This window comes from Capricornis sumatraensis, chromosome 3 (assembly GCF_032405125.1).
Source record: "Capricornis sumatraensis isolate serow.1 chromosome 3, serow.2, whole genome shotgun sequence".
Lineage (NCBI taxonomy): Eukaryota > Metazoa > Chordata > Mammalia > Artiodactyla > Bovidae > Capricornis > Capricornis sumatraensis.
Genome location: NC_091071.1, coordinates 134058732 through 134130820, shown reverse-complemented (window position 1 = coordinate 134130820; position 72089 = coordinate 134058732). Strand labels below are relative to the sequence as shown.

The window sequence follows — 72089 nt, the reverse complement described above, 5'->3', positions numbered from 1 at the left end:
CACTTTTATTCAATATTATATTAGCAATGTTAGACAGTGAAATAACTCAAGAAAAAAAATTGAAAGAAAAGTGTGGTCTTTGTAGATGAAATCATTTTCTATGAAGTAAATTCTAAGAAATCTCTCAGAAACATCTGCTAGAACTAAAAATTCAATTTAGCAAGGTAACAAGATAAAGTCAATATATAAAAAGCAATTATATTTTTATATACCAGCAATGAACACTTGGAAACAGAAGTTTAAAAATACTATTTATAATAGCATAAAAATATGGAATAATTCAGGATAAACTTAACAAAATATGTACAAGAATGTATAAAAACTGCTAAGAAAATTAAAGGGGATCTAATTGTCCATGGACTAGACGATTCAATATTAAGACATAAATTATCCTCAATCGAGCTGAAAGATGCAAGTTGATCCCAATTCAATATTAAGACATAAATTATCCTCAATCGAGCTGAAAGATGCAAGTCAATCCCAATTAAAATCCAAGCAGGCTTTTTGCAGAAACTGAAAAGCTCATTCTAAAATGTAAATATAAATACAATGAACCTAGAATAGCTAACATAACCTTTTTTTAAAAAATCAGACATCTCATTTTATACTATCTGATCTGAAGATAGTGTCGTATTGACGAAAGTTAGACATATTGATCAAGGTAACAAAAAGAATCCAGAAATAGTCCACACAGATATTGTCAAGAGATTTTTGACAATGGTGTCAAGGTCAACTAATGGGGAAAGACAGTCTTTTAATATACAGAGCTAGAACTGGATGTTTATGTGCAAAAACTTTAACCTCCACCCTTACCTCATATGACATTAAAAATTAACTCAAAATGGATCATAAACCTAAATGGAAGAAAGAACACTATAAAAGCTCCCAGAATAAAGATTAGGAAAATCTTAAAAAGCATAAACCATAAAAGAAAAAAATGCTAAATTGGGACTTCATCAATATTTAAAACTGTCTTAAAGACATTATTAAGAAAATAAAAAGTTAAGTCACATTCTGGGAAAAAATCCACAAAACTTTTATCTGATAAAGGACTTGGGGACTTCCCTGGTGGCCCAGTGGTTAAGGCTCTGTGCTTCAACACAGAAGGCCTGGGTTTGATCCCTGGTTGGGGAACTAAGATTCGCACATTCTTCAGTGGGACCAAAAATAAATAAATAAATAAATAAATAAATAAAATCATTTAAAACAACATACATATACTCTTATAATTCAATAAAAGATAAACATTCTGATATATAAAATGGGCAAAAGATCTGAATAGACATTGCACCAAAGAAAATACACAAATGGAAAATAAGCATATGAAGATTCTCATGATCTTCATTCTTCATGGAAATGCAAATTAAAACCAAAGAGATGTTACTATCACATTCACTAGAATGGTTAAAATTAAAAGGCTGATAATACCAAGTATTTTTCTTGGCCACACCACAGGGCATGCTGGATCTTAGTTCCCCAGCCAGGGATTGAACCCACACCCCCTACAATGGAAGCACAGAAGCAGAAGCATGGAGTCTTACCCACTGGACGGCCAGGAAAGACTCAATACCAAGTATTAATGAGGACACTGAACAAGTAAAATTCTCATACATTGCTGGTTGAGAATGCAAAACGGTATAACCATTTTGTAAAACAGTTTGGCAGTTTTTCATTTAAAAAACAAAACCAAAAAATACTTTTCAAATGATTCAGAAATCCCAGTTAGGTATTTATCCAAGAGAAATAAAAGCTTATGCTCACACAGATTTGTACTTGAATGTTTAAAGCAACTTGACTCATAATAGCCCAAAACTGATAACCCAGACGGAACTGGTGAACAGTAAACAAAATGACGTATATGCATACAGTGGAGTAGTACTCAGTGATAAAAAAGGAAGAAACTATGCTATAAGTTAACAATGTACCTAAGTCTCAAAAGCATTATGCTAAGTAAAAGTGGCCAGAACAAAAGGTTATAGATTGTATAATTCCAATTGCATGAAATTCTGGAAAAAGCAGATCAAGGGCTGCCAGGATCCAGGGGTAGGATCGCACTGAGTACAAAGGATCATGAGGGAGCTTTTTGGTATGCTAGAAGTATTCTGTATCGTGACTGTGGTTGTGGTCACATAACTGTACCTATCTGTCAAAACTCATGGAATGATACATTTAAAATAGGGTCAATTTTACTGTGATATTTTAATAAAGCTGATCTTAAAACTTAAATGTAAAAAGACATTTTCACTGATTGTTTTTTTAAAGAATATATTGAAAAGGAACATAGATATTCTTTCTCTAGGATAAATTCTATCTGAATTATTTGATTGTTCTTACCGGCCCCATGGATCCCTTAGTCCTCGTGCAGCCAGTTTCTCTTGGACAGTTTCTAATGGTGTCCCTTCTATCTTCCATTGTTTATAATCTGGAAGTTCCATTTTACTAGGACCATGTTCATGTCCATGTCCATGTCCATGGGCCATGTCTATAGAAAAAATTTAGGGAGAAATACATACATTACAGGTATCAAGTACCCAAGTTTACTATTTTTTTAAAGGCAAAACATTTAAAGTGACCTTTAAAAAGAGAGCCAATATTTGAAAACTTGAAGTTAAGAAATTTTATTAAAGTATCTTATTACATAACTAGTAAATGTTCACTGTTTGGAAATATACATACACAAGATATAAAAAGAGCCCATCACTAAAAGAAAACATTTACTATTTGGTTTCTTTCTTAATTATAATAGCAAACATTTACCATGCCCTATGTGCCAGGTGCACTATGTTAAAGCGATCTAAGTGTCGACTCTCTTACAGTCTTCCTAAAACAACTCTTTGAACTTAGATTATTATTATTATCTTCATTTTATAGATGAAGCCAAAGAGGTTCCAAGAAGCTAAGTACCTTTCTGAAGGTAACAAAAACAGTCAATAGTATGGCTGGGTTTTGAACCTTAAAGCTTCATCTCAGAACCCTCGCTCCTAACTTTTAAGCAATACTGTCTACTGCATGAGTATGTATAAAATATTGTACATACTCTTTCGTTACTTGCTTTCTTCAGACAATTTTTTAAAACTGCAGTATTACTGTGGTTAATATATACAGATCACATGAACTTTTTCTGTGAAGAGCCACACAGTAAATATTTTAGGCTTTGTTGGTCACAAGGTAAAATCAAGGATATTATGTAGATACTTACATAACAGGAGAGAAAACAAATTTCCGTAAATATCTTACTAATTCAAAATATAACAGTTGAGTATAATTTTTGTAATACAAGTCTTCTGATGAAAAAAACCCCGCAATTCCCTTTCAGTGGGTAACATTTTGCTTAACTGAGGCTCAAAGTTTAGTGTTCCTTAGTATCAAATTGATTGAAAATCTTTATCTGTAAAAATTCTTCTTAGCTCACTGGTCACATAAAAACAGGCAATGGGCTGAGTTTGGCCAGCAGGCTGTAGTTTGCTGACTCCTGCAGATCAACAAAGACTTTTAAAAACAATTTTTATTCAAATATAGTTGACCTACATATGTTGGGTTTCCCCAGTGGCTCAGTGGTAAAGAATCCACTGCAATGCAGGAGATGCAGGTTCAGTCCCTGGGTTGGGCAGATCCCCTGGAGAAGGAAATGGCAACCCACTCCAGTCTTTTTGTCTGGGAAATCCCAAGGACAGAGGAGTCTGGCAGGCTATAGTCCATGGGGTCGCAAAGAGTCAGACATGACTTAGCGACTAAACACACACACATACACACACTATGTTGTGTTAGTTTCATGTGTGCAGCAAAGTGATTCAGATATATACATACATAAATATAAGTATTCTCTTTTTAATATTTTCTTCCATTAACAGAGTCCTTAGGACCCCCTTTTAATTGATGAGAGTGAAGTCACTCAGTCATGTCCGACTCTTCGCGACCCCATGGACTGTAGCCTAACCAGGTTCCTCTGTCCATGGGATTTTCCAGGCAAGAATACTGGAGTGGGTTATTGCCCCCAGTGGATATACAAAGATCTCAGTTTTCTAGTGTTATTTTTAAAAATAATACAGAAATAAACTTGAGCTCAACCCCCAGCTATACTGTTATGAATTTCAAATTATGAAGGTATAAATTAATAATGCTCTCCTGTAATTTGTGTAAGATTAGCAGTAGCAATTCTATAATCACTGCTTTCCAGAAATAAAACCAAACCAAATAATTATTACTGTTTTGTCTGCATTTATAACTATAAACAAATCCAATAATAAGGCAGGATTCCTACACTGCATTTTAGAAGACAGAGGTAATTATTAGATAGTGTATACTAAAGACATATTATGTAAAGCACTCATTTTATTAAACAGTAGTTCCCAGAATATGGTGGACAAAATTGTACAAAGTAATTTTGACAAATCAGCCAACACTTAATTTTTTTTATTTATAGACATTAAATTGGTTTAAAACATTATTTAAATTAAATTTATTTAAAACATTATGTTGATGATTTCACATTTAAAGGAGAATAAAAACCAATACCCAACAAACACAAGTTAAAATTACAACATTCACAGCCCTGAATAAAACATTTAATCCGTTATTTCATTACTGTTTGGTGGATTCAATAATATAAAGGAAACAAATTATGGTTTCAGATTTCAGTCTGACTTTTGAGATTCAATACATTATCAGAAAAGAAATACTTTTAGAAGCATTTAATTATAATGACAAAATGTTGGCTTCTTCAGATTATGTTTTCAAAAAAGTTTTTAAATTTATTTTTAATTGAAGGATAGGATAATTACAATATTGTGTTGGTTTCTGCCATATATCAACATGAATCAGCCATAAGGATACATATGTCCCCTCCCTTTTACATATACATATGAGCCTCCCTCCCACCTCCCACCCCATCCCACCACTCTAGGTTGTGAAAGAGCCCTGGTTTGAGTTCCCTGAGTGAAAGAACAAAAATTTAATAATGTTTCATACCAAATATCTTTGGATTACAAGGTAAACGCTTTTTTTGGAAATATCAATTCTAGAACATTAAACCTACTAAAGTATCAAGGTACTTTAGAAAAAATACAAAACCAAAGGTCAATTTTTTATTAAAAAACTTGATTTTTAAAACGAAAATTGAAATATTACTATGGTATGAAGGTTATCTCAAAGTTATAATACTACTATGCTCAAAATATTAATTTGGAAAATAAATCTTTGAAAAAAAGTAAGTATACATGAACACTCATTTCTCCCAATTTCCTCTAATAAATTCAATGTATTTTCTCTTCTATCTAATTAAAATACTTCAGAAAGAGTCCCTTCATAGGGATTTACTAAATATTTCAACAAATTTTCAAAAAGAACAAAAAGTTGAACAATATTTTTAGGGAAGCTTCATTTACTCTTAAAAATAATTTCTACTTCACAATAGCCATAAATCAAACAATGATATCCTGATCTTGGAATTCTACTGAAATGCAGACTTTGGTGCTATACAGATCTGGTATTAAACCCTGAGTGCACCATTAACAGCTATAAAATCCTGATCAAATCATTTTAATCTTGCTGAACTTCAGTTTCTTCATATAACATGAAGTTAGAACCAACCTTGCAAGATTGTAAAAACACACTGTGATGATGTGACTTCCACTTTCACACTCAGGTGGTGAGAATGCAATTTACCACAACCACTGTAAAGAACTTTGGTATGACCCAGAAAAGTTAAATATTTGAATATCTTGCGTGTGCATGCTCAGTTGTGTCGACTCTGTGCAACCCCATGGACTGTAGCCTGCCAGGCTCCTCTGTCCATGGAACTCTCCAGGCAAGAATACTGTGGCTTGCCATTTCCTCCTCCCCCAGGGGATCTTCCTGACCTAGAGATAGAATCTGCATGTCCTGCATCGGAAGGTAGATTTTTGTTTTGTTTTGTTTTTTTTAACAACTGAGCCCCGTGGGAAGTCCCTTGAATATCTTATGGCCTAACAATTCCAGTCATAGGCACTGTGTTGTTATAGATATAAAGAGCATATCTGTAAGGGTAAAATAAAATACATCAATTTTGAAGACAGCATGAAGAAAATGCATTTCATTAGTAGCTTTTAATACTGAGTACATCTTAAAATGATAATATTTTCAATATATATACTGGGCTACATAAAATATACTATTAAAAATAATTTTATGTTTCTTAACCGACACAACATTGTAAAGCAATTACCCTCCAATTAAAAGCAAATAAATTTTAAAAATTAATTTTGTTTCTTTATACTTTTTTAATATGGCTATTAGAAAATTTTAAGTACATGGTTTGTAATTATATCTGCATTAGATAGCACTGCTCTAGAGAAACTCTTGCATCTGTATAACAGTTTTATAAGAATCTTTCTAGTTATATTATTTATGTTTGCCCCAAACTGTAAACAACTCAAATTTACAACCATGGAAGAGTATGAATGAATTTCACAAACAATGAGCAAGGGGTGAGTCAGAAAAAATATATATAACTTTTAATTTCATTTATATAAATGAAAAAAAAACTAACAATTCATTTTTTAGGAATGCATTGTGGAAAAAAATTAAGTGAAACAAGTACATGATTATTACAAGTTAGGACAGTGGTTACCTCCTGGTGGAGATGGAATCACAGAAACTCATTCACAGAACTTCTAAGGCAGTGTTTTTCAAAGTATTGTAATTACTGTACCCCAAAAGAGCTTTTTTAGACCTTTTTGTCCCTGTTAATCACGTTCTCACCTTACCCCTCCACATGAAATTTTAATACCCCAGTTTATGTACTATGGCTTTTTGGAGGGCCACAAACCATTGTATTGTTAATACCTAACGGTTTTTGTGGGGGTTTTTTTGCCCTCTCACGCCCACCCAACAAGAACCAATTTTTACTGACTTAAAGACAATCATCTCTGTTGAGAATGCATATTCTAAACTTTTGGCAATGCTTTATTTCCTAACCTGAAGGTTGGCGAATAGCTGGGGAAACAATGGAAACAGTGAGACTTTATTTTCTTGGGCTCCAAAATCACTGCAGATGGTGATTGCAGCCATGAAATTAAAAGATGCTTGCTCCCTGGAAGAAAAGCTATGACAAATGTAGACAGCATATTAAAAAGCTGAGACATTACTTTGCCAGCAAACGTCCGTCTAGTCAAAGCTGTGGTTTTTCCCGTAGTCATGTATGGATATGAGAGTTGGACCATAAAGAAAGCTCAGCGCCAAAGAACTGATGCTTTTGAACTGTGGTGTTGGAGAAGACTCTTGAGAGTCCCTTGGACTGCAAGGAATCCAACCAGTCCATCCTAAAGGAAATCAGTCCTGAACATTCACTGGAAGGACTGATGCTGAAGCTCAAACTCCAATACTTTGGCCACCTGATGCAAAGAACTGACTCCTTGGAAAAGACCCTGATGATAGGAAAGATTGAAGGCAGGAGGAAAAGGGAACAACAGAGGATGAGATGGTTGGATGGCATCACCGACTCGATGGACATGAATCTGAGCAAGCTCCGGGAGTTGGTGATGGACAGGGAAGCCTGGTGTGCTGCAGTCCATGGGGTCGCAAAGAGTCGAACACGACTGAGCGATTGAAATGAATGGGATCAATTGTTTGCTTGATTATAATTTGTTTATATGTACTTATGTTTTATATAGCCTTTTTATATGTATTAGGCTCCTCTGTCCATGGGATTTTTCAGGCAAGAACACGGGAGTGGGCTGCCATTTCCTTCTCCATCTGCTATGTATATGTCACAATAAAAATTAAAATTAGATAAAGTGACTTAAACTGTGTCAAGGAGTCAGTAAGAGGTGATTAATTTCCATTTCAGAGCTGCTCAAATAAGAACAGCAAGGAAATTAGTTCAACAAGGAAAGAACATGTAATCACTAATATTTTTCCCCACCTCATTCTATCTATGTCTGAAGTGAACCTATAACTTTGGTGAAGATCAATCTCCACTCAAGGGAGCTGGCTCTAGTACAGGGAGGGTGCAGGCGTACCTTCCCTAAGAAGGAAATAAATGGGTAATGCCACTTACAATATACATAATTTCACAGTTTACCAAAGACTTTGAATTATATGTTTCAATTTCTCCTCTAAAAAATTATTACCATCGGAAAATTAGAAAATTAAAGACAAATGAACTGGTTTCACCTTTAGTGTCGCTTCCAGTCCGTGCATCTGTGTATAGGCAATTTTATTTTTTTTTTTTTTTGGCAATTTTAAAAGAGTAATCACACTAAACATTAATGTGATGACTTTGTATCTCCTTTTCACTTTAACTCTGTGTCATAAACATTCATGCCAGAAAAATCTAATTTAAAAGTTACTACAAGGACTTCCCTGGTGGTCCAGTGGTTTAGAATCTGCCATGCAATGCAGAGCAACTAAGCCTGGTGTGCCACAACTGCTGACTGCCACAACACTGACCCCAAACACTGCAAAGAAAGGTCACGCATGACAAAACAAAGATCCCATGTGCTGCAACTAAGGCCGGACTGCAACCAGATAAATAAATACTAAATCTTCAAAAAAACAAATAAAATTATACTATACATCCCAGGTGGCTCAGCTGTAAAGACTCCGCCTGCAATGCAGGAGATGTTGGAGCCCTGGGTCAGGAAGACCCCTTGGAGGAGGAAATGGCAATCCAGTCCAGTAATCTTGCCAGGAAAAATCCCACGGATAGAGGAACCTGGTGGGCTACAATTCATGGGGTCGCAAAGAGCCAGGGACAACTGAGCAACTCCCATGTGGCTCAGCGGTAAAGAATCCGCCTGCAATGCAGGAGATGCGGGTCCTGGGTCGGGAAGATCACCTGGAGAAGGAAGTGGCTACTCACTCCAGTATTCTTGTCTGGGAAATTCCATGGACAGAGGAGCCTGGTGGGCAACTGTCCATAGAGTCGCAAAAGAGCCAGACACGAGTTAGCGACTAAAGAACAACAACAAACACAGGTTCGTGAGGCAGGCATTGTAAATTTACAAACTTTCAATTCGAGGATGGTTGTGCCATCATTCGATTCAAAGGTAAACCAAAAAAACACGGGGTGGCCGAGGAGGAAAAAAAGGGTTTGGACTTAACTATAGTGATTCTCACTGCATCCTACAGCCACCCCTCACTACTCCAGGACTTCATTGTTCTCTCCTGATAGTTCTTCGATTCTTTCCCTCTTGAGCACTCTCATCATCCTCCATTTAGTCTCTCCCTTTTGACAATCCTCAGAATAGAGTCTCATTCTTATTCCCGAGCGAGAGATCTCCCAACAGCTCCCAAATTTACCTGACAGCAATCTGACCTCTCAGGACACTCAAGATTCACCCCTCCAGCCAGCGGCAACCGGAAACGGAAGTTGTCACCTCGAGTTACTTACGGCAGGAAACCAGAGGAGAAATTAAACATTTTTGTGCTGGGTCACAGATTCCTGGACCAGTGGAGGTGACATGAAGCCTGCCTGAAGTGGACATTTCCCCCGCATATCTGTGCATCTGCAGTTTGGCCGAGGTAAGGGAAACTGTGGAGGACAGAGGGTGAGGAAGACGCGACTTCGTCTTGCTAGGAGGCCGGAACCTTTGGACGCTGCACAGAAGGAGGGCCGCGGGCATTCTGCTACCAATCAGCGGCACCGTCGTTGGAGCGTGGAATCACCCAATGAGAGGGCGGGTTGTTGCGCTGCAGTTGGCAGCCTGCTGTGGGAGGCGGTGGCGGTAAGAAGCCGGAGGCAGCGGGGTGACAGGTAGGCGGCGGCGCTGTCTTTGAGGGACGCGGAGTGCCAGATAGGAAGGATTTTCTTCTTCTCGGCCACAGGAACTATAGACGGGATCTGCCGAGGGTGGTCTGGGAAGGCGTTAGCCCTAGTTTTGGTGGTTCCGGAACCACTAGGAAATAGGTAGCCGCTTGGAAGGGTCGAGAGGAGGAGAAGCAGTCGAGGCGGGTGGAGGCTGAGCCCTGCGGGGCGACGTGGGAGCCTCGGGCGTGGGGGGCTGCGGTGGCGCTGGCGGAGACCGGAGAGAGGCGGGAGCAAGACGGTGTTGTGAAGGCTGGAGGAATTCCTTGTATGGAGCTCAGAGAGAGAAGAGGACGCGGCATTGCAAACACCTGAGAGAAATCCTAGGGTTTGCTTCTTCCTAGGGCCATTTCCCAGAGTGGGAACGGGGGTAGCGATGAAGAAAAATATATATTGGCAGTGAGATAGTTGAGACTTCATAGCTGTACATTATGTAACCCTTGGCTGTTATTTACGCAAACAACTAGGTTGTCCCTCCTGGAAAGAGGAGGTCTTGCAACCTATTAATGTGTCTGAGTAGTTTTTTTTGTTTTTTTCCCCCTGTTGGTTTGACTGTTTTCTATCCCGGCAGGCTCTGTGGGCGAAGAACCATGAAGGATAGAGTAGTCACGAAGAGCTTATCCCAAATATGGACTTGGGTTGAGACATGTGTTAGTTTGAGATGAGCGTGGCCAGGTTCACGTTTTGTAGTTCGTGAATTTATTTGTTTTAAGGGTCATGACTGACTACAAATTTTTTTTTTTCCCCCAAATCTTAAGGGAAGTGGAGACGCTCGAAAATCTATAGCAGAAGGTAAGTACAACTTGGAAAATGACTAGAAAATTAGTTGGTAATTTTTTCTTTTTTTACTCCCTAAATATTGTGGACGTTAGAGACTGAAAATGAGATGGTGGTCTGATTTTTTTTTGGGGGGGTGGGGAGGGAGGGGAAGTTATCTTTTAAGTAATTTGCTCCCTAAGTCTGGGAAACTAGTTATGAATTATTTATTTCTTAGGTTTAAAAAGTATGTCCTTTGACCCTCTCCGATAGAGGTAAACTGTGTTTACAGATATAATTCTAAGTTTCTGTCACTCATTTGCACTTTGAAATGTAAAATTAAAATGGAATTCCATTCACTGTGTATTATGGAATGACACATTACATTAAAAAGCTTGATTTTTTATAGCGCATTGGAAAGCAGTTTTAAAAGAGGCATTGTGCATTTCTAAAATGTAAGCTGATTGAAATGTTGCCTTTAGCTTAGACTATAAAGACTAATGTAGTATTTATTAGCAAGTATATAATTTTTCTGAGCTTATTTTAATACTGCATCTCAGAAGAACTTTCCAAAATTCTTTTTTTTCCTATTATTGATGATTTATATTAGTATATCCCAGAAACTAAATTAGGAACTTTTTTTCATCTAAATGTCATTTGGTAAAGAGTGTTGGATCATTAAGAGTTTGTTCTGAAATGTTTAGAGTACTGGGATATTTTATCTGTTTCAGATAAAAATTTGATACTTGGTATTTCATTCTTCCTTATCTTTTGGCAAGAATAATAGTCAAAAGAACAGTTCTGCTTCTATTTTGGGTGCAGTTCTGTAGTGTAAGTACCTATGAACAAATCTCTGTTTTCATGCAGGTTATGTGTATCTTGTGTGTATATGTATGTGTTTCTTCTTATATAACCAGCCTACTAGAGATGTCTTAGAGAATGGCTGATTCTAAATGGCCAGTAGGTGTCATTGTTGAATGCAATGAAGTTGAACATTGAATAGGAAATAAGCAAGTGATTTAAGGAACACTAATCCAAATCAGAATATAATAATAATTGGCTGATTATTTATATGTTATTAGAAATTATCTTTTCTAGTACATTTCAATATTGAAGCTGTTTATAAGGGATTTGGAACAAAGGCTGTGAAGTATTGTTTGCTCAAAAATGGACCTTGAAAGCCTGTTTTTCTAATCCAGCTCTTAAACTGTCTTGACAAGCAATATGGATTAGGATTGTTTGTTTTTTTTTTTCATACATTTTTGGCATTCTGTAGTAATTTATTAGGTTTTAGAACGATTAAGGTTTTTAGCTTGACTGGGTTTTATAATAGAAAAATAATGCTACATACTGAAAAACTAAAATAATAAAATATGAGCAGAAAGTCTTCAAACAAGTTATCAGCTGCACAAAATAATACTTTGTTATTGTTCTTTTAATGCAGGAACAGAGGAATTTTTGTCTTTCTTTTTCTATGGCTTAGTTTTTTGATGTCCAAAATAGCTTCTTTTTACATTTTTATCTGACTAGTAGACTATGTGTTTTTTTCAGGATGATGAGCTGAACATTCATCTAAAATGTAATATAATGGGTTCTGGAGGGAGCTGGCACAGAAAACTCTAGGTTGCTTAGGGCTGCTGTTAGTACAGCCCCTTACCTGCTTATGCTTTCTGCTGTGCTCTTGCCCCTTTGTAGCTCTGCTTCTTTTGTTTGCTATTGATACAATGTTTAAAAATACGATTGGAAAATATTTTTAAAATTTAAAAAAGCAGAGTTGGACCTAATTCAGGAATTCTCCATGAAAGTTAGGAGTTACATATATATCAGAATAATCTTAAGAGTTAAAAGAAAAAAAAGGTACACATGCATCTCCATTATATCATCTCCACTTTGCTGAAGAATCTTAGTGGTAGGGAGAATATGAGGAAGGTAGATACATTTTGAAGGAAAAATAAATCCCCTAGATGATACGGTTTACCACAGGCTTCCACTTGAGAATCATTGATCTCATTTAAGGCTCTCCCAATGTGGTGTGAACCAGAACAGTAGTTTTAGCTTGAGACAAAGGGCTTCTAAATCTATCAATATATTATAGCTCAATAAATTTTTACCATTTATTGTCATAACTGGGATGGACTTTCTAGCCAGGAGCTAAAATTGCCAGAAATAAAAATTGTGCTGAATATTTTGGTTGGAATTAGTTTTTACTTGGCACTTAGCTCCTTTACATAAACCAAGCTAATTTCTTTCATTATTCAAACCTGTTCTCTTAATGTCTCTGAAAGCTATCTAGTTCTAACACTAGAATTGGGAAATAAGAATTTGAAGTTTCTTCTTTTTGGTTGTGCTGAGTCTTTATTGCTACACAGGCTCTTTAGTTGTAGAGATCAGGAGCTACTCTCTTAATTTTGGTGCGAGGGCGTCTCGTTACGGTGGCTTCTCTTGTTTTGGAGGGTGGGCTCTAGGGCTTCAGTAGTTGTAGAGCACAGGCTCAGTAGTTGTGGCACATGGGCTTAGTTGCTCTGCGGCATGTGGGATCCTCCTAGATCAGGGATCGAACCCTTGTCTCCTGAATCGGCAGGTGGATACTTTATCACTGAGCTACCAGGGAAGCCTGGAAGTTTTCTTGATGAAAGGGTTTTTCTTGCAATATTGCTATGGTATGATGAAGATATAAACTCATCTTTTGGTAAAAAAATAATAATAATAATATAAAAACTTGAAATTGTGAATGTGTTAACTTTGACACAGGATATGTTTAGAAATTCATGATTCATCCTTATAAATCCTAGATGTTCTATTTAGGTATTTGTCTTCATGGAGACAGGTATGAGAAAAAATAAATGTGTAGACTTTATTTTTAGAGAAAGGAATAAAAAACTCAATTATGTAATATATTAAGAGGTGTGACTTTGTTTATAAAATTATAATTCTTTCTCAGTTTGAGATACAACTGCAAAAAATGTAGTCATAAAATAATGGTACGTGGCACTTAAATTGTTAAATGGCAAAGCATAGATTCCATAATAGTTATTTTATTCTATTGCAAAATACTGAACTTCCAAAAAGGTTAGAATCAAACTTATCTATCGCTTTTATCATTATGAATCCTTGGCTTTTTTTATTGAGGTATAATTGACATTATCCATTGACCCTTGGTATTGCTTGATTCTTATTTAGCTCTAAGATTTGTCAGTTTACCTCTTTAAATTCCTTTCTACATATCTTTTTTTTTGAAAAATGGGTGGAGGGAGTTGGATACTGAGAGAGGAGTGAAATTTATGCTTTTTACATATTCTTTTGTACTGAGGCTTAATTTTATTTTTTAATTGACTTTTTAGAGTAGTTTTAGGTTCATAGCAAAATTAAGTAGAAAATACAGAGAGTTCCTATACACCCTCTCACACATGCATGGCTTCCAATACACCCCACAGAGTGGTGCATTTGTCACAGTTGATGAGCCCACATTGACATCACCCAAAGTCCATGGTTTGCACTAGGGTTCAGTTTGGGTATTGTACACTGTATGGGTTTGGACAAATGTATACTGACATATTAAGACTTTTTAATCAGCTTGTATTCCTTTTATATTTCTTTTTAAATGAGAAAGAGAGTGGGGGAGGGGAAAGTCTCTTACTCTATACCTCATACTTTATAATAGTATTGTAAAACTGATAAAGTGGACATGAAGTGCTGTAAGGTCTAAAGTTAATATGAATTTTCAGTCTGTCACAGTACCTACTGTTTTATTGATTGTGGGGAGAAAAACTAAAGGGGACAATTATTTCTATTCTCCAGGGTTCTGTTGTCAAATCTCTTGTCATTTTGTACCCTCTCTCTGATGTTACTCAGCATCTAATCTAGTTGCCTGCAAGATGGGAATGATCTGCAGATTCCCTGTGAATGTGTGCTCAGTCATGTCCACTGTTTGCGACCCCATGGACTGTAGCCCGCCAGGCTCCTCTGTCCATGGGATTCTCCAGGCAAGAACACTGGAGTGGGTTGCCATTTCCTCCTCCAGGAAATCTTCCTGACCCAGGGATCAAACCCACATCTCCTGCTTCTCCTACGTTGGCAGGTGGATTCTTTACTGCTGTGGCACCTGGAGAACCCTGCATATCCCCTAAATACAGCATATCTAAAGTTCAGTTTATATTTTACCATCTATCTAATGTGCTATAACTGGAACCTAGTGTTAGTCTTGACACTTTATTCATACACCCCTCATCTGAGTAATGCTAGGTTCTGTTGACTCTACCTCCTTACTGTTTCTTTGATTCCATTTATTTCTCTCAGTTTCTACAACCACTGGAAACAGTGTGAAGAGTTAGGACCTAGAGGCAGATTATCTAGATTAGAATCCCAGCTTCACCGTTTATAGCTTCAATTTCTTTGAAAAAAGAGTTGTACAACCCAGAAACTGCACTACTGAACATTTATTCCAGGGAAATCGAAACTTAAACTCATATAAAAACCTGTACCTGAATGTTCATAGCAATTTTATTCCTAATCCAAAAATTGGAAACAACCCAAATGTTTTTCAACAGGTAAATGGTTAAACAAATGGTGGCACATTCATAATATACAGCAGTAAAAAGAATGAGCTATTGATACATGCAACAACTAGGATGAGTCTGAAGTGAAAAAAAGCCACTCTCAAAAGGTTACATTCTGTATGATTCCCTGTATATAGTGTTCTTGAGATACCAAAATTACAGAGATGAAGAGCAGAGTGGTGTTTGTCAGGAGTTAGAGATCAGGGAGACGGGAGTGAGTGATTATAAAGGATCTTCTTGGTGACAGAATAGTTCTGTGTCTTGATTGTGGTGGTAGTTTCACATGTCTACATCTTTCATAAAGTTGTATAGAACTACACATACACATGCACAGGCAAATGAATGCTTGTAAAACTGGTGATATCTGAGTAACCTGAGTGATAGTATCTACGGGCTGTACCAATGTTGGTTTCCTGGTATTGGTATTTTACTGTAGTTATGCAAGTTGTTACCATTGGGGAGAGGATACATGGGACCTTCTGGCACATAGTTTGGGAATGTGAGTCTGTAATTGTTTTCAAAATAAAAAGTTCTTTAAAAGGGTTGTATTAAGGATTAAATGAGCAAATACATACAAATTTCTAATTACAGTACTTGGTTCATCATAAATGTGTTATACCACTAGTATATATAAAATAGATAACAGAGACTTACTATTTAGCACAGGGAACTATGTTCAGTATCTTGTAATAATGTATAATGGAAAAGAGTCTGAAAAAGAATATATTTCTGTATATACACATCTGCATATATGTAACTGAATCACTTTGCTGTATACCTGAAACTAACATAACATTGTAAATCAACTATACTTCAATAAAGATAAATTTTTTTTAAAGAAAGTCACCAAGGTGACATTTTATAAAAAATAAATACATAATGTATGTAATAGTAGGAATAGCAGTAGCAGTAAGTATGGTCTAGGCACCTAATTTCCTACTAGACCTCTCACTAGGACCATTCCAACAGTATTCTTATTGGTCACCTGCCTTTGTAGGTCTTTTCTCCCTCTAGTCCATGCTACATTGTAACCAGAGTTCTCTTCCAAAGTGCCTATTAGGTATTACTCAGTACATACAAAATCCTTTAATGGCTCTCCATTGTGTTTTCACACAATTTTTTTTTTTAATTGTAGTAGAATGAAGTGTTGGAGTCAGCATGGCTTACAAGATACTATAATAGGTGAACTAAAGATAAAAACAGAAAAATCTCAAGCAGTTCTCACCTTCAAGAAGCTATTGTTTTAAGTATTATCTTAAAGTTTGTTGCTGCTGCCTAAACCAGTACCGCAAGATTTAATGACTCAGGACTAAAAGATTTTTTTATGTTGCATGATTCTGTAGAAAAACTAGCCTACCAGAGGATGAGAAGCCACACTGAGAAGAACTGAAGCCCTTTAATGAACAGCCAGCTCTGTGTGCAAACATATGAGTGTGAACATCTTGGACCTTCTAACTCAGTCAACCCTCCAGGTGGATTCACCTGCGTGAGAGAGCCAAGTGAAACCAACAAGGAATTGTTTAGCCAACCTGGAAATGTTGGCACTCGCATGTTTGCACACGGTGCTGGCTGTTCATTAAAGGGCTTCATTTCTTCTCAGTGTGGCTTCTCATCCTCTGGTAGGCTGGTTTGGCATCCTTACAGGGCATTCTTAAGGTAGCCTTCTAAAAAGGTAAAGAATCTGTAAGGCTGCAAGGCCTCTTTAAGGATTAGGCTTTGGAACTTATTTAACAGCCCTTCCACCATATTCTGTTGGTCAAAGCAGTTCAATAAGCTAGTCCAAATTCAAGGGAGTGGAGAAATAGAAAAGGACCTTTCTCTCCATCAATTTAGGCTGCTATAATAAAGTACCATAGACTGGGTGGTTTAAACACCAAACATTTATTTCTTACAGTTCTTGAACTTGGGACGTCCAAGATCAAGATGCCAGAAAATTTTATGTCAGCTGGTGACCCATTACCTATATCAGAGATGGCTGCCTTCTCATTGTGTTTTAACATGTGAGAGAGCTCACTGGGGATCTTTCTTATAAGGGCACTAATCCCATTCATGAGATGCTACTCCATGAACTAATCACCACCCACCCCACCAAAGGCCCCACCTCCTAATCACATTGGCAGTTAGTATTTCAGTATATGAATTTTAAGTTCAGTCATTCAGTCATGTCCGACTCTTCGCAACCCCATGAATCGCAGCACTCCAGGCCTCCCTGTCCATCGCCAACTCCCAGAGTTGACTCAAACTCATGTCCATTGAGTTGGTGATGCCATCCAGCCATCTCATCCTCTGTCATCCCCTTTTCTTCCCGCTCCCAATCCCTCCCAGTGCAACGCCGTGAATCACAGCACTCTAGGCCTCCCTGTCCATCACCGACTCCCAGAGTTCACTCAAACTCATGTCCATTGAGTTGGTGATGCCATCCAGCCATCTCATCCTCTCTTGTCCCCTTTTCTTCCCGCCCCCAATCCCTCCCAGCATCAGAGTCTTTTCCAATGAGTCAGTTCTTTGCATGAGGTGGCCAAAGTACTGGAGTTTCTGCTTTAGCATCATTCCTTCCAAAGAACACCCAGGACTGATCTCCTTTAGAATGGACTGGTTGGATCTCCTTGCAGTCCAGGGGACTCTCAAGAGTCTTCTCCAACACCACAGTTCAAAAGCATCAATTCTTTGGCGCTCAGCCTTTTTCACAGTCCAACTCTCACATCCATGCTTGACCACTGGAAAAACCATAGCCTTGACTAGACGGACCTTTGTTGGCAAAGTAATGACTCTGCTTTTCAATATGCTGTCTAGGTTGGTCATAACTTTCTTTCCAAGGAGTAAGCGTCTTTTAATTTCATGGCTGCAATCACCATCTGCAGTCATTTTGGAGCCCCCCAAAATAAAGTCTGACACTGTTTCCACTGTTTCCTCATCTATTTCCCATGAAGTGATGGGACCAGATGCCATGATTTTAGCTTTCTGAATGTTGACCTTTAAGCCGACTTTTACACTCCTCTCTCACTTTCTGCCATAAGGGTGGTGTCATCTGCATATCTGAGGTTATTGCTATTTCTCCCGGCAGTCTTGATTCCAGCTTGTGCTTCTTCCAGCCCAGCGTATCTTATGATGTACTCTGCATAGAAGTTAAATAAGCAGGGTGACAATATACAGCCTTGACGTACTCCTTTTCCTATTTGGAACCAGTCTGTTGTTCCATGTCATTTCTAACTGTGGCTTCCTGACCTGCATACACATTTCTCAAGAGGCAGGTCAGGTGGTCTGGTGTTCCCATCTCGTTTGAGAATTTTCCACAGTTTCTTGTGATCCACACAGTCAAAGGCTTTGGCATAGTCAGTAAAGCAGGAATAGATGTTTTTCTGGAACTCTCTTGCTTTTTCCATGATCCAGCGGATGTTGGCAATTTGATCTCTGGTTCCTCTGCCTTTTCTAAAACCAGCTTGAACATCAGGAAGTTCACGGTTCACGTACTGCTGAAGCCTGGCTTGCAGAATTTTGAGCATTACTTTACTAGTGTGTGAGATGAGTGCAATAGTGCGGTAATTTGAGCATTCTTTTGCATTTCCTTTCTTTGGGATTGGAATGAAAACTGACCTTTTCCAGTCCTGGGGTCACTGCTGAGTTTTCCAAATTTGCTGGTATCTTTGAGTGTAGCACTTTCACAGCATCATCTTTCAGGATTTGAAATAGCTCAACTGGAATTCCATGACCTCCACTAACTTTGTTCATAGTGATGTTTCCTAAGGCCTAGTTGACTTCACATTCCAGGATATCTGGCTCTAGGTGAGTGATCACACCATGGTGGTTATCTGGGTTATGAAGATCTTTTTTGTACAGTTCTTCTGTGTATTCTTGCCACCTCTTCTTAATATCTTCTGCTTCTGTTAGATCCATACCATTTCTGTCCTTTATCAAGCCCATCTTTGCATGAAATATTCCCTTGGTATCTCTAATTTCCTTGAGGAGATGTCTAGTCTTTCCCATTCTGTTATTTTCCTCTATTTCTTTGCATTGATCACTGAAGAAGGCTTTCTTATCTCTTCTTGCTGTTCTTTGGAACTCTGTATTCAGATGTTTATATCTTTCCTTTTCTCTTTTGCTTTTCACTTCTCTTCTTTTCACAGCTATTTGTAAGGCCTCCCCAGACAGCCATTTTGCTTTTTTGCATTTCTTTTCTATGGGAATGGTCTTGATCCCTGTCTCCTGTACAGTGTCACGAACCTCCGTCCATAGGTCATCAGGCACTTTATCTATCAGATCGAATCCCTTAAATCTATTTCTCACTTCCACTGTATAATCATAAGGAATTTGATTTAGGTCATACCTGAATGGTCTAGTGGTTTTCCGTACTTTCTTCAATTTAAGTCTGAATTTGGCGATAAGGAGTTCATGATGTGAGCCACAGTCAACTCCCGATCTTGTTTTTGCTGACTGTATAGAGCTTCTCCATTTTTGACTGCAAAGAATATAATTAAGTCTGAATTTGGCGATAAGGAGTTCATGATGTGAGCCACAGTCAACTCCCGGTCTTGTTTTTGCTGACTGTATAGAGCTTCTCCATTTTTGGCTGCAAAGAATATAATCTGATTTCGGTGTTGACCATCTGGTGATGTCCATGTGTAGAGTCTTCTCTACTGTTGTTGGAAGAGGGTGTTTGCTATGACCAGTGCGTTCTCTTGGCAAAACACTATTAGCCTTTGCCCTGCTTCATTCCGTATTCCAAGGCCACATTTGCCTGTTACCCCAGGTGTTTCTTGTCTTCCTACGTTTGCATTCCAGTCCCCTGTAATGAAAAGGACATCTTTTTTGGGTGTTAGTTCTAGAAGGTCTTGTAGGTCTTCATAGAACCGTTCAGCTTCAGCTTCTTCAGCGTTACTGGTTGGGGCATAGACTTATATTACTGTGATATTGAATGGTTTGCCTTGGAAACAAACAGAGATCATTCTGTCGTTTTTGAGATTGCATCCAAGTACTGCATTGCAGACTCTTTTGTTGATCATGATGGCTACTCCATTTCTTCCAAGGGATTCCTGCCCGCGATGATAGATATAATGCTCATCTGAGTTAAATTCACTCATTCCAGGCCATTTTAGTTCCCTGATTCCTAGAATGTCGACGTTCACTCTTGCCATCTCCTGTTTGACTACTTCCAATTTGCCTTGATTCATGGACCTAACATTCCAGGTTCCTATGCAGTATTGCTCTTTACAGCATTGGACCTTGCTTCTATCGCCAGACACATCCACAACTGGGTGTTGTTTTTGCTTTGGCTCCATCCCTTCATTCTTTCTGGAGTTATTTCTCCACTGATCTCCAGTAGCATATTGGGCACCTACTGACCTGAGGAGTTCCTCTTTCAGTATCTTATCATTTTGCCTTTTCATACTGTTCATGGGGTTCTCAAGGCAAGAATACTGAAGTGGCTTGTGACACAAAAATTCAGTGTACAATAGTCCACAGAGAAATCAGATTATTTTCTATTTTCTTAATGTATGGATGAAAAACAACCCCCAAAATTATACAGTCACTATAAAAATGTGAAAATTTTTGTAGATTTAGCAAAAATAAAAACACAATTAGCAAAGACATAAAATGGCAAGCCAAGAAGAACAGGTTCAAAATCTTTATGAAGTAGAATATTGATCATAATATGAGAGAATCAGCCTTATCAAACTTGTGCTACAGTAGTTTTCTTGGAAATTTGAAGGGGTTAATATGTAGAAAATTCACTGATCTTTATTTGAACAGGTTTTAAATAGCTGATTTAACATTTTCTATTAAAATGTTTATTTTTCCTAACCTCCTATTTTCATATAATTTACTTTTGGCCAGTCACAATAAGTCACATTACTTTTCTAGAACATAACTCCTAAATGTTGGCAAGAAATTATAGTACTGTATTATGCAATCTTCTCAGTGTACTGAACTATTATGAAGAGCTCTCCATCTGAGCTATAATGGTGGTGTGCTTTCACAGAGTAGATTCTTTAGTCAGTCTTTCTTCCTATACTCCCCCCCACAACTCCCCACCCCCCCCCATTTCAGTGAAGATGAACACTTTATTAGCATTGAAGCATAACTGAGATGGCTTATCGGTATCTTAGACCATAGATTTGTTGCTGGAATCTCTTTCTTACCTTACCAGGTAGAAATTGTTTCGGCTGCTAGAAAGAGAGGTAAGAAATAACCATTGCTTAAATAAGATAGTAGTTAATTTCTTTGTCTTGTAAAAACAAATTCAAAAATAACAATCAAGACTGATAGAGCAGCACCATAGGCTTGTCAAGGACCAGCCTCATTCTTTTTTTGCTTTGCCATCCTTAGCATGTGGCTTCTATTTTCAAGATCACGGAATGGTTGCTGTATATCCAGCTGTCATAGCCATGATCTAGGCAGAAGAAAGGAGGAGGAAAAGCAGAAGATAAAAGGGGCATACCTTTCATCTTTTAAGAAACCTTTCTAGGGATTTCCCTGATAAGCCAGTAGTTAGGACTCAGTGCTTTCACTGCCATGGACCTGGGTTAAATCCCTGATTGGAGAACTAAGATCCTGCAAATCATGTGGCGTGGCCAAGGGGGGAAAAAAGGAAAGAGAGAAACCTTTCTATAACTCTGATCTTGATGACCAAAACTTAGTCATTTGGCCATACTCAGCTGTAAATAAGATTCAGAAATGGCTTTGGCTGACAGTATAGACTAGATCATTGCGGATGGAGCATGGATCTATATCAGATGGGAGCTAGTAATCTTTGCCATACTTGCCTTCCTGTCTCCTCTCCTGAAGGGCTTCCCAGGTGGCTCTGATGGTAAAGTATCTGTTTGCAATGCAGGAGACCTGGGTTCGAATCCTGAGTCGGGAAGATCCCCTGGAGAAGGGAATGGCAGCCCATTCTGGTTTTCTAACTGGAGAATCCCATGGACAAAGGAGTCTGGCAGGCTACAGTCCATGGGATCACAAAGAGTTGGACATGATTGAGCAACTTAACACTTTTACTTTTCACTTTCATTCTCCTTAGTCTGCTGCTGACTGACCACTTGTTGCTGTTAAGCACTTCATTCAGTAGTCATGAACTAAGTGCTAAGTGCTGACTGTGTGCTAAGCCCTGTCGGGAACGGGAAATACAGATATATCTAAGACATACTCCCAGCCTGGAGAAGTTACAACTCTAGTTTTCCTGCCCTGACCCCAACCCCAAGCAATCACAGATCTCTCCTTACGGTGTTACTGATATCCTGTTCTAGTCTTTGTCTTGCGGTTTCACTCTCTTAGTCTGTCTTTTAATGACAAGTGTGATGCAGGCCAATTTATTGGTGTGGTGATGGTTAGTGCCTTTTTGTTGGCTTAAAAAATATTTGCCTGCTGTGTGGATGGAATTGAAATTTGGGGGAGAATGGATACATGTATATGTATAGTTGGGTCCCTTTGCTGTTCACCTTCAACTATCACAACATTGTTAAAAAAAAAAAATTGCCTGCTTCAAAGACACAAAGATACTTTGCTATAGGTTTTTTTGGTTTGTTTACTTTCATTTTTAGATCTACATTCTATTTGGAGTTTTGTGAATTGTGTAAGGTTAGAGATCATGATACAATATTTTCTATAGGGATATCCAGTTGACCCTGCATCTTTTATTTAAAAGACTTTTCCCAAATGCACTGCAATTTGCCTTTGTCATAAATCAGACAATCCTACTTGTATGTGATTTTCTAGGCTTTACTTTTTCATTGGTAAGTTTTGGTTACTATACTTGTACAGTTAATTACTGTGGCTTTATAATAGGTTTTAATATTTTGGAATAGAGTCCTCCAATTATTGTTTTTAAAGGTTGCCTTGGTTATTCTTGGCTCCTTGTATTTCCATAGGGGTTTCAGAATCAGCTTGTCAGTCTGTCTTTTAAAGGAGAGCAGTGGGATTTTAAAGGAAAGCAGTGGGATTTTGATTAAGATTGCTTTGAAACTAGAAATCAGTTAGGGGAGAACTGACGTTTTTACTGTGAGCTGCCAAACTGTGAACATGATACGGCCTTCAGTTTATCTGTCAGAAATGTCTTCTTGTTTTCAGTATACTGGTCTTGCATATCTTCTGTTAGACTTTTCTCTCTCTTTTTTTTTAATGCTATTGGAAGTTGCATTTTTATTTGTTTAGTTTCTTTTTTTTTTAAGTTTTTTGGCCATGCTGTATGGTATATGGGATCTTACTTTCCCAACCAGGGATCAAACCCAATGTCCCCTGCATTTAGAGCGTGGAGTCTTAACCACTGGACCGACAGAGAAGTCCCTGATTTAATATCTTCTTTGACTCATAGATGTTTAGAAGTATAATTTAAAATTTCCAAGTAGCTGAGGTTTCTTTTGGTTTTTATTTATTCAATTTAGGTCAGTCACTCAGTCATGTCCGACTCTGCAACCCCCATGGACTACAGCACACCAGGCTTCCCTGTCCATCGCCGACTCCCAAAGCTTACTCAAAACTCATGTCCATTGAGCTGGTTATGCCATCCAAAACCGTCTCATCCTCTGTTGTCCCCTTTTCCTCCCACCTTCAATCTTCCGCAGCATCAGGGTCTTTTCAAATAAGGTACATCAGGTGGCCAAAGTATTGGAGTTTCAGCGTCAGCATCAGTCATTCCAATGGATATTTAGGACTGATTTCCTTTAGGATGGACTGGTTGGATCTCCTTGCATTCCAGGGGACTCTCAAGAGTCTTCTCCAACACCACAGTTCAAAAGCATTAATTCTTCAGTGCTCAGCTTTCTTATGGTCCAACTCTTACATCCATACATGACTACTGGAAAAACCATAGCTTTGACTAGATGGACCTTTGTTTGCAAAGTAATATCTCTACTTTTTAATATGCTGTCTAGGTTGGTCATAGCTTTTCTTCCAAGGAGCAAGTATCTTTTAATTTCATGGCTACAGACACCATCTGCAGTGATTTTGGAGCCCCCAAAAGTAAAGTCTCTCACTATTTCCATTGTTTCCCCATCTATTTTCTATGAAGTAATGGGACTGAATGCCATGATCTTTGTTTTCTGAATGTTGAGTTTTAAGCCAACTTTGTTGCTCTCCTCTTTGGCTTTCATCAAGAGGCCCTTTAGTTGTTGTTCAATTTCCGCCATAAGGTGGTGTCATCTGCATCATTTAGTTGCTAAGTTGTGCCCAACTCTTACAACCCCATGGACTGTGGCCTGCCCGGCTCCTCTGTCCATGGAATTCTCCAGGCAAGAATATTGGAGTGGGTTGCCATTTCCTTCTCCAGGGGATCTTTCCGACCCAGGTATTGAACCCCAGGTCTCCTGCATTGCAGGCAGATTCTTTACCAACTGAGCTACGGTATTTCTCGCAGCAGTCTTGATTCTAGCTTGTGCTTCATCCAGCCTGGCTTTTCGCATGATGTACTCTGCATATAAGTTAAATAAGGAAGTGACAATATACAGCCTTGACGTACACATTTCCCAATTTGGAACCAGTCTGTTGTTCCATGTCCAGTTCTAACTGTTGTTTCTTGACCTGCATACATATTTCTCAAGAGGCAAGTCAAATAGTCTGGCATTCCCATCTCTTTCAGAATTTTCCACAGTTTATTGAGATCCACACAGTCAAAGGCTTTGGCGTAGTCAATAAAGCAGAAATAGATGTTTTTCTGGAACTCTCTTGCTTTTTCTGTGACCCAAAGGATGTTGGCAGTTTGATCTCTGGTTCCTCTGCCTTTTCTAAATCCAGCTTGAACATCTGGAAGTTCACGGTTCACGTTCTGTTGAAGCCTGCTTTGGAGAATTTTGAGGATTACTTTACTAGTGTGTGAGATAAGTGCAGTTGTGTGGTAGTTTGAACATTCTTTGGCATTTCCTTTCTTTGGGATTGGAATGAAAACTGACCTTTTCCAGTTCTGTGGCCACTGCTGAGTTTTCCAGATTTGCTGGCATATTGAATGCAGCACTTTCACTGCATCATCTTTTAGGATTTGAAATGGCTCGACTGGAATTCCATTACCTCCTAGCTTTGTTCGTAGTGATGCTTCCTAAGGTCCACTTGACTTCGTATTCCAGGATGTCTGGTTCTAGGTAAGCGATCACACCATCGTGGTTCGTGGGTCGTGAAGATCTTTTTTGTATAGTTCTTCTGTGTATCCTTGCCACCTCTTCTTAATATCTTCTGCTTCTGTTAGGTCCATACAATTTCTGTCCTTTATTGAGCCCATCTTTACATGAAATGTTCCCTTGGTATCTCCAGCGGACCTTCCTAACCCAGGGATCAAACCCAGGTCTCCCGCATTGCAGGCAGATTCTTTACCAGCTGCGCCACGAGGGAAGCCCTTTTATTTATTAATGTTATTTTAATTATTGTTGAAAGTTAAGTCTCTCAGTCATGTCCAACTCTTTGCAACCACGTGGACTGTAGCCCACCAGGCTCCTCCGTCCATGGGATTCTCCAGGCAAGAATATTGGAGTGGGGTGCCACTTAATTATTATTAGTTATTGTTAATTATGTGCTTCCCTGGTGGCTCAGTTGATAAAAGAATTCGCCTGCAGTGAGGGAGACCTGGGTTCAGTTCCTGGGTTGGGAAGATCCCTTGGAGAGGGGAACGGCTACCCACTCCAGTATTCTAGCCTGAAGAATTCTGGGACAGAGGAGCCTGGCAGCCTACAGTCTGTGGAGTGGCAAAGAGTCAGACATGACTGAGCAATTATTGTTATTCATTAATTATTGTAGTTAAGGAACATACTCTGAATTACTCATTTTTCCTGTCATTTGCCCTGTTGTGTTTTCTTGTTCGGTTTTGTTTTCCTCAATAGAGAGCCTAGTATCTATATCCTTAACCTAGAAAGTCTGTCAGAGACCAGTCTCTACAGAGCTTCCCAGCATAGCTCTCAAGTCTGCCTGCCTGCACTGCTTCAAAATCTGGCAAATGTCTCGATGGTTCCAAATTCCCAAAGTTCAAAAAGACAGAGTCTCCTTGACATCAAATGTCTCTTCCCAAAGTGTTACCAATTTCTTGTATATCTTTCCAGAGACATTCTGTTAGTCCTTTTCAAGTTTTTTCCCCATGGCAAAACTTCTCATGAAATAAAAGATTTCATGCAATAGCCCAGTGTGTAAGAGATGAAAAGTCAGCTGCCATTCTTGGAGTAGGAGGTTTCCCGATGCATCTTCAGTTTGAAAAACTTCATTTAAAGTGGTAATGTCATTTAACTCCAAGAGAATTTTATTGCAGTATTCCTTGTATTAAAAAAGTATTTTGTGATGAACTATTTAAAAATGTTAATTTACTTTTGATGTTTTAGATTCTGAAGTTGTGATGAATTTTGAATCAAAGAAGTAGAGTATAATGTGGTCAGCAACTGCATAATAGCAGTTATGACTTTATGAGAAGAAAAGTATAAGCAGTTTGAAAATAATTTTTAATGTTTTTGTGCCAGAACTTCAAGTAATAGCATTTTCTGTATTCTTTCTCAAAATGATAAACTTTTCAGTCTGTGAAATTCATGCAAAATTGTAATGTAGCTATTTGTATTTATTATTTAAGCTCTGTTTTATGCTGCACATTAAATTTTTATTGATTGTTACGTGTGTGTGTAAGATCACTGTAATGTTTCAAAAATTGGATTTATAGGCTTTTTGACTAGGAAGTAATTTATTTTTGTAGATAATTCAGGTTAAGCTCCAGAAATTTTAAATAGCTTACTCTAAGTCTTTACAGATATTTAATGGTAAATTTCAAAGTAAAACTCAGACTTTTCTCCAAATCTGATGTTTTTAAAATAAGTTTGATCATGGTATTTGAGTATCTCCTGGTTATTATAGAAAACTTAAAAATAATCCTAATTATTTTTAAATTAGGTACACTGTATTATAAATGTATTTTCCAAATTATTCTTTCTCCTTTATTTTACATTCTTGATAATATTCTCTCTCCGTATTTCACAGTTTTTCATTTTCATTTTTTGTAGAGTTGGAAAATATTTAAGTCTCAACAAATGAATTCCACACTTGAACTCTGCTGCATTCCTGTGCCACCTCCTCCATTAGAACACTGATCTTACAACAGAGGTAAAATCATAGAATTTAACTTTTTAAAGGTTAAAGAATGAAGTTCCCATAGTTAGACATGTTGGAATTTTTGGTGATTTTTGGTGGGTAGCTTCTGTTTACAAAATGTTCCCTTGGTATCTCCAATTATCTTGAAAAGATCTCCAGTCTTTCCCATTCTATTGTTTTCCTCTATTTCTTTGCCTTGACCACGGAGGAAGGCTTTCTTATCTCTCCTTGCTCTTCTTTGGAACTTTGCATTCAAATGGGTATATCTTCCCTTTTCTCTTTTTCTTTTTGCTTGCCTTTTTTTCACAGCTATTTGTAAGGAGTTTTTACCTAGGAGACTTGAAATAATCGCATCTTAATTATTGCCTTTTAATTTTACTTTTGAAAGTGTTTCCTTTTTAATTGTTGTCTTTAAAATTTTTTGTTTCCTAAACTTTGCAGCTCTTAAATTATTGAATTTACTCAGCATAATTGTATTGTCTAACTACATCTAGATCAATGCTGTTTATGAAATTTCTTTAATAATGTCTGTATTCTACATCTGTGCTTCTAATATGGGAGACACTAGCTACATGCTGCTACTAAGTGTTTGAAATGTGGCCAGTGCAAGTAAGGAATTGGTGGGGTTTTTTTTAATAGTATAGTTGTTTTGTTTTTTTTTTTTTTCCTGATTCTTTTGGCCATGCCATGTGGCTTGTAGGATCTTAGTTCTGTGACCAGGGATCAAACTGAGACCCTCTTCTGTGAAAGCTCTGAGTCCTAACCACTGGACAGCCAGGAAATTCCCAGGAATTGATTTTTAAATTTTATTTTAATTAATTAAAACTGGACAGTGCAGCTCTAATGTTTTACTTAAGTTTGGTATTTACAATAATAGCATGTGTTAAGTGCTTTGTTTCATACTTATACCTTGAAATATGTAGGTAGTTGTTGACTTTGTTTGAAAATTTGCAATAACAAAACCATTTTTTACTGTCATATGTCACCCTGATAATTGTATAGCTTTATTTATCCAATGGTTTTGGTCCATTAGAAATCCTTGAGAGCCTTTAGAAATCCTTGAGAGCAGTTATCATCGTTTAGCTCACTGCTGTCTGTTAACTTATTTAATCTTTAAAAAAAATTCTTTGACATAGATCATCCCCATTTTATAAATGAGGGATTTGAGACCACAGATTAGTTAAGTAACTTTCTCAAGTTAATATAACTTGCAGGTCATGGAGCTGGAATTCAAACTCAGGCAGTCTAGAGCAAAAGGCTGTACTCTTTATAACCAATTGGCCATCCTGCCTGTTATATCCTGTTAGTCGCTCAGTTGTGCCCGACTATTTGTGACCCTGTGGACTGTAGTCCACCAAGGGGCTCTGTCCATGGAATTCTCCAGGCAAGAATACTGAAGTGGGTAGTCATTCCCTTCTCCTGATCTTCCTGACCCAGGGATATGAACCCGGGTCTCCTGCATTGCAGGTGGATTCTTTATCATCTGAGCTACCAGGGAAGCCTAGTTCTCTCTAAATTGTCAGTTTCTAAAGAAGAATACATATACTGATGATCAGCTAAGACACATTATATATCTGTGTAGGTAGTGAAGAACTTACTGTACTTGTACAAGTATTGTGAGTTTGCTTTCTGACAAGTAGTTATTGACCTCTTTAAGATCATATTTCAGCACTTTATTTTTTTTTTATTTTGTTTTATTCAGATCTTGCCAATAAAGGTTGCCATTGCTGTGGTCGCCAAAAAGATAATCATTTTCTGTGATACACTTTTTAATTTGTTTCATACTTTGGAAGTGAGGCAGTATGGGCCTGAATTGATCTGCATGCTAGAATATCAGCTTGATTTTTGCTTTTAAATATAGCTTTTATATACCAGGTGATGGGATGAGTGTAATATGCTGCAGAAGAAATGATTTTCAGAATTCTGTATTGTCTGTTTAAATAAAAAGAGGACTTGCAGTATGTTAATAACTATGTTCATAGCCACCTCTAAATGCTAAAAGATGCAGATTCAAGTTAGAAGACATATATTTAAATTTTTCCTTTGTAACCTACTGGTTACAAAAGAAGGTACTAAAATATATTTATAGGATTTTAGATTTAGAAAGTAACTTATCATTGTAGCGACCTGAAGCCCAAAGGATTTAAGTTATTTGTCCAAGATCGTATAAGCTTTGTGGTTCATTGATTCAGCAAATAGACATTAAATACCTGTTATATGTCTGCTGCTGCTGCTGTTGCTAAGTTGCTTAAGTCGTGTCCGACTCTCTGCGACCCCATAGACGGCAGCCCACCAGGCTCCCCCGTCCCTGGGATTCTCCAGGCAAGAACACTGGAGTGGGTTGCCATTGCCTTCTCCAATGCATGAAAGTGAAAAGTGAAAGTGAAGGAATAGTTATTGTAGGACAGCACTACAGGCTGGAACAGAATCCCTGGTGTGAAGGTATGCATGAAGCGATAGAGACACTGAGAAGTGAATATCGTCAGAACATAGAAAGCTCTGGGGAGAGAAGTATGAGCTGTAAAACAGGGACAATTACAATTACATTTTTCAACCATACATTTTAGTAGGTATTAAATTCAAATTCCAGCTCTGCCATTTAATTTGCGTTGGCATGTGTGGATCACTCAAACTTTACACTTTAATTTTCCTCTCTGTTAGATGGGGATAACAGCTATTTTATAGTACATAGTATCCTGAAGATTAATTATGTACTACTCGTAGTAGATACTTATACAGTGTTTGCCTTCAGTTCAGTCGCTCAGTCATGTCCGACTCTTTGCGACGCCATGAATTGTAGCACGCCAGGCCTCCCTGTCCACACCAACTCCCATAGTTCACCCAAACTCATGTCCATTGAGTTGGTGATACCATCCAGCCGTCTCATCCTCTGTCGTCCCCTTCTCCTCCTGCCCTCAATCCCTCTCAGCATCAGAGCCTTTTCGGTGAGTCACCTCTTCACATGAAGTGGCCAAAGTCCTAGAGTTTCAGCTTTAGCATCAGTCCTTCCAAAGAACACCCAGGACTCATCTCCTTTGAATGGACTGGTTGGATCTCCTTGCAGTCCAAGGGACTCTCAAGAGTCTTCTCCAACACCACAGTTCAAAAGCATCAATTCTTTGGCACTCAGCTTTCTTTACAGTCCAACTTTCACATCCATACACAACCACTGGAAAAACCATAGCCTTGACTAGATAGACCTTTGTTGGCAAAGTAATGTCTCTGCTTTTGAATATGCTCTCTAGGTTGGTCATAAGTTTCCTTCCAAGGAGTAAGCATCTTTTAATTTCATGGCTGCAATCACCATCTGCAGTGATTTTGGAGACAAATAAAGTCTGCCACTGTTTCCACTGTTTCCCCATCTATTTCCCAAGAAGTGACGGGACCAGATGCCATGATCTTAGTTTTCTAAATGTTGAGCTTTAAGCTAACTTTTTCACACTCCTCTTTTACTTTCATCAAGAGGCTTTTTAGTTCCCCTTCACTTTCTGCCATAAGGGTGATGTCATCTGCATATCTGAGGTTATTGCTGTTTCTCCCAGCAATCTTGATTCCAGCTTGTGCTTCTTCCAGCCCAGTGTTTCTCATGATGTACTCTGCATAGAAGTTAAATAAGCAGGGTGACAATATATAGCCTTGACGTACTCCTTTTCCTATTTGGAACCAGTCTCTTGTTCCATGTCCAATTCTAACTGTTGCTTCCTGACCTGCATATTGGTTTCTCAAGAGGCAGGTCAGGTGGTCTGGTATTCCCATCTCTCTCAGAATTTTCCACAATTTCTTGTGATCCACACAGTCAAAGGCTTGGCATAGTCAATAAAGCAGAAATAGATGTTTTTCTGGAACTCTCTTGCTTTTTCCATGATGCAGTGGATGTTGGCAATTTGACCTCTGGTTCCTCTGCCTTTTCTAAATCCAGCTTGAACATCTGAAAGTTCACGATTCACATATTGCTAAAGCCTGGCTTGCAGAATTTTGAGCATTACTTTACTAGCATGTGAGATGAGTGCAATTGTGTGGTATTTTGAGCATTCTTTGGCATTGCCTTTCTTTGGGATTGGAATGAAAACTGACCTTTTCCAGTCCTGTGGCCACTGCTGAGTTTTCCAGATTTGCTGGCATATTGAGTGCAGCACTTTCACAGCATCATCTTTCAGGATTTGAAATAGCTCAACTGGAATTCCATCACCTCCACTAACTTTGTTCGTAGTGATGCTTTCTAAGGCCCACTTGACTTCACATTCCAGGATGTCTGGTTCTAGGTGAGTGATCACACCATTGTGATTATCTGGGTCATGAAGATCTTTTTTGTACAGTTCTGTGTATTCTTGCCACCTCTTCTTAATATCTTCTGCTTCTGTTAGGTCCATACCATTTCTGTCCTTTATTGAGCCCATCTTTGCATGAAATATTCCCTTGGTGTCTCCAATTTTCTTGAAGAGATCTCTAGTCTTTCCCATTCTGTTGTTTTCGTCTATTTCTTTGCATTGATCGCTGAGGAAGGCTTTCTTATCTCTTTGCTATTCTTTGGAACTCTGCATTCAGATGCTTATATCGTTCCTTTTCTCCTGTGCTTTTCACTTCTCTTCTTTTCACAGCTATTTGTAAGGCCTCCCCAGACAGCCATCTTGCTTTTTTGCATTTCTTTTCCATAGGGATGGTCTTGATCCCTGTCTCCTGTACAATGTCACAAACCTCCGAACCTCCGTCCATAGTCATCAGGCTCTCTATCAGATCGAATCCCTTAAATCTATTTCTCACTTCCATGTATAGTCATAAGGAATTTGGTTTAAGTCATACCTGAGTGGTCTAGTGGTTTTCTGTACTTTCTTCAATTTAAGTCTGAATTTGGCAATAAGGAGTTCATGATGTGAGCCACAGTCAGCTCCCGGTCTTGTTTTTGCTGATTGTATAGAGCTTCTCCATTTTTGGCTGCAAAGAATATAATCAGTCTGATTTCGGTGTTGACCATCTGGTGATGTCCATGTGTAGAGTCTTCTCTTGTTTTATTGGAAGAGGGTGTTTGCTATGACCAGTGCGTTCTCTTGGCAAAACGCTATTAGCCTTTGCCCTGCTTCATTCCGTATTCCAAGGCCACATTTGCCTGTTACCCCAGGTGTTTCTTGACTTCCTACTTTTGCGTTCCAGTCCCCTGTAATGAAAAGGACATCTTTTTTGGGTGTTAGTTCTAGAAGGTCTTGTAGGTCTTCATAGAACCGTTCAGCTTCAGCTTCTTCAGCGTTACTGGTTGGGGCATAGACCTGAATTACTGTGATATTAAATGACTTGCCTTGGAGACGAACAGAGATCATTCTGTTCAGAGATCATGTACTGCTCATAGTAGATACTTATACAGTGCTTACTTTAGGACCTTATTACCTGTCTTTTTGAAATGAAAGAAATGAAACACAGGTTTAAGTATAGCTGGTAAGGGCGTATGATGGTTTAAACATAGTTAGAATGATGTCCAAACTTCCAGTTCAAAGATAAATAGGTCATAGGTATGTAAGGGCTTCCCTGGTGGCTCAGATGGTAAAGCGTCTGCCCGCAGTGCGGGAGACCCGGGTTCAATTCCTGGGTCGGGAATATCCCCTGGAGAAGGAAATGGCAGTCCACTCCAGCACTCTTGCCTGGAAAATCCCATGGATGGAGGAGCCTGGTAGGCTACAGTCCATGGGACCCGCAAAGAGTCGGACACGACTGAGCAACTTTACTTTTACTTTTTAGGTATGTAATGGACGCATAGGGAACATAGTCAATAATATCGTAACAGATTTCTGTGATGAAGGTTGGTAACTGGTCTTATTGCAGTGATCTTTTCATAATATATAAAATTATCTAATTGCTGACATAAACCTGAAACTAGTATAATATTGTATGTTAATTATAACTCAATTTTAAAAAAATAAACATAGCTAGAGTTAGTGACCCAAAGCTTAATCTGGCTCCGGAGTCTGTGCTCAGTATGTGTCCTGGGAATCCTTTAAGTGGATCTGTGGAGTTAAAACTATTTTTCATATTAATACTAAGATAGTATTTGACTTCTTGTTCACTGTCATTCTCTGGTGAATATACCTTGAAGATTTCTAGCAATAGATTGGGTGCAGAGGCAAGTATAAGATTTGCAGAAATGTAAAACAGCACTATTCTTGTCACTATAGTTTTTGTTTTGGAAAAATAAAGTTTCTTTTAAAAATGTTATTTGTTAACATGTAATGGGCTTATATAATAAATTAATTTAATGGGTTTGTGTAATAAACTTGAATTTAGTGAATTAATAAACTTGTAAAATGTATGGGTGAAACTGTCAACTGAGACAAAAAATTGAGTCTAAACCACTACATTCTATTTCCTGTCATTAAATCAGGTAAAGTTCAGAAAGTAGCTAATACAGTGTTTATACTTAAAAGGCTTGCTGATAACTTTCTTTTTTCTCACTGTCAAGACACTTTTTTTCACATTTTTAAAATCAAGATTTATATTGTCTAAATATGCTTTTCAGCAGCCAGGCAAGTAAATTTTGAAATATAAGTAATCATTCATATTTGGTGTTTTGGGAATTTAGCTTTGTGTATTCATTTATTCAGTTATCATTTCAGTTGATTTAAGTAAAACCACATAGGGTTGAATTGTTAACTGAATTTTTGCCCCTAATTGTTACTTAAAATGTCTACAGAATATCACAGTATAATACAGTTTTGCAGTAATAATTTTCTCAGCAGAAGATTGCCTGACACATGGCAGTTAATTCAAAGATGGCAATATTGCCAGATTGCTGTCTCTAATTTCACACCTGAGCAAGGTTAGTATGAATGACTCATACATGTAGGAGAGTATCTGGCTGTCAGAAGTTTCTGGATGATTTTGAAAGAGGCTCTTAGCTTCCATCTATATTTAATTTGGAAAAAAATAAAATTATTAAGCTTAGTTAAACAGAAAATACAGAAGATATTTCAGGATTTGTTATGACCAAAAATAAGTGTCATTGCAAAGCTGCTAAATAAATTGAGTTCATGAGCACAGATAATTAAATCAGATGTTTGAGTGCCTGCTGTGTGCACACTTCCTGTCCTTGTGAAGTACAAATTCTAGTGGGAAAGCCAATAGTAAGTAAATAATTGGAACATTGTATGTCAACTATGCCTCATTAAAAAAAAAGATTATTTACAGATTTTGCTAAAATGATATGAAGGAAAGGACAGAGTGTTAAGGGTTGGAGGGAAGAGCATGTAGAGGCAGCCAATATAAATAGAGTAGACACAGGGACTTCTATGAAGAGGTTAACACTGAACAGCCATATACCAAGAACTAGGAGAGGGTGGCAAGTGTAAAGAGACTAAAGGTGTCCAGAAATGTAAGGGATAATTTTTAAAAGCCTTGTGGGATTATGTGGATAAGCTTGTGCTCTTATCCTTTAGTTAAGCCTTTTGTTTCATTTTAATAAAGGGTTATTTCTTATTTTCTACTTAAATTTGTTAATAAACTATTGTCTTAAAATTAGTATCATAAAATCAGGGAAGTATGGTGTTTTGGTTATAGTTATTATTAACACCACTGTATTCTTCTGTCTTAAGTTAATTAACTTGCAGTCACATTAAAAAAAAAACAGTATTGATAGAAACCAAAGTGATTTGACAGGGCAAATTTGTTTTTATGGGAAATATCATGTAGAAATTTAGCATGATAAATTTAACTTGGATGTAATACTTTGTTTTAAACTGAAGGTGGTCGTTAGGATTACTTGGGGAACTTTTTCAAACTGTGTATTCTGGGCCCTGTATCAGTTAGGGCTTCCAGTGCAGTATATATCAGATTAAAGTTTTGTGTTTCTTTCAAAAAATAATATTTGATTTTCTTTTTAATTTTAAAAGCTGTTGATGTTTTTTGTAAAAAATTTGAAAATTTTTGATTAATTGTAGTTGCTTTTTGTTGTCTTTTTCTATAGTCATTGTAGTCAAAGTATAGATATTTCCTAAAACATAGAAATAAATCATAATTTAAGTAATTTTCAGTATTTTAAATATTTATCTAGAAACTTGTTCATTTTAATTTTTTTTAAGTATTTGTGTGTATGTAGCAGTAGCTAGTTTGAAATGATGAAAAAGAATCACAGTGGCAGCAAGAAACTATAAACTGTTGACCCTTGAACAACACTGGTTTGAACTCAGCAAATCCACTTGTACTCAGATTTTTTCAGTAAATAGATGCAGTGCTACACAGTACATGGTTGGTTGAATCTGCTGATAGGGAGGGCCAGCTGTGGGAATTGAGTAGCCTTGGATTTTGGTATCCACAGTGGATCTGGAACCAACCAACAGAGAAGATTTTACTTAAGAATCAACTTAATTTGAATGTGTTGATCTGTATGAAGAAAACACAGAATTTATACAGGCATGAAAAAGAAGATTTTTAATAAAGAGCAGTGCTATGCTTCTGTATTCGATGACTCTGTGATGTGAGGATGTCATTTGAAATTGTAAATTTAATTCCTATGAGGATGGAGTATAGAAAAGAAACTTATCAGTAGAAGTCTAATATTTAACTGGAAGAATAAAGCAGGCAATAATAATGAAATACATTTTTAGGAAAGAATTAATATGGGACTTGTATTATTATAAAGTGTTAGTCATTCAGTCATGTCCAACTCTTTGTGACCCCATAGACTGTATAAAGTGCATTATAAAGCCACAGTAATTAAAATATAGTTCTGGTATAAAATTGAGAATAATAGCTCATAAATAGTTCCAAATATATGTGGGACTTTTTGTTGTTCAGTCTCTGAGTCGTGTCCGACTCTTTGTGACCCCAGGGACTGTAGCACGCCAGGCTTCCCTGTCCTTCACTATCTCCCGTCGTCTGCTCAAACTCATGTTCATTAACTTGGTGATACCATAAGGGTATGGGAAATTTCCTAAGATACCATTATTAAAGATACCATTATTAAATATAAAATAATTGATCATTCCTTGATTTAATATCATCCAGTATTAAGTAATAAGTCATACAGTAAGTCATGTTTAACCTTTTCCAGTTACGTTAAGCTCTTTTTTAATGTTTGAATCAGAATCCAAATAAGATTTATATTTTGGTTATTGATTGTTTTTAACATCCCTTTTAGTCCACTCATTTTCCTCTTGCAGTTTATTTGAATAAATCCGTCAGCCTATCTTAAAAGCATTTGCTACTTGAAAATAAGGAGCATTTCTTACTCCTTTTTGTACTCCTTGTTATAGTGCATTATATATGGATATTTAGGGAATGTTGGGGGGAGTAGAAAATCCAGTTTCTTTTTTTTAGATAGAAATTTATTATGAAATGTGACACATTCAAGAAATATTGTCTTTTTCATTTCAGTTGCTTTGGAGACATTTCCCTCCCTGCTCAAGGAATTTCTTTTTTCTTTTGATTACCCTTTTGAGTCATAAATTAAAAACCCAAAACCTTTTGTTGTCTGCCTCACTTAAAAATAATACATATGTATTTTTACTTTTTTGTAACTCAGAGTTACGCAGTTAGAATATCCTCAGTTAATCCTTCCCTTAGAGGTAAACACTAAATAATTTATATATTTTTCCTCCCAGCTTTTTACATTTATATAATTTTTAATAGAATTATAACTTATATACTATTATACAACTTGCTTTTTCTACCTGGACATTTTTCCATTTTAGAAAATATAAATCTGCCTTCTTCAATGGCCTTATTTTGTATAGTGTGTATATATGTATATGTTTATCATCATTTTGCTGTACATATATGACCCTTGATTTCTAACTTTTTTACCTTTGTAAAAATCTGTCCCATTGTGTATCCTATTGTGTATAACTTATTCCAGTTGTATATTTAGTAAAAGCAGGGCTTCCCTTGTAGCTCAGTCGGTAAAGAATTTGCTTGTAATGCAGGAGACCTGGGTTCGATTCCTGGGTTGGAACATCCCCTGGAGAAGGAAATGGCAACCCACTCCAGTATTCTTGCCTGGAAAATCCCATGGACACAGCAGCCCGGCAGGTTACAGTCTGTGGGGTCGCAAGAGTCTGACACGACTGAGCGACTAAGCACACACACTAGGCATGGACTGTACCTTTGTCTTGGGTAATGTGCAGTTTGATTTTACTTTGTAAACTAGCTTTTGTTACTTTTTACTTTGGAATATAGTTGTTGGGGAAAATATAAAAACATTAGGAAATTAGGTTTCAAACGTATCATTAAAGATAGAACTTCTTTATAAACAGTTTTGTTTTAATTGAACACTAGTCTGAAACTGGGGCTTGCCCAGTGGCTCAGCAGTAAAGAATCTGCCTGCGATGCAGGAGCTGCAGGAGACACAGGTTCGATCCCTGGGTCAAGTGGGTCCCCTGCAGCGAGTGGGGCAAGGCAACCCACTCGAGTATTCTTGCCTGGAGAATTCCATGGACAGAGGAGTCTGGCAGGCTTCAGTCCATGGGTCGCAAAGAGTCAGACATGACTGAATCTACTTCCAGGAAGGCAGTCTAAAAGTAAGCCTCCTTATCTAAAATATGCACTAGATGAGTTTCTCCTTAAATGAAAGGCACACATCATTACTTTGATAGTTTCTGTAAGTAACACTGTCCTCAAATTCAGTGCTTTTTTTTCTTTCTTTCTTTTTTTCTTCCAGAAAAGAGGAATAGAAGGTAGAAGAAGATGCTGGGATCTGAACGTGGTGTTGTGGAAGAATGGTTATCAGAATTCAAGGTAAATTGCATTGAGGATGAGAATGTGTCATATGATTCTGTATGTTGTAATTCAGTGTATATATTCATGTATATGTTCATGGAGAAACTGAAACAAAAATTATAAAGTGGAAATGGCAAAATATAAAATAACTTGTTTCTGTAATTGCACCTCTTTAAAAAGACACTAATGTGAATAATTGCAAAAGACCCTGATGCTGGGAAAGATTGAGGGCAAGAGAAGAGAGCAACAGAGATGGTTGGATGACTTTACCGACTCAGTGGACATGAGTTTGAACAAATCTGGGAGATAGTGAAGGACAGGGAAGCCTTCTGTGCTGCAGTACATGGGGTCACAAAGAGTCAGACATGACTTAGTGACTCAACAACAACAACAAATGTGAATTATGGCCAGAAGATAATATGTAAAAATGAATCTAGTTGTTGGGATTGATAAGGTGATATATTCAATAAAAGAAGGGAGGCCTCCAAGCTTTAATAAGACATGGAAATCAAATTTATGCCTTATGTTTTTATTTCCTGTGATTAAAAATCACTCATTAATTTTACTAAAAACTGTATAATTTATCAACACTATAGATATAAGTGTTTTGTGAAAATAAAATACAGGAATTGAAATATATCCCATGCTGTTTTTTTTTTAAGACTAAAGTGACTCATTTCAGCAAAGCTTGTGTAATACGTGATTTCTAATCATTTCTCCTGGTTGACTAGTTAGAAGACTTGTATAACATCCTAATTTATTTGTTTTATTAGCTCATGATGATTTCATGTTATTTACTTTTCTTAGTTGACTCTTATTTTTGAGAAGGACTCATATAAATTTAAGTTTTTGACTTCTCAAATATTAAGTTCACTTTAAGTTTCCTTTGATGTTTCTTTTAGGCATTACCTGACACTCAGATCACCAATTATGCGGCAACTTTACACCGGAAAAAAACACTGGTACCAGCCCTGTATAAAGTTATTCAAGACTCAAATAATGAGGTAGGACAGTTTATAAGAAAAATGATTTTATTGTACTATATAAGAAATACGTGTACTAAAACACATATATGTAAGTTTTGTAGTTTTCCTTTTTTTTGTTTAATCCTTCCAATGGGACTGGAAAACTTTCTTTCTGCTTTTTTTTCATTCTGATAGTTGCTTTGGCTTTCCCCATGACCTCCCTCTCCATATTTTTTAATGTTTTGACTAAATTTGTTACGGTTGAGGACAGTACATTTTGATTCTTGGTTTGAGTGACCACCATCTTAGGAGAATATTTATTTAATTTAAAACTTTACTCTGTTTCCTGTTTTGGAATGTTTCCTTTCCTGGAATCTAAATTTTAGCCATACACTGTTTGAGATTTATTGAAGTATGGTTTGCAGTCCTTCTATTGACAGTATAGAACTCTGTGTAATCACTCTAATCAGAGAATTCAGTCAAACTGGTAGTGTGAAATGATGCTGCTAGTAAATTTAGCTTGAAAATTACCAGAGAAAGCCTAAATAATCACAGTCAATAAACTTAGAGTAAGAGTTTGCTGTTGTTTAGCCTTGTGCTAGAAGGGGAAAAAAGTGCAGCTATTGACTCTATATGTTAACTTATGCAAAATACACACATTATCTTTCCATTAACATAATAGTATGACATACAGTTTTATCACCACTGGATTCATGTATGCTTTAAAATGAAATGAAAGGAACACACAGGAAAGTAGCTTCTTATCTTCCCAGATACAGCCTCCAAGAGTGCCTCTGCTGTGTACTGGAGTGAGTTTGAAGAAGTTCAGGTAATCGTCTCCTAACCAGCAGCTTAACTTAAAGTGCATCTTCATTTTTGTCCTATCACTAAAAGCTTGCTTATTGACCTCTTTCTTTCCTATCTCCTAAACTTGGATTGGCTCTCAGTTGGGCTTGCATCTGTTGCTATTTGTAGCAGCAACCGCAGGACTCATTTGCTTCTTTTTCTCTTGCTGTGTATTTTTGAATGTTTTGTAACTCTAGGGATGGTAATGGACACATATGCATATCTTGGTCAGGAGTTTTCAGAATTCTGTGTGAATATTGAATGTATGTATTCCCTTGTTTTGTCTTAACATTAAGCTTTGCTTATTAAAATATATTTGTTTCATGCTTTCTTTTTAAATTGTAAGTTCTTCATGGGCAGGGGTTATATATTTTTATATCTGTTTAAATATATATATGTATGTTAATTCCCTATAATGTAGTATTTTATCACTAGTAAATATTGATTAGAAGAATAGTGAAATACATGGAGAGAATTCCTTGGCCGAGTTCTAACCACTGGACTGCCAGGAAATTCCTATAGAAGTTTAATATTCCATATCATGGCTAACCTGTACTATAACTCGTTTAATCCCTAGACCAACATGTTACTTTTTCTGCTTTCCCTCCTTCCAGATCCCTTACTTACTGCAGCAGTTCTGCTTCTTCGACTTCCAGAAAACCATTGACCCTACTGCTTCTTTATGATTTAATTATTATTCTGCCTCCCTGCAAATGTCTCATGTCCCTCTTTTCTTAGCTACATTTTCGTGGTCCATCATTACAGTCATTCCCTTGCACACATTCTCAGCTCCTTTGCTTCTCATTCCCTTAATTCATATTCTTTGGGCAAAATCTCAACACTAGATAAAATCCACCCATCCATCTACTTCATGCCTGTAACTGAGCAACTCAACGTACCTGGAGAAAACAGTTTTTGTTGACTTTCTCCACTTAAATGCAGGACTGAAAATTAAAAATGAGCATATAATATTTCATTTTACACTTACCCACTGTTCATTTTATTCCTTCCTTTTCCTCACACTTACCATCCTTCCTCATTTTCAGTTTGCTTTCTGTGTCCTTACAAAAGAAGGAAATAGTTGGAAACTATTTTCCTACTCAAATCTGCCGCTCTGCCAGCATCTCTAGTCAAAGTCTCCTGCTATTTCTGCTGTTCAGTGGATGAAGTGTCTCAGATTGTATCAAAAACTCTCTCTTCCACTTAAGCCTGGATCTCATCTTCTCTAACCACCTCAAAGATTGCTCCTGCAATTGTCTGCTCTTTTTCTTCTGTTGTTGATTTTTTTCCTTTCTTGATGAAAAGAATATGATAAACAACAATATTCTATTCTTTAAAAACCTTTGATTTGCCTCCTATTTTATTACCTACACCATTTTTCTGTTCTCCTTCCCAGTGAACTTTATAATACTGCTATTCAGCCTCTGCCTACTTGTGCTCATTTCCTCTCCTCATATTTTTTCATTACCCACTCATATTTGGATTCAGTCTCCATTATTCCGCCCAAACTGCTCTCAATGCATTCATCATATGGCATGCCTGTTAGTAATTATCATGTCAAAATTGTTTGCTAAATTTGAGGGAAGTGTAAGTTATTCTTAACATCTTTTGCTGTAGGTGATAGCACCATTTAAGTATAAGTGTTAGTTGCTCAGTAGTGTCTGACTCTTTGCAACCCCATGGACTGTAGCCCACCAGGCTCCTCTGTCCATGGAATTCTCCAGGAAAGAATACTGGGGTGGGTTGTCATCCCCTTCTCCAGGCTATCTTCCTAACCCATGGATTGAACCTGCATCTCCTATATTGGCAAGAGGATTCTTTACCATCTGAGCCACCAGGGAAGCCCCATCTACCTATATTTCTGTCTATTTATTTACTTATTTATATACTGTGCCACATGGCATGTGGGATCTTAGTTCCCCAACCACGGATTAAACCCATGCCCTTGGCAGTGAAAGCACAGAGTCCTAACCACGGGGACTGCCAGGGAAGCACCTTTCCCTTTTTCAAACTCTGTGAGGAGGTCATTTCTGATACTGAGAAACTGAGAACATGATGGCATGATACATATGCTTGGAATTAAAGACTTTAACAGTACATTGGCAAGTTTTTAATAGTCTTATTTTGCAGTGGTATCTGATGAAAATTTACTGGATTGCCAGGCACTTCCCCGCCCTCCTTTTAAACAACAAAAGTACTAATTTTGGTTAATCTATATTTTTTTGCAGTGCTTATTAAAATACAGTCTCTACATGCTGATGTACTTGCTACTGAGGATAGGAAATAAGGTCTTTATAACATAGACAAATCATAATAGTACCACAGCCAATGACATTTAGAGAAGGCAATTTTAGAGTCTTACTAAGGAGGAAAGTAGGTTTAAAACATGGACATATATTTTTAATACATAAATTTATGAAGACAACAATGTTTAATTCCCCTAAAGAGCTGAATGTTGTCAGTACTTTAAAAAGTTACCAGCAGTTGGCCATTTTCAAAAGTTCATTACTTCATTATTGGTACTACATAGACTGTACTGCTTGAAATTAAGCAATCCTCACCTCTTCCTCCACCTCCTTTCTGGTATAAGAAGAGCTGTATAGTGAAAACATCATCTGTGTCAAAATATCTGAATTCTGGTATCTTTCTCCACCACTAATTTCTGTGACCTTGGACAAATTGTCTGACTGGTCTAGACTTCAGTGTAAGGGGAGAGTTGGCATGTTTTTTAAGATTTTAAATCCTATGATAGTGATTTCATATAAAGCATTTGGTGGTTAGTAGACTAGAAAGTGTAAATTTTTTCTGGCTTTAGAGTTCTTAAGAGTTAAGCTTAAGTCATCTAAATAATATTAACTGTACCATCAATATAGGATTTGTTGACTTGAATTTACTATTGTGAAAGTAATGACTTTATTCTGAAGTGTTAGATTATTAGAAACATATATATCTACATTCAAGCAGTTACAAGGGTGTATATGTATTATCATTTAGAATAGAAGTGTATAAATTATTGAATTATTCCTTTTTTAAAGCTATTGTTACATTATTATATGTAAAATAGATAACTAATATGGACTTACTGTATAACACAGGGAACCCTACTCAATAATTCTGTAATGACCAGTATGAGAAAAGAATCTAAAAAAGAGTGGATATTTTGTTAAAATGTCTAATTTGAAAAAAAGAGTGGATATTTTGTTAAAATGTCTAATTTGAAAAAAAGAGTGGATATTTTGTTAAAATGTCTAATTTGAAGAATGTCTCTCATGACAACCATTAACAGTGAATACTCCTTTAGTATGTTAAATGATACCTTTGACCTAGTCCAGTAATTTTTTTCCCGTATTACACCTAAGCTCATCCTTTAGTCAGTCACTCAGTCGTGTCAGTCAGTCATGTCTGACTCTTTGTGACCCCATGGACTGTAGCCCACCTGGTGGAGTCGGTAGCCACTCCCTTCTCCAGAGGATCTTCCCAACCCAGGGATTGGGTCTCCCACACTGCAGGCAGATTCTTTACCTTCTGAGCCACCAAGGAAGCCAAAGCTCATCCCTTAGGTCTGTCAAACTTTAACAAATTTATTTAAATACAATTCTGTGAGCACTACTGAGGGCCAAGATCATATGTTTCATCCTTCTTAAACCATGAAGCTACTTCCTGAATCTTACAGTTTGAATGATGTAGGCCCTCTCTAAATTTTAGATGGTTAATAAATACAAGAAAAGGATTCAGCAAAATAAAAAGAGTGTATGTATATGTGTAACTGATTCACTGTGCTGTATACCTGAAACTAACACACCTTGTAAATCAGATATACTCCAATAAAATTTTTTTAAAAAACAAAAAGCTGGTGTTAAATTTTAATTTAAGCATTATTTTATAGTTTCCTCTCAGTGTTTTATCTGCATTTTAAGATCATAGGCAGTTTTCTATAGTCTAGCAGTTTTGTGAAGTTATTCTAGCAACACCATTCTAAATTAACAGTAAAAGTTTAGGAGGAAGAAAGAGGTTTATATAAACTGCTCATTTTCTTCTTAAGATTATAAAGTTCCTTCTATCATATTTTGTGATATTATACGAAAATTATCAGGTTAAACATTGGAAAGGCTATTTCTGTATACTTCCTCCTTTTCAAAGTCTTTCCAATAAATACAATTAGCAAGACTTAAGTCAGTCTTAAAATATAAAAGTAATCTATTTTACTTATATGTCTTTAAATTAAAAGGTCAGTTTTCATTCCAGTCCCAAAGAAAGGCAGTGCCAAATAATGCTCAAACTACTGCACAATTACACTCATCTCACACGCTAGAAAAGTAATGCTCAAAATTCTCCAAGCTAGGCTTCAGTAATACATGAACTGCGAACTTCCAGATGTTCAAAATGGTTTTAGAAAAGGCAGAGGAACCAGAGATCAAATTGCTAACATCCGCTGGATCATGGAAAAAGCAAGAAAGTTCCAGAAAAACATCTATTTCTGCTTTATTGACTATGCCAAAGCCTTTGACTGTGTGGATCACAATAAACTGTGGAAAATTCTTCAAGAGATGGGAATACCAGGCCACCTGACCTGCCTCTTGAGAAACCGATATGCAAGTCAGGAAGCAACAGTTAGAACTGGACATGGAACAACAGACTGGTTCCAAATAGGAAAAGGAGTACATCAAGGCTGTATACTGTCACCTTGCTTATTTAACTTATATGCAGAGTACATCATGAGAAATGCTGGGCTGGAGGAAGCACAAGCTGGAATCAAGATTGCCAGGAGAAATAGCAATAACCTCAGATATGCAGATGACACCACCCTTATGGCAGAAAGTGAAGAAGAACTAAAGAGCCTCGTGATGAAAGTGAAAGAAAGAGGGGAGTGAAAAAGTTGGCTTAAAGCTCAACATTTAGAAAACTAAGATCATGGCATCAGGTCCCATCACTTCATGGTGAATAGATGGAGAGACAGTGGAAACAGACTTTATTTTGGGGGCTCCAAAATCACTGGAGATGATGACTGCAGCTATGAAATTAAAAGATGCTTACTCCTTAGAAGGAAAGTTATGACCAACCTAGTCAGCATATTAAAAAGCAGAGACATTACTTTGCCAACAAAGGTCCGTCTAGTCAAGGCTATGGTTTTTCCACACCACCCTTATGGCAGAAAGCAAAGGAGAACTAAAGAGCCTCTTGATGAAAGTGAAAGAGGAGAGTGAAGAAGCTGGTTTAAAATTCATCATTCAGAAACTAAGATCATGGCATCCGGTCCCATCACTTCCTGGCAAATAGATGGGGAAACAGTGGAAACAGTGGCTGAGTTTATTTTTCTGAGCTCCAAAATCACTGCAGATGGTGATTGCAACCATGAGATTAAAAGATGCTTGCTCCTTGGAAGAAAAGCTATGACCAACCTAGACAACATATTAAAAAACAGAGACATTACTTTGCCAACAAAGGTCCGTCTAGTCAAAGATAGTTTTTCCCATAGTCATGTATGTGTGTGAGAGTTGGACCATAAAGAAAGCTGGGTGCTGAAGAATTGATGCTTTTGAGCTATGGTGTTGAAAAGGACTCTTGAGAATCCTTTGGACAGCAAGGAGATCAAACCAGTAAATCTTAAAGGGAATCAGTCCCAAATATTCTTTGGAAGGTCTGATACTGAAGCTGAAGTTCCAATACTTTGGCCACCTGATGTGAAGAACTGATTCATTTGAAAAGACCCTGATGCTGGGAAAGATTGAGGGCAGGAGGAGAAGGGGATGACAGAGGATGAGATGGTTGGATGGCATCACCAACTCGATGGACATGAATTTGAGCAAGCTCTGGGAGTTGGTGATGGATAGGGAAGCCTGCTATGCTGCAGTCCGTAGGGTCGCAAAAAGTCAGACATGACTGAGTGACGGAACTGAACTGAAAGTTGAAATTTAGTTTATTTCCAACAATATCATTTGACATTCTTTTCTTCCAATCGAAACTTCTAAAAATGGAAGATTGTAAGAGTTGGTAAGAACAGAAAAAGAAACTAACTGTAAACTAGTATATTAGTTAAAGGACTGATTATCTAAGAAGTTAAATTAAGTACCGTTTGTTGAAAGAGATGTTGATATTATATGGGGATGAAGGACTTCCTATAGTTACAGAATTGGTCAGTTCAGTGTGTAGTCTCTGTATAAATAGAGGTTGAGGTTTTGGTTGCACTGATTTTGAATAAGCAAAAATTAATATTGAGAATTTATTTTTAAAATACAAGTATATGTGCCTTAAAAATATACAGCCAAAAGAATGGAAATAGCTAATGCACTTTATTTTCTTTTTAGCTCCTGGAGCCTGTCTGCCACCAGCTGTTTGAGCTCTATCGTAGCTCTGAAGTTCGACTTAAGAGGTTCACACTGCAGTTCTTGCCAGAATTGATGTGGGTGTATTTACGGCTTACAGTTAGCCGAGACAGACAGAGTAATGGTTGCATTGAAGCACTTCTGTTAGGAATTTACAATTTGGTAAGTGGAAAATAATAGTTGGAAAATGTCAAAAATTTTTTTAAGTCCTCTGAAATAATACTTACAGAATAGTTAGAGGAAAAGAAATTTAAATGTCTGTTGAATAACTTATTTGAATTAATTAAATTGAGTACATAGGTGTTCAGTGTATGCTAGTAATGCGTTTTATAAAGTAGGTGAAACTATTATAATTGATGAAATTATTAATGTATGGCTTATTTTTCTGATTTTTAAATTGACTAATATTTGTAATGCCTTGCATTAAAATTTTTTAATTTATTTTTAATAATCATTTGATAAAACATTATGTATCTGATACTGTATTGTTCATGAAATTGTTTTCTTTTAAGGAATTCTTAAGTACCTTAAACATTCTGGGTTGTGTTTTTTCTCATGGTGTCCTGTTTAGAACATTGGGGTTGAAATTCCAGCCCTTCAAATTCTTGTATTCTGTGTATTCCCTGTAAACAAACACTCTGCATAATAAAACTATGTTTGTAGATGAGAGGTACCTCAACTAAAGTACCTCACAAAACATTTGAGTCTCCAAAAAATACTCTGCACCAGTGCCCATTTCTCTTAAGCATTATCTCTTTAAAAATCATTAAAGAACATTTCCATCACTGAAATGTGAAGGAAGAAGTCTAGCCTTTGAAGTCACTTGTATTTTGTTTAAAAATAGGCCCTGCCACTTACTGGCTGTTTTAAATCTAAAGAAGTTAACTTAATACCTTGATTTCAGTTGCCTCATCTGTAAAACAGAAATAAAACATTGATAGTAGTATTAAAAGCGATTTCATCTATCATCATGTCTCTAGTGCTTAGCACAGGTGCTTAGTAAATGTTTATTGATGTTAGTTATCGTTTGTACTGTTTGGTATAATAAACTTCAATGGTGGAACAAATAAAGCAAAAAATTGGGGGATGCCTGACAAGTTCTTGACAGTACTTGTTGGTGCTATGGTTTAATTATCTTTTGGTATCTTAAAAATAGTGTACTGTTTTAAAACACTCAATTATGTATCATAAATGTAACCTCGAGTTTCTGTCTTCTTTTAAATCCCTTAATATCTTTGTTCTCTCATCTCTGTGGTTCTCAATTTTTATTACCACCTTGGATTTCTTTCATATATTCATTTCTCTTTTTTCTTCTTTTCTCACCCCAGCACTTCTCCCTTGCTTCAGTAGCTAACACCTTCTCCACAAATAATACATGGATAAAAATCAAAAGTATTTGACTTAATTTGAAATTTAGGGATAAAAATTAAAAATTTACCCCCTAACTTAAATCAGGCCCATTCATCTTAGTGGAGACTTTCTCTGAGACACTGGCTCAGATGTGGTAACTAGTTTGACTACAGAGTAGGTAAATGATTTCTCTAAGGATTTTTAAACCACTTTCCTGCCAAAATTAGAGGTATGGCCATTGTTCACATGCAACTGATACTCTCCTGTGACATGTTAAACTCAGAAACTGGTTCTCAAGGAAAGTTCTTTTGGGTTTGTGTTTTGGTAATGATAGTTGTTTTTTATTGTTGTTTCTTCCTTTTATGCTGTACAACCACTCATCTCTCTGACCACCTTCCTTCTAGGTCTACTAAGGGTAGTCTGTCTCTGGGTTTTATGCCAGTCATGTATACTAATATGGTTTAAAAAAAAACAGATTAAAATAAGACAGTAGACAAAAGGATTGATGCAGGAGGGGCATTTCACCCCTCTAATTGCTGGTGTCTGTAGGCAGGTTTTTACTGATACCTGTAGAAGACTGGAGGTGCCAGAGACTGTAGAAATGAATGCCATGACTTTTTCAGTGAAAGATAAAATGCTTTTTAAAAATCACAGGGATGTTTCTGTTGTTCAGTAAAAACTATTAAGTATGAACTTATGATTAATCACTTGGACTAGTACCATATAATTATGTTAATATGTAGCTTATTTCAGGTCATTAATTTATTATTGAATAATTTAATTGTAAGATTTTCTTTTAATAAGTGTAGATTTCTTGGCTAAGACCTTTAATTTCAATCTTTTATATGGGAATTCTATTTTTAGTTTTCTGAGGAACCTCTATACTATTTTCCACAGTGGCTTTACTAACTTACATTCCCACGAGCAGTGTAGGAGGATTCCATTCTCTCCATACCCTCTCCAGCACTTGTTATTTGTAGACTTTTTAATGATGGCCATTCTGACTGGTGTGAGGTAGTACCTCATTGTAGTTTTGATTTGCGTTTCTCTAAAATTAATGATGTTGAGGCTTCCCTGATAGCTCAGTTGGTAAAGTCCACCTGCAATGCAAGAGACCCTGGTTAGATTCCTGGTTGTGAAGATCTGCTGGAGAAGGAATAGGCTACCCACTTCAGTATTCTTCAGCTTCCCTTGTGGCTCAGCTGATAAAGAATCTGCCTGCAATGCAGGAGACCTGGGTTCAGTCCCTGGGTTGGGAAGCTCTCCTGGAGAAGGGAAAGGCTACCCACTCCACTGTTCTGGCCTGAAGAATTCCATGGACTGTATAGTCCATGGAGTTGCAAAGAGTCAGATACGACTGAGTGACTTGCACTTTCAGCATCTTTTCATGTGCCTACTGGCCCTCTGTATGTCTTCACTGGAGACATGTCTATTAAGGTCTTCCCTTTTTTTGATTGGGTTGTTTGTGTTTTTGTTCTTGAGTTATATGAGCTTTTGTATATTTTATTTGTAACATTTGCAAATATTTTCTCCTATTCTAAAAATGTGGAACACTTCACAAATTTGCATGTCATCCTAGTTAGGGCTATGCTAATTGTCTCTGTTATCTTTCCATTAATCTTTTAAACTCAGCTAGTTTCTACTAAGAGATATGATAACTTGTAATCTCCCTGGCTGTCCTACCAATTTATCATGAGGATTTATATATGTGCCTATTTCATGTCTTTGTTGTCATGGTATTTTTGATTAATTGTGTTATATCTCTCAATGTCTCCCAAAGGACGTCAACTACCAAAGTGTACAAATTTGCTAATTGGTTAAAGATACACAAGGGTAATAATATTTTTATTACCATTTCTAAAAGTCTTCCTCAATCGCCAATTATATATTTGTTAAATTAAGAAAGCAATTATTATTTCTTTTAATAGAGTTGTGTGACTATTTCATTATCTCTGAATTTTCTTTTTTTTACCATAGGAAATTGCTGATAAAGATGGAAACAATAAAGTTCTGTCTTTTACCATCCCTTCCTTATCCAAGCCATCAATATACCATGAGGTAAGTAAGATTGGAGAGGTAAAATCTTTAAAAGTTACCAATATATTGAGCAAAAGTCAGTTTCATACTAGAGATAAATTATTCCTAACACATCTTTAGCAGATTTGTTTCTTTAAATGTAGATGTTTGTTATTAGTGATACAAAGCTGAGCTGTTGTCAAGAGAGATAGAAATTACTTACTGGAAAATTTTCCTCTAGTTCTGGTTTATTTCTTTTTTATTCTTCTACCAATATCATCGCTGGTCTTTTTTATTATATGAATTTTTAGAAATATTCCTTTAAATTTTTTAAGTCGTCCATATTAATTAGAAATGATCTATGTTAGATTTATTTATTTTTTATTATTTTTTAGGAAAATAACTACTTAGAAGCATATTAACACAGTAAGAATATTAACACAGTACATTTAAAGTACTCTGATTGATGCATTCTAGATATTCATTAACCTTATACTTCTGATTTTTCCAGTATTTATTTGGTTGAAGATTGTGAGAACAATGATAATTATGTAGATAGATGGCTCCTATTGACCTGAACTCTTGCCTGCTCTCTTTAAGGATATATGTTATGAATCAAGCTTCTCGTCTGTTGGGCCTTTAGTGCATAAAGTTGTGAGGAAAGCATTTAAATTAACTAATTCACTAGTAGTCTAAAAATTAGATTCAATTTTCTAAACAGCAAGCAGTATCCAGTTGCTTCATAGCTCAATGCAGCTATTTATTTTTTAATTAATTCCCCTGGGACTTTGTCTTTTGTTGGAAATAGAATGCCTCTTACTTAACCAAGGCTGATTTTAGCATAGAACAGTTCTAAATATTAGATTTTAACTCTTCTGTGTATCAAGTTATAAAATGGAGGGTAGTGAGACATTTACAAATTGATGGTTCTAACTTTAGAAACATGAAATCAATTATATCACTATTAAAGAGACTTTTGATCGTAGTATTTATTCTTGTTTTTATTATGCAATTATAACTCCCTACACCTTGCTTTCTTAATGTAAGATTAATGAGAGTACCAGCCTCTGTGAAGTTAGACAAACCTGCAGGTTTGAATGTATAGTCCCCAAGAGTGCTCTGAGTTCTGGAAACAAACAAATTAAAGTTGTTGCATTTGTAATCTTTATTCTTTCAAGCAATTTTTCTTATTCTGTGTCCTAAATATAGATTCATTCCATAATATTTCAAAAACCAAAGTGGTGTATTTTTAGTTTTATATATTGTATATATGTTTTAAAAGGAGCTATAGAACATATATAATTGAAAAATTGAAGATATTTTGAAAGAGAAGAAGAAATGGTCTGAAATTACCTTTTGTTGAAGCAGAATTAAATGTTCTCATGTTACAGATTTTTATTTTATTTTAAAGACACAGTCTCATACTTTACCTTGTTTTTATAGCCCTCCACGATTGGATCCATGGCCTTGACAGAAGGGGCATTATGTCAGCATGATCTCATCAGGGTTGTTTACAGCGATCTTCATCCTCAGAGGGAAACATTCACTGCACAAAACCGGTAATAATCAAAACTGTTGATGTTAAAATTGTTAATTTACACTTAATAGTTAGCTATAATTACTTTGGTTCACATTTGGAATGGGAAGAGACATGTTGTTTTCCAGAATTGTGTACCATTTTGCAGTCCCACCAGCAATGTGTGATAGTTCCAGTTTCTCAACATCTTTACCTACTCTTTTTTTTCCATCTTTTTGATTATATCTATCTTAGTGGGTATGGAAAATGGTATATCATTGTGCTGTTGTTTTTGCTATATGTTTTACCTTTTTGTACAGTCAGCTATGTCAGAAATACACACTGTTTTTTTCCAAGTTAAACATGCATTAGTTCTAGAGTTGATTACGAAAAACTGCAGTCTCTGGCTCCCCATCCCTTCCACTTCTCCTTCCCTAGATGTAACAACTTTTAACCAGTGGTTCTCAACCAGGGCACTTCTGCCCCTTCAGTGAACATTTGTCAGCGTCTGGAGACTTGTTTGATTGTCACAACTGAGTGGGAGGGAAGACTGCTACAAGCATCTCAAGGGTAGAAGTCAGGGATGCTGTTCAGCATCCTGCCACGCCTGGACTGGCCCCCGACAACAATCACTTATATAGGCCAAAATGTCGATAGTGCTGAGGTTGAAAAATCTTGCTCTTAATATTTACCATCTTCGTAGTAATTTACTGCTTTAAAATTTTTCACTTTGGGGCATTATCTAATAACTTATCTCTATGAAAGATAAAAACTTAGGTTGTTAGCTCTCTTCATCCTTTCTTCTCAGTATAGTTGTCTTATAATTCTGGAGAAATCATTATTTAAATTTCTAATTATTATGAATTTTTTTTTTTTTTTTTGGCCATGCTATACAGCATGCAGAATCTTAGTTCCCCAACCAGGGATTGAACCCATGCCCCCTGCATTGGGACTGTGGATTCTTAAACCACTGGACCACCAGGGAAACCCCTTGAATGAACATTGCTCATCAGAACTATTCAGAGCTGAGCTTTGTGACTGGTTACTTTTCCTTTCCTGCATATCTTTTTGTTTTCCTTGAAGTTCATCTTTGACCTTTTGTTTTCTTTGTTTACTATGTGCTTTGTAATTTAGCCCTGTAAATTTTCTATCAGTTTTCTATGTAGCCTTCCAAAACTTTGTTTATACCAGTTATTTTCTCAATTTTATCTTCCTGAAAAAGGAGCTCCCAGAGCCTTTTTTGACTTACTGCAGTCTGAACTGTGTTTCCCTCTTTGCCTGGTGTATACTTGTTATCTTGGTATTTCCCCTCACTATTACCCTGGGAATTCCCTTTTTCTTTTTCCTGTGTGGATGGATCTACTGTTTCTTGCACCCTAGATCCTCATTCTTTGTTTCTAGTATTCTGAAATTCCATGTGATATTTCTTGGTGTGGGTTTATTTCCTGTTTGTACTGAGCAGTACAGTACATGGGCCTTTTTGATTTGGAAACTCATGTCCTTCAGACTGGGAACTTTGCTTAATTATTTTTTGTTAATTAGTTTAGCCTTTCCATCTTCTCTAGTGTTTTATTATTTGTCCTTTATTTATTTGGTCTTTTATTATCTTTCTTGTGGAGCTTTTATTATTTGGAGCTCCTGTTGTGGCACTCTTTCCTCTTCCATTTGCCATATCTTTTTCCTTTGGCTTCACTTTCTATGATATTTCCTCAACTTCATTCACCAGTTCTGTTCCTGAGTTTTTAATTTCTGTCATCATATTTTGTATATCTGGAAGAGAATTTGACCACCCTAAGAGGAAAGACTTAAAGATACGGACAAAATACATCATATTTTGTATATTCTGAATGGTCTTCTAAAATAGTTCCTATTTGGATTTTTGTTGTTTTTTTATTTTTGAAACAGCATCTCTTTTTTTAGAATATTAATGATAATTTGCTTTATTTAAAGTTTTTTTTTCTCTTTTATGTTTATTGTGTCCTCCAAATTGTGTTCCCCCACCCCCATTTCTTTATTTTGACCTCATTTTCCTATTAATAAAGTTCATCAGATGTCTATAATCCATTTTCCCCTACTTATGTTTAAGAGCTGGGAATTTAAAAAAATGAGAAGCTATGACCATGTTGGTAGGGGCTGATTGAGTATGAACTTCCCAACTTCTCACTGGGCCACTCATTTGGGGAACTTCCCAAGTCCATATCTTTAAGTCTTTATTCTTAGGGTGGCCAAATTCTCTAAAGAAAACTCTTCTAGTTTCTTAATCAGAGGGCTGCTAGCATTCTGATGGCCAAGTGGGGAAGGAAAACTTGAGGTGTCAGTATCCAGTAAGACCTATTTTACTTAAGTTTTCTATTTTCAGTATCTTCCCATCCTCCCCACTCCAACCCAAATCACACTTGTGCTTGGTGGTTCCCTGGTAGAAGTTTCTCTTTTATCCTTTCAGAAAATAAGTCTTCAATTTCAGAAAATAAATCTTCAATGAACCTCACAGCATAGAGAAGGAGAAAGGATCTGAAGATGTGAACTGCTTCTGTGTCATACTTTGAACTCAATTTTTAACTTTTCATTTTGAAATAACTTCTGACTTAAAAAAATATTTCAGAAGTAGCGCAAAGACTTTCAATATACTCTTCACCACCTATGGCAAGCTTTTTAGAAGTATTGTGTTCCTGGGTCCTGCCCTCAGAGATTCTAATTGGGTCAGTCTGTGTTGAGACACAGGAATATATTATTCCAAAATGTCCTTAAATAACTATAATGTGCATTCAGGTTTAGGAGCCACTTTCTTAGTGATTGTACAGATTAAGAAAGCATTCATTTATTCATTCAATAAAAATTAATTGAGCAATAATAATGTATTAAACACCCTGTCTGACACTAGAGTTACAGATGAGTAAATTAGGGTCTCTGTCCTAAAGTTGCTTATTACTGAATGGATAAAACAGAGGTAGAGACAGAGAACTGATTTAGTGAGATAAATACTGTATTAGAGCTATACAGATGAATAATTTTTGTTTGTTTTAGTTGGGAGAATTAAGAATGTCTTTATGTCTGAAATTAAAATTTGAGCCAGGATTTGAAACCTTAGTAGGAGTTTTCCAAGTGAAAAGTGTTGTAGTAAGAAAGGGTAATATCAGTTTAAAAAAAAAAAAAAGCAAGGTATTATGAAAGATTATGGCATTATTCATGGAATGATATAAGAAAACTGTTATCATATGGTGTATGTGGTACACAGTGGAGGGAAATAAGGTTGGAGAGGTAGGTTGAGGGTGGATTTTTAAAGGACTTTTTATGCCTTGATGAGTTTGGTCTTTATGATGCAGTCAGTAGTAACAGTAGATTAGTGCAGATAGGGGAGTCATCTATTCAAGCATGATGGGGGATTTTTGAGGAAGAAAATATAGATGGCAGCAAGTGGTATGACCTTTAATAAGGCAAATGGAAATAGGGAAATTATTGAGGATATTACAATGATCTGATTGAGAAATAATGAAAATCAATATTAAGGCATTGTTGTTATAACCATCGAACAAAGAAATCATTTACTACAGTCTATAAGTAGAAATAATTATTTGTGATCTTTTTCTCCTTGTTTTTGTTTTTTCTAGGTTTGAAGTCCTGAGTTTTCTCATGTTATGTTATAATTCTGCTATCGTGTATATGCCTGCTTCATCTTACCAGTCTCTTTGCCGAATGGGCTCCAGGTAAGCAGAATACTTATCATTCTTTCATACATTTTTATTGAGCATATTCTTGCTGGTAGGCACTGTTCTAACCCCTGGTGATACAGCAGTAAACAAAACTCAGGAAACTTATCTTCCTATAGGAATTTTCTGTCATTCCTCATATATCATGATTTCTTGAAAGTATTTCAGTATTGAAGAAGTATTTTGTAGCTCAGCATCAAGCTAAGCCAAGATGATTTAGGTTCAAGGTGGTTTATTGGTATACTTGATCACTGCCTGGATGCCAGTTTTTATAAATCACTTTGAGTGTTTTGAATAAATAGTCTTCTGTATAGAGAAAGTAAAGAAATGTGAACTTTTTCCTTACTGTATCTCACAACTAACTCTCTTCTTTGGATGAGATTAGTAATAGCATCAATTATGTGTATGTCTCATTTATATTTGTATATTCTAATCTTTACCAAACCAGAATGTCTAATAATTTGAACAGACCTGAGCTAAAATTTTTATTTCCACTATTGAAAAAAAATTGATATAAATAGGTTTGGAGACAGAGGAGGGGAATCTTAAATACAGAAGGAACACTCAATTTATCCTGCCCAGTTGATTTTTATTTGAGGAAGCACAAATAAAAAGGGTGAGCCTTCTCTACCCCCTGAAAGTTAAATGCTATGTTAGTTTTTCTATTGCCTCATAACAAATTGCCATGAGTTTAGTTGCTTAAAATAGCATACATTTATTATTTCAGTTTTCTGTGGGTCAGAAATCTAAGTGTCACTTAGCTGGGCCTTCTGCTTAGGGTATTACAAGCTGCAGTTAAGATGTCTGCTGGAGTTGCCATCTTACCTGAGGTTCATTTGAGGAATTATACACTTATCTTGGCAGAATTCAGTTCCTATAGTTGTAGGACTAAGGGCTTGAATTTCATATGGACTGTCTGCTGAAGGCCAGCATCAGTTCCTTGCCATGTGAACCTCCCAACTTAGGCAGCCTACAGCATGGCAGCTCACTTCTTAAAGCAGAGGAACAAGAGATGATACACTACAGTCTTAGGTTATATAATCACATAATCATGTACATGTATGCATGAAAATCATATCACCTTTGCCATGTTACAAGCAAATCACAGGTTCCACCCATGCTCAGGAGGAGGGGATGACACAAGGGTGTGAATACCAGGAAGGAATCATGAGGATCAGCTCCACATGCCCCACCCCCAACCACTACTACAAATGCTTTGCACAGGTTCATACTGGTGTATTACTGAAAAGAAACTGTGGTCCTATTTATAACAAAACTCACTTTTGCTAATTGGAGGTAGGCCAGTCTAAATTAGCTGTTAATTTGATTTATAGATTTGTAGATTATTTCCAAGTGTTATTATTTCCACTTGTGTACAATAACAAGATTAATGACTAACAAAATTCTTGTCTCTAATCTACATGTTGTTTGTTTTTTTAAAACTTTTAATTTTGTATTGGGGTATAGCTGATTAACAAACAATGTGATAGTTTTAGGTGAACAGTGAAGGAACTCAGCCATACATATACATGTGTCTATTCTAACCTAAATGTTCTTATCAAGAGAGTATATTGTTTAAGCACTTACTGCATATCTACAGATAAATTTATTTATAGATGACTATTTTGGGCTCAGTTAAACAAATTTGCTATATCTCTAATTGGTAACATTTACATGGCATCTTACAGAGTTCCTTAATAACAAATGATGATAGCATTTAGTAGTTCTCAAACTTTTACTCACATATCCCTTAATGAATTTTGAAAAACTTTATAGCCTTTATACACTTTTAAGTTAACATTTAAATTTTTTATTCTTTTTCAAATAGTTATAAATTATATGATTTCCAGCATGTAAATATTAATATAATAAAACAAATAATTGTTATTTTAAATGTATATAATGTAAATACACAGTGATCTAATTGATACCATCATCTATATATGAAATAAATGAAAAATAGTCTTTCCTTAATAGTCTTTCTCCTTAAAATTGAATATGTATTGAACGTTATCCACATAAATTTTATCCTAATATAGTGCTGTTATACTTAAAGGTCTTTTATTGATCAACTAATTATAAACCTCTGCCACAAAGAAAATATGTAAATTAAAAATATAAAAATATTTCCAGAGACCAAAACGCACTAAACATTAAAAAATTTCTTCTGAACTCACCATTGCAGTTATTCTAATAAATTAATTTATTAAAATAGTAGAGGTATGTAACATCTCTGCTAATTATTAAACATAACTTTTCTGGAAGCATATTTTAATGAGATGGAAAATAGAGGATAGTTTATGACACTTTCAATTTTTTGAGAGTTCTGTATCATCCACTAATCCATCCTGATAAAATTTGGGATGTGTGAAAGTTATGCATTTCTTTTGTGAAGAGGGAGAAGGAGGATCATGAGAGAGATACCTATTTGAGAAAAGTTGTTGCTTTGAGGTCTTTCCTGGTGGCTCAGATAGTAAATAATCTGCCTATAATTCAGGAGACCCAGGTTTAATCCCTGGGTTGAAAAAATCCCCTGGTGAAGAGAATGGCTACCCACTCAAGTATTCTTGCCTGGAGAATTCCATGAACAGAGGAGCCTGGTGGGCTATAGTCCGTGGGGTCACAAAGAGTCGGACACAACTGAGGAGCTTTCACTTTTTCATTGCTTTTATTGCTGTAGTCCACTAGAATGTGTGTTTTGTGAGAGCACAGATTTTTTTAAAAATCTTTTTACCTATACTGTATGCATAGGCCCATGATAGTGACTGACACATAACAAGTACTTAAAAAATATTTCAGTAAGTGTTGAATATGTGAACTTATAAACACAAAAATATTTTGTTTAATGAATCAGCAAATCACACTTAAGTAATGTATTTTCCTAGGGTTTGTGTCAGTGGGTTTCCACGGCAACACGAAAAACAGTGGAAAGAACTCTGTGGTCGAATAGTGTTGGATCCCGAATTTATGGTGCAGCTTCTCACAGGAGTTTATTATGCCATGTAAGTAGGTGTACTGTGAAATTGTGTGGATTCTTCCTAGTCTTTGAAAACTTAATATTTCCCTTTTTCCTTATTAGTTTCACAATATTGAATACTTTGTTCCATGATGGACCCATTATCTTATTTTTCTAATATGAATTTGTTTTAGTAGTTTTAAATCAATTATACTTTTTATATCTGCTCTCTCAACAACTTTCTTTTTTTTAAATTTATTTAATTGGAGGCTAATTACAATATTGTATTGGTTTTATTGTATTGGTTTTGCCATACATCAGCATGAATCCATCACGAGTGTACACGTGTTCCCAATCCTGAACCCCCCTCCTACTTCCCTCCCTGTAACCATCCCTCTGGGTCATCCCAGTGCACCAGCCCCAAGCATCCTGTATCCTGCATCAAACCTGGACTGGTGCTTGTTTCTTATATGATATTATACATGTTTCAATGCCATTCTCCCAAATCATCCCACCCTCTCCCTCTCCGACAGAGTCCAAAAGACTGTTCTATGCATCTGTGTCTCTTTTGCTGTCTCGCATACAGGGTTATCGTTACCATCTTTCTAAATTCCGTATATATGTGTTAGTATACTGTATTGGTGTTTTTCTTTCTGGCTTACTTCACTCTGTATAATAGGCTCCAGTTTCATCCACCTCATTAGAATGGATTCAAATGTATTCTTTTTAATGGCTGAGTAATACTCCATGGTGTACATGTACCACAGCTTTCTTATCCATTCATCTGCTGATGGACATCTAGGTCGCTTCCATGTCCTGGCTGTTATAAACAGTGCTGCGATGAACATTGGGGTACACGTGTCTCTTTCAATTCTGGTCTCCTCAGTGTGTATGCCCAGCAGTGGGATTGCTGGGTCATAAAGGCAGTTCTCTTTCCAGTTTTTTAAGGAATCTCCACACTGTTCTCCATAGTGGCTGTACTAGTTCGCATTCCCACCAACAGTGTAAGAGGGTTCCCTTATCTCCACACCCTCTCCAGCATTTATTGCTTGTAGACTTTTTGAACAACTTTCTAATATTCAGTGCTGTATTGTTAACTATAGTTAGCATGGTGTACATCATATACCCAGGATTTTATCTTATAACTAGAAGTTTGTGCCTTTTGAACCAACCCTTTTGTACCCTTTTTGCCTGCCTCTGGCAACCACCAATCTTTGTGTATCTGTGAGTTCAGTTACTCTTTTTTTGTTTTGTTTTGTTTTAGATTCCACATGTACATGAGATTATACAGCATTTGTCTTTGTCTGACTTATTTCACTTAGCATGATGCCCTCAAGATCCATCCATGTTGTCACAAATGGCAGGATTTCCTTTTGTTTTTGGATCATGTAGCATGCAGGAGTTCCCGAACCAGGGATCAAATCCAAGCCCCCTGCATTGAAAGTGTGGACTCTTAAGTCCTAGGATATCTTCCTTCTTTTAAATGAATAACATTCTATTGTGTGTATGTAATTGTATATATAATATGTATGTGTATAATAAGTATGTATACATGTATATGTACACACACACCTTATCTGTGTGTTTGTCTAACACATATTTGTTGTTCAGTTGCTCAGTCATGTCCGACTCTTTGCAACTCCATGAACTGCAGCACGTCAGGCTTCTTTGTTGATAGCTATCTCCCTGAGTTTGCTCAAACTCATGTCCATTGAGTCAGTGATGCCATCCAACCATCTCATTCTCTGTCACCCCCTTCTACTCTTGTCCTCAATTTTTCCCAGCATCAGGGTCTTTGCCAGTGAGTCAGCTCTTTGCATCAGATGGCCAGAGTATTGGAGCTTCAGCTTCATAATCAGTCCTTCCAATAAATATTCAGGGTTGATTTCCTTTAGGATTGACTGGTTCTATCTTCTTGCTGTCCAAGGGACTGTGAAGAGTTGTCTCTGGCACCACAGTTCAAAATGTCAATTCTTCAGTGTTCAGTTTTCTTTATGGTCCAACTCTCACATCCATACATGACTATTGGAAAAACCATAGCTTTGACTATACAGACCTTTGTTAGCAAAGTGATGTCTCTGCTTTTTAATACACTGTCGAGATTTGTCATAGCTATTCTTCCAAGGAGCAAAGCGTCTTCTAATTTTTTGGCTGCAGTCATCATCCACAGTGATTTTGGAGCCCAAGAAAATGAAATCTGACATTGTTTCCACATTGTCCCTATCTGTTTGCCATGAAGTGATAGGACCGGATACCATGATCTTAGTTTTTTTAATGTTGAATTGTAAGCCAGCCTTTTCACTCTCCTCTTTCACCTTCATCAAAAGGCACTTAGTTCCTCGTCACTTTCTGCCATTAAAGTGGTATCATCTGCATATCTGAGGTTGTTGATATTTCTTCTGGCAATCCTTATACATACTTACATATACATATATGCCGTATTTTTTTATCCTTTTATCTGTTAATTTACAATTAGATTGTTTCCATGTCTTGGCTGTTGTACATAATGTTCCAGTGATCATGGGGATACAAGATATCTTTTTGAGATAGTGATTAAGTTTCCTTCCAAGGCATAATAGAACTGGAATTGCTGGATTATATGGTAGTTCTATTTTTAATTTTTTTAGGAATCTCCATTTTGTTTTCCATAGTTGTTCCACCAATTTACATTTCTACCAGTAATGTACAGGGTTCCCTTTTCTGCACATCCTTGTCAACATTTGTTATTTCTTGTCTTTTTGATACTAACCATTCTCACAGATGTGAGATTATACTAATTTGCATTTCCCTAGTGATTAGTGACGTAGAGCCCTTTTTTATGTACCTGTTGGCCATTTGTGTGTCTTCTTTGGGAGAAAGTCTGTTCAGTTATCTGCCTATTTTTAATTGGATTACTTGGTTTTTTGTATTGACCTGTATGAGTTGTTTATATATTTTTTGTATTAACTCCTTGTCGTATATAAATGATTTGCAGATATGTTCTCCTGTTCCAAAAGTGCCTTTTCATTTTGTTGATGGTTTTCCTTGCTGTGCAGAAGCTTTTAGTTTAGTGTGGTCCCGCTTGTTTATTTTGCCTTTGTTGCCTCTGCTTTTGATGTCAAATCCAAAAAATGATTGATGGGACCAATGTCCAGCATTCATCTTACAAGCAATAAGGGGCTTATTGGTTTTGTTTTCTTTTAGGAGTTTTGTGTTTTCAGATCTCACATTGAAGTCTTTAATCCATTTTTAGTTGACATGTGATAAGAGAGTTGTCCAGTTTCCCTCTTTTTGCATGTGGCTGTCTAGTTATCCCAGCACCATTTATTGAAAACACTATCCTTTTACCTTTTTTATATTCTCATATTTAAATTAATTGATCATATACATTTATGTTTATTTCTCAGCTCTCCATTCTGTTCCTTTGATCTATATGTGTTTTTATGTCAGTACCATACTGTTTTGATTACTAAAAGCGTTTTGATACAGTTTGCAGTTAGTGAGTATCATGTCTCCAGGTTTGTTGTTCATCCTCAAGATTGCTTTGGCTATTCATTGTCCTTCTTGGTTCCATATAAATTCTAAATTCCATATAAATTGTTCTGTTTCTATGAAGAATGTCACTGAACTTTGATAGGCATTATATTGAATTTGTAGATTTCTTTGGGTAGTGTGGACGTTTTAACAATTTTAATTCTTTCAGTCCTTGAGCATGGAATATCCTTCTGTTTATTTGTGTGTTCTTTAGTTTCTTTCATTGAAGTCTTATATGAAAACCATAAGTGTACTGTGTTCAGGTCTTTCACCTCCTTAGTTAAATTTATTCCCAGGTATTTTTTATGCAATTGTTAATGGAATGGTTTTCTTAATTTCTCTTTCTGATAGTTTGTTACTAGTAGCTTCCCTGATAGTTGGTAAAGAATCAATTGGTAAAGAATCCACTTGCAATGCAGGAGACCCTGGTTCAATTCCTAGGTTGGAAAGATCCACTGGAGAAGGGATAGGCTACCCACTCTAGTATTCTGGCCTGGAGAATTCCATGGACTATATAGTCCATGGGGTTGCAAAGAGTCGAACTCGATTGAGCAACTTGACTTTACTTAGTGGGATGGTTTTCTTAATTTCCCTTTCTGATAGTTTGTTGTTAGTGCATAGAAATGCAGTAGATTTTAGTATATTGTTTTTATACCTACAACTTTACTAAATTTGTTTATTCTAACAGTTTTTTTTGGTGTATTCTTAAAAGTTTTCTATGGTTGACTCTGAACAATGAGTGGGTTTGGGTGCCAGTTGCAGAGTTGAAAATCTGAGTATAACTTTATAGTCAGCCCTCCATATCCATGGCTTCAATCAACCGCAGATTGTGAATTACAGTAGTTGGTTCTTATTGAAAAGAATTCGCATATAAGTGATCTTATGCAGTTCAAATTCATGTTGTTCACGGGTAAACTGTCTAGATATTATGTCTTCTGCAAACAGAGACAGTTTTACTTCTTTTATTTTTTATTTGCTTGAACTTCAGCACTGTGTTGGATAAAAGTGGCAAGAGTGGGCATCCTTATCTTATTCTTGATATTAGAGAGATCTTGTTCTTGATCATTTGTCACTGTTGAGTAGTTGTTGACTGTGAGCTGGTCATATGCAGTCTTTATTACACTGTAGTACATCTACTCTGTACCCACTTTTTTGAGAGTTGTTTTTTTATCATGAATGGGTTTTTTATTTTGTCAAGTGCTTCTTCTACATCTGCTATTATGATGAAGGACTTATCTTTCATTTTGTTAATATGGTGTATCACTGTTGATTAAATTATAGATGTTGAACCATCCTTGCATCCCAAGATAAATCCCACTTGATCATGGTATGTGATCAGTTGTTGAATATAGATTGCTAATATTTTGCTGTGGATTTTTGCATTTATGCTATGTTTCTCAGAGGTATATTGGCTTGTAATTTTCTTTTCTTATAGTGTCCTTGTTTGTTTTTTGTATGAGGGGGATGCTGACCTCGTGATATGACTATGGAAGTGTTCACTCTTGGAAGAATTTAAGGATTGATATTATTTCTTTAAATGTTTGGTAGAATTCACTCATGAAGCCATCTGGTCCTTATTGGGACCATCTTTTACTTATTGGGAAGTTTTTGATTAACTGATTCAATTTCCTGTGGGTACAGTGATGGGCGTGTTCAGATTTTTATTTCTTCATGATTCAGACTTGGTAGATTGTATGTTTCTAGGAATTCATCCATTTTCTGGATTCTCCAGTTTGTTGACATAAAATTATTCATAGCCTTTTCAGTACTTTTAAAATATAACTAGTCATTAAACTGAAGTCTAAATACTGTCACATAGTTCATAACCCAGATTTTCAGGAATTCAAATAGATAACCCAAAATATCAACACATGATAAAATCCAATTATTTTGAAGAGATATCTGTGAAATATTTTAAATGTTAATATTTAAATTTTTCTTTTTGTTCTTGTAGCCAAAACTGGGATAGTTTAGAAATGCATGATGCAAATATTAATGTAAAAATCTTGTTACAGAACCAGAATAACAGGACTTAGAGCAATAAAAAAGATTGTTATTGAAAATGAGAGATATTTGTTAGAGACTGTTATCTGGTTCTCCATAGGTATAATGGACAATGGGACCTTGGCCAGGAAGTCCTTGATGATATCATCTATAGAGCTCAACTAGAACTCTTTTCTCAACCACTATTGGTAAGTTATTATATTTACTTTTTGTTAAACTTTCCTGTGCCTAAAAAGGATGCTGCTGCTGCTGCTAAGTCGCTTCAGTCGTGTCCGACTCTGTGCGACCCCCATAGACGGCAGCCCACCAGGCTGCCCCGTCCCTGGGATTCTCCAGGCAAGAACACTGGAGTGGGTTGCCATTTCCTTCTCCAATGCATGAAAGTGAAAAGTGAAAGTGAAGTCGCTGAATCATGTCCGACTCTTAGCGACCCCATGGACTGCAGCACACCAGGCTCCTCCGTCCATGGATTTTCCAGGCAAGAGTGCTGGAGTAGGGTGCCATTGCCTTTTCTGAAAAAGGGTACTGCTGGTATAAAATTCAGTATGTAATGTATGAGGCAGTACTAATCATTGAGGGGGAAAACAGGTTCATTCCATACCAACAATTGAAAAGGACATAAAATTGTTTTATCCTCTTATTTTACAACATAGCAAAATAAAGTTCAAATAAATTAAAGAATTAAGTGTCTTGAAATCCTTTAAGAAAAGAAAGAAGAAAGGCTATAAATAAATATTTGCTCAAATTTCTGGAGAAGGAAAGGCTATCTATATTTAAGTGACTGAACACATCACCAAAAAAGGTTGATTTTTTTTTTTTTAACTACATAAACATCTAAATTCTAAACCATCAGTTTTTTGTTTTGTTTTGGAGGGGGAAAGGGGGCATTCTTTTATTTTTTGGCCATGCAATATGGCATGTGGGATCTTATTTCCTTGACCAGGTATCAAATCTGTACCCTCTGCTGTGGAAGCACAAAGTCTTAACCACTGGACCTATAGGGAAGTCCATAAACCATCAGTTTTTTAAAACCAAAATTAATATGAGCTAGTTATCAACAGGCATGACAAAAAAAGCAAGTTAATATTTAGTTTTACATAAAAATTTCATACTCTTCCACAAAATAACTGTATCTCCAAAAGGTAGATGATCAGTCAAAAACTAAATTTGAACGTCCAGTAGTAGGGTGAGGAAGGCATTTTCTGTGTTACCAGTAATAGTATGACATAACTCTGCACATCCTTTTGGTAACGTATATTTGTTTTCTTTGAGCTACTATCCCATCTTTACCAACATTTCCCAAGAAATTACTTAAAAATTTTTTTTAATGTATTGTGAACACTAGATCAAGGTTTGTTTTAAATGCAAAGGAACCTGAACTCTAAACATTATTTTACAGCAGAGAATCATTAAGTTATTTACTTGATGAAATTATTTATTTGAAAATTAATATTAAGGAAACATGCTAGCTGTGTTAATGGTAAAGTAGTATATAGCTATTTTTTTTAAATCTAGACAAGACAAAGGAAACATAACAAATGTTAATAGTTGTCTAGGTGATTCAGCTGTGGATAGTTTTTAGTTCTTTGCAATTTTCTGTATTTTCTAAACTTTTTCTAGTATTTTTAGAGTTGTATTTTTTAAATTATTTATGTATTTTTACTTGCAGCAATTTAAGGGTATAATTTTTAAGTCATTTTTTCATGTCTTTTTTATAGTTTAAGCTAAATATAAATTTATTGAAGTGACATTTATATTAATTCTTTCATATTTGAATTTTCTTTTTTCCTCATGTCAGCATCCCTAATTTTACCCTAAAGTTTACTGTAAAAAAAAAAAAAAGATTGCATAGGGAATACCCTGACAGTATTAGTTAGGGCTCTGCTGTCTCCCTGCCAAGGGCAAGAGTTCCATCTCTGCTTGGGGAACCAGGATCCCACAAGCTGCACAGTGTAACCAAAAACAAAAAACAAGTGGACAAGAAGATAAAAATTACATCTTGATAATAACACCTTGCATTTACAAGACTCTTTAAATTTATAATTTTATCCCTGTAAGTCTTATAAATTAAGTAGAAGTGGCATTTCCAAGGTAGGTAAAGAGATTCGTAATCTGTAGTTCTAGAATAATCCTTTATTGCTATGGGTCTCCAAGGGACCCAGTAAATGACATTCTTTTTCTCTGTTCAAAAATAGAGCCAGATGATAAATAGATAAAATAGTTGGTAGATAGAAAAACAAGTACCATCTTTATTGCTGATTAAGGTTAGATTGAAAGACTTCACTCCCTACCCTTTAGTCAAGATGTTGAAACAGCCCACTGGAGAGAAGGTTTGAGTTGGCAGAGCAGGCAGGGGTATCCAGCTTGCTGCATTTCACTTGTCCTGTCCACGTGGAGAGTGAGGGAGAAAGATGGTCCTCTAGCTCAAGATCTTTGCTAGGTCAGCACTACTCAGTCAGAAAACATGGAGCAGCCAATGGCTATTACTTTCCAGCCAGATACCTCACTCTCCTCCACAGAGGGCAGAACTTGGTGGAACAAAGTGCCAGATGTGTTTAGAGAAGATGTCTCCTCATGAAAACAAAGCTAATTTTTTTATTGTAAATTAAATTTTGCCTGTTATTTATCATCTGAAGAATCAGAAAGAAACTTACTCCAAATTTTCTTGTATCAGGGTTCAAATGTTTAAAACTCTTTGGAATGTATTTTCTCCTTGAAAGCTAGCAACTTCAGAGTTCATGAGGGTGTGTGACTCATATTTTTAAATGAATTCTCATCTTAGAAGCCTACCTAAAAGAATACAGACCAGTGGAAATATAAAGATTTCTGACACATTATATTTTTCTATTTTGTAGAGCAACTTCTAAATACATATTCAAGAAAGTATGGAAACATGAAATGTACAGTAAGCGTAAATTGTATATTGAATGTAAGTACATGTAGACTTATCATTTTAGGTTGCCAATGCCATGAAAAACTCATTACCGTTTGATGCTCCTGATTCTTCACAAGAAGGCCAGAAAGTACTTAAAGTTGAAGTCACTCCAACAGTGCCGAGGATTTCTCGGACTGCGATTACAACAGCTTCAATCCGTCGCCATAGATGGAGGAGAGAAGGTGAATATAAAATCCCTATAGCCCACTAATGGGTTAAAGTAAATTTATCACTGTTTTTACAGACTATATTTACACATGATATTATAGTACTTTATGTAGTTAAGTAAAATTGTTTAGTTGTTAAAAATAGCACTAGAAATGTGGTTTGTATACCTGAATTCATTTTAATATAAATATGTATATATATTTTATAAAGTAGAAAGATGTCGTTTAAACTGCTCTCTGAATGTTAAAACAGAAAATACGATCAAGTTAATTTTTTTTAACTAGTAATAACAATAGAAAAGAAATTTCTTTAAGCCTGTTTCTGAAAAAAGGTACCTGTATGAGCAGTGTGGGAGAAAATTATATAACTGGCCAAACTAATGGTATAATACAAGCTATACATAAAATAACTGATTTTTATCTTTCTTTTCCTTGTTTTTTAAGTGCTGAGTCCAGCAGTATTTCATAGGCATATGCTACTTGAATAGTCAAGCTGTCTTGCCTAAGAGAGATTAATTGCCATTTTAATGATCTCTATTTTTTTCTCCTATTCATTTGCAAACCTCACATTGTTCATCTGCTGCCTTATGTGTGTGCATGCTGTGCACACACATGTAACTATATAAATAATGTTTGTGTTTATGTCATATCCATATATACATTCTCTTATCTGCCTGGGTCAAAATGCTCAGAAAAGAATAGAGCAGCAAAAAAGCACTAAAATTTTATATGTTGAATCCCAGATGGCTTTGACTTCTCAAACGAGGCTGACTCGAGTATTCCTGGCTCCCCGATCCAACACGGCTCCACTGACCTAGGGATCAAACGTGTGCAAGAGGGGGAGGTGCTGGTGCACAGGACTCCTGAGCACGGCTCACCGGAGCCCAACTCAGCAGCAGCCACAACAGAGGGTAGGACAGAGATGAGGAGGCAGAAGTCAGTGAGGCAGTTGCTGGAGAAGGATCCTGGCTCTCTGTCCCCAAGCAGAACATCTTTCCATTCTAGTGTGTGTTTCCACTACCCCAGGGTGTATTAGACTCTCCTTGCAAAGCGCACCCCCCCTATATGCTAGCACCAGGTCAGGTACAATCTTTAGTTACCATTTGTGCTGGCCTGGAGTCTGCATCCCTGTGTATTAAAGAGCAGCTTGGCATGGCTACTAACAAGGGAGAGGCCTGTCTCCAAAAGGTCTGCAAATGCTTGGGATTTCTTCATTACTGAGCATGTTTATCCTAACATCAGGAAGGGAAAGGTGCACCCAATGGACCTGAGCCTTATTATTCAATGTGTGTCAATTTCATTTAGTTGATAATGTATTATTTGGAAAATAGGTGAGAGTTTGAAAGCTTTAATACATTATCTTTGAGAAATGGGACTGAAATGGAGCTGGCTGATTTGTCTCTAGTCCCAGGGTGGCCAATTAACAAAAACTTCTTATCTCTTTGACAGAATAAACCAGTATTGATTGGCTTCTTATAATCTTCAAATCAAGTTGCCTGGGTCTGAACTACTGACATCTTTCCTCTATAAATGTACTCTCCTGGTGCACACTACATTTTTATCATTTATTGTAAATAATGCTTACCTTATATAGCTCCCAAACAGAAGTGAAGTGTATTATTTAGAAGTCATAAATCCTAGTAGATCCTTGTTTATACAGTATGGGTATCTCAAATGAGAATTTTTTTTTACCCCTCCACCACCACCACCACAGCCACGACTGCTATCTATAAAAGAACACTTGTCTCTGATAGGAAAGTATTTATTTGCTGTTTAACATGTGATGCCATAGAAATCGGTTTTATAAAAGAGGATACTGTAGCCTAACAGTTTTTTCATTATTTAATGTATTGCTCCTGTGGAACTTGTATACTAATTTATGAAATATAGCAAGTAGTTTTAAAATAGGTTACATATTTCTATTTATTCCACCTTAGGAAAATCTCTTGCTCTTTGGTGCATTAAAAATTTGAGCATGCTCAGTAAGAACCTAAATCTACCTTCTGTTCCCTTGCCCATTTGCCCAGAGTGACCTGACTTAACAGTGTTGCATGTGCATGATCTAGGGACCCAAAGAAGTTGGTACTATGAAGACAACCATGTGAAAGATACAGCCTTTCCTTTTCATTTTTTCTGTACCTCTTTATGTTATCCCTGGGAGTCAGTTGTATCTTGTATAAGGCATAAAAATAAGTATATGAGTAGATGTCAAATTCAGAGTTGGCCTAAATTGGTCAACATCTGTTTCTCCACTTTCTTGGTGACTAAACGAGCCACTTGAAGTGAATATTGGAGTATCCATGCTAAATGTAGTACAGTATTCACTAACATTGATGAAATTTAAGTATGGGATTGGGTAGAATCATTTCTTCCTATTAATCATAAGTCATACACTTTGAAAAAGGAAAAAATAGTAATTCCTTTAAAATGTCCTATTAAATGTTAAAACATCCTGTTTTAATATCTCCTATTACTGATAAAATTTCAGTGAAGGTGGGATATAGCCATTTAGAAAAGGAATGAGTCCCATTAGTGTGTTTGAAATTTCTCAAGTTATTTTTCCTTTTAATCTAGTTTAATTGTAGCTTAAAATCAGTAGTAGTAAAAGCTAATTTTTAAGGAAAAGCAACGTAAATAGGAAAATTCATTAAAAATCCTTTTGGTTGTCTCATCTTTGGATCATGAATAGTATTATCACCCAAGGAGAAAATTAGAAAGGAAAATGTTATTAGACATAATAGCCTTTTTATTCCTTGAGGTTTTTTAGACAGATATATGGAAATTATTAAAACTAATGAAAAGTTTTGGTAATTCTGAAGTCTGCTGGAGCTTTTGGTTTAGCATCAATAATTGACCTTCTAAAAGAAAATGAAGGGAATTTCACCTGGCATCTGCAGTGGTTAGGACTCTGCTCTCTCAACTGCTGAGGGCCTAGGTTCAGTCCCTTGTCAGAAAACTAAAATCCCACAAGTCATGTGGTGCAACCAAAAGAAAAAAGAAAACATGTTTTCTAACGGTTTTAAATAGTTTTACAGTTAAAGTTGTATTCATTACATGTTGGAATTGAAGGGAGAATTCATCACCTATCTTTATCCTTATTGTTAAGTAATGTTAATGACTTTTAAAGCTGTATTTAAAATTATTACTAAACTGAGGAGCATGCTTGTGATTAAAGTATGTTCAGTGTTCCACTATACTGAAATAGCATTTCTTAGTATATAAAATATCAGTAGGTTCTCTTGCATGGTGGTTTCTACGTTGTCATATCTCTTTTATGGCCATATTGCTTGGGCATCAGATCTGCATGTGGCAAAATTCAGAAGCTAGCACTAAGTCTCTCAGTCTCTTTTCCTAACCATATGTATAGCCAATGACATATTTCTGTTCACTTCTAGTTTTATATTACTGACATTAATTCTGAACCAGTAACTATCTTTTCCTGAGCATTGTGGAGTTCTTCATAGTAATGATAAATAAATTGCTTAGATGTCATATAAATATAATTTAAAGTTTTTATTTTGATGTACACTATATACTGTTCTTGAGGAAGGGGTTGAGAGAAGTGGTGTCAGCTGCATTTTCATATGGCTTTGCATGATGAATAAAGATTACTAAACTGCTGGATATAACAAGAAGATGCCTTTTGCTTTAAGGATAGCCTATTTCATTCTTCTTTTGAAGGAAAGAAATAACTAATCCATATGAGAAAATATATTTTTCCAAGTACTATGTTAAATAAAGATTGTGTTTAAGTATTTTGTGTATATTTTACTTAGGTAACTTGTATCTCAAAGTGATATTTTTTTGGATTTCTGTCCTAACAGTTTACCTTAGCTAAATATTGATATCTGAATGTAGATTTAGACTGAACTTTCTTACAATCTGGTAAACATTTTAAAGGTAGCAAACTTCTGTCAGTTTTTGAAAGAAGCAAATGTTCTATTTTCTAAGAGAGTGTTGATCATACTTTCAGTAAAGGAATCGGGCTTTCTGGAAACCCAAACTGAATACATGCTGCTTTTCTTAGAAAATCCCAAGATAAGAATTCTTTTGTTAACTGCAGTTTCTGCATGAAACTTAATGGAATACTATAAGTATTTTGTGATCCCAAAATAATATATCTCAATATTTAAAATCTAAAATATTATATAAATATATAATATAAAATTATTATATTATTTATTATATTATAAAATAGTAAAAAATTCGTCCTCAGTATCCTTGTTGGTTCTTACCTTTGTTCTCTGATAATCAAATATTTTCACATTAATTGATTAAGAAAATATGGAAACCAGTGAGTAGGCATGTTCATAAGGTAAAATATGACTGAAGTTACTAGAAGCAATGTAGAGTTTTTAGTTTAGAGTTGGAAAATGTACTAGTTCCATGTTAAAGATTTTAAAGCCATTTAGAAGCAATTAGCTTTTAAATATAAAATTTCATAGTAGTTGAAAAGGGTTTGGGGGTGAGTTTTTGACATTATTCTGGGTGACTGAAATTAGAAGGGTCTCCTATTTTATGATAGGTTAAGGAAGATAGGAAAATTTTTGGTTTTTTTAGACAGATATGCTCACCTCAAATTGACAAGGTGTATCATAAAGATTTATGATCACTATGTATTTTACCTACAGTCGTGTGTCTAAATATTGATATTAATAGTATGCTAGACTTGTTTGTGAATAGTTTTACATAAGCTAGCCCAGTTAAAGCTAAATGAACAGAATAAATAACATCAGAATTCTGTATAGATTGAGGCTCCTTCCCCTAAATTATTTAGGGAAAGTGTTTGTAGCAAGGGTCATTGCTGACCTATAGCAAACATTACCTAGGAGAAAAGGTCAGTTGAGTTGTTATTCACGGCTGCTTTTTATTTAATTTAGCTATTGCTGAGTCTGTCTGATTTGTTTTTTAGGTGCTGAGGGTATAAATGGAGGAGAGGAGTCGATAAACCTGAATGATGCAGATGAAGGATTTTCATCAGGGGCTTCCCTCAGCAGCCAGCCAATTGGGACCAAACCATCCTCCTCTTCTCAGAGGGGAAGCTTAAGGAAAGTAGCAACTGGGCGTTCAGCCAAGGATAAAGAAACAACTTCTGCCATCAAATCCAATGAGAGCCCTCGAGATTCAGTAGTTCGCAGGCAGTATGTACAGCAACCAACTGATCTTAGTGTAGATTCAATTGAGCTGACACCGATGAAGAAACACCTGAGCCTGCCTGCTGGCCAGGTGGTGCCAAAAACTAATAGCATTAACCTAATCCGGACAGCCAGTGCTTCCTCAAGTAAATCATTTGACTATGTAAATGGCAGTCAAGCAAGTACCAGCATTGGGGTTGGCACTGAGGGTATTACTAATTTAGCAGCTAACAATGCTAATCGATATTCAACTGTCAGTCTACAGGAAGACCGGCTAGGTCAAGCTGGAGAAGGTAAAGAGCTCCTCAGCCCAGGAGCTCCCTTAACCAAGCAGTCTCGATCCCCAAGTTTCAATATGCAGCTAATATCCCAGGTGTAGTCTTGATATCCTCTCTCATCTTTCTGCTTATCTTCTAGACTGAACATTTCATTGTGCAAGAAGACACTTCATCCCACATTGTGAAAACATTGGTCATCATAAACAGATCTGATTTAGTTTAGGTATCTTCATACTGTATTTTGTATGGAAACAGCAATAAGGTTTTCTTTTCTCTCTTCCTCTATCTTCTCTTCACCTGTTCCTTGTAAGCGTGTTTGTGAAGCAGTAGAAAATGTTTGCATTTTCCACACCTTCATTTCTCCTTGGGTGATGTGCAATCCATCGTAGGCTGATCGGTCCCATTTCAACACTGTGAGACTGAGGTTATGTTAGAGGAAATGGTGTATATGATCCCTATGAATGATACTTTGGCTTTTGTTTAAAAAAAAAAAAACGGGTTTGTTCTCATAATCTGTAGAACTATGAAGATAACTGGATCATATTTTT

General features: G+C 36.4%; 2 protein-coding genes and 1 pseudogene across 4 annotated transcripts in view; 1 reads left to right on the top strand and 2 right to left on the bottom strand.

The window, feature by feature from the left end:
- Positions 1-9535, bottom strand: part of NDUFB3 (NADH:ubiquinone oxidoreductase subunit B3) — a 10556-nt gene extending 1021 nt beyond the window's left edge. Inside the window, exons 1-3 of one of the 3 annotated variants that reach the window (XM_068969374.1) lie at positions 9280-9324; positions 6955-7081; positions 2335-2482 (exon numbers count right to left, since the gene is read on the bottom strand). In XM_068969374.1, coding sequence (XP_068825475.1) covers positions 2335-2480 — 146 coding nt within the window. In that variant the 5' untranslated portion in view covers positions 2481-2482; positions 6955-7081; positions 9280-9324. Of the gene's footprint in view, positions 1-2334; positions 2483-6954; positions 7082-9279; positions 9330-9370 lie in introns of those variants that run through there. The other 2 variants (XM_068969372.1, XM_068969373.1) reach the window with 2 other exon arrangements.
- Positions 9536-27095: 17560 nt separating this feature from the next.
- HYCC2 (hyccin PI4KA lipid kinase complex subunit 2) lies at positions 27096-71642 on the top strand. The gene is made up of 12 exons (XM_068968924.1): positions 27096-27147; positions 37772-37848; positions 38733-38834; positions 45947-46126; positions 49292-49372; positions 50774-50889; positions 54455-54550; positions 57439-57555; positions 63127-63214; positions 65984-66143; positions 66872-67039; positions 71041-71642. Exons 2-12 carry the CDS (start codon positions 37798-37800, stop codon positions 71640-71642), a joined length of 1761 nt encoding a protein of 586 aa, XP_068825025.1. The 5' UTR covers positions 27096-27147; positions 37772-37797.
- Positions 48854-48953, bottom strand: LOC138077272 (U6 spliceosomal RNA; annotated as a pseudogene).
- Positions 71643-72089: the final 447 nt, after the last annotated feature.

Coding starts and splice junctions, on each gene's coding strand:
- HYCC2 (XM_068968924.1), top strand. CDS start 37,798: ATGCTGGGATCTGAACGTGGTGTTGTGGAAGAATGGTTATCAGAATTC. Junction 50,890..54,454: donor ACATTCACTGCACAAAACCG/GTAATAATCAAA, acceptor TGTTTTTTCTAG/GTTTGAAGTCCTGAGTTTTC. Junction 54,551..57,438: donor CTTTGCCGAATGGGCTCCAG/GTAAGCAGAATA, acceptor GTATTTTCCTAG/GGTTTGTGTCAGTGGGTTTC.